The sequence below is a fragment of the Leopardus geoffroyi genome, chromosome X, assembly GCF_018350155.1.
Source record: "Leopardus geoffroyi isolate Oge1 chromosome X, O.geoffroyi_Oge1_pat1.0, whole genome shotgun sequence".
Classification (NCBI taxonomy): Eukaryota; Metazoa; Chordata; class Mammalia; order Carnivora; family Felidae; genus Leopardus; species Leopardus geoffroyi.
Window position 1 is genome coordinate 65,704,548 of NC_059343.1, and position 72,089 is coordinate 65,776,636.

Sequence of the window (72,089 nt, forward strand, 5' to 3'; positions counted from 1 at the left end):
TTTTAAGGGGGTGGGGGGAGGGGCATTTGATTATTTTTTTAATGTCACTAGACAAATACTTTACATTTTCTGTGATTAGAAGAATCAACTTTGTAAAGACATCAATTCTTCCCAAATTTATACATTTAATATAATTCTAATAAAATAATTCTAGAAAGTTTTTGTTATCTATAGACAAGTTAGTTCTAAAATTTTTAGAGAAATGCAAGGAAGCTAGAATATTTTTTACAATGTAAATATTAATTATTTAATATGTAAAGGTTAAAGAACACATTATTCATAAACAATGGGCCAAATAATAAATCAAAGAGCAAATAAATATATGTCTCAAAAGAATACAATATTACAAAACTTATGGGATGTAGCAAAAGCAGATGTTAGAGTGAAGTTTACACTAAAAATGCTTGTATTAATAGATAAGTTCCAATAAACAATGTAAAATTATAGCATAAGCAACTAAAAAAGAAGAAACTTAGTTGAAATTTAGTAGAGGAAGGAAATAACAAGGAAAAATCAGAAGTAAATAAGATAGAGACTAGAATAAGCAGTAATATTATAACATGGAAAGTAATGACCAGTTTTTTTTTCAAACAAACAAACAAAATCAGCAATGCTTTAACTACATTAACTAAGAAAAAATAAAGGTAGGTTACTGAAAAACCAAAGCGAGAAATGGAAGAGAAAACAATGCAACACACACCACCTGTTTTGTGATAACAGGTTAGTATAAACAATTATGTAGTAACAAGTCAGATAACTTAGAAAAAATGATAATTTCTAATAACATACTAGTTACCAATATTGAATTATGAATCTTGAATCCAAGAAATAGGAAATATTCGTAAACCAATAACAAGAAATAAAGTTGAATTAGAAATCAAAAATCTCCCAGCAAAGCAAATCCCAAGAGTACAGGGTCACATTGATGAATTCTAACAAACATTAAAAAAAAAATAAGTAATGACAATCTTTATTAAAACGTCACAAATAACGGAATAGAGGGAAGGCATTCAAAATCATTCTATGAGTCCAGTATTACCATGATATGAAAGTAACAATACAAGAACGAAAAGAAAAGAAAAGAAAAGAAAAGAAAAGAAAAGAAAAGAAAAGAAAAGAAAAGGAAAAGAAAATCTACTTTGTTTCACATAAGTATTGCTACTCTGGCTTTCCTTTGACATCCATTTGCATGATAAATGTTTCTCCATACCCTCATGAGATACCTGAGATACATGAACCTATTGTAAGCAGCATATAGATGAGTCTTCTTTTTTTTTTTTTCTTAATCCATTCTGACACTCTGTTGTTCAAAGGGTTTTGTCCATTTACATTCAAAGTAATTATTAATAGATATGTATTTATTACCATTTCATTACTTGCTTTGTCATTGTTTCTGGAGATTTTCTTTGATCCTTTCTTGTCTTTGTTACTTTTGATCTTTTCCTTCCACTCAAAGGGGCTTTTTAATATTTCTTGCAGGGCTGGAGTAGTTGTCACAAACTAGTTAGTTTTGTTTATCTGGGAAACTCTTTATCTCTCATTCTATTCTGAATGATAACTTTGCTGGATAGAGTATTCTTGGTTATAGATTTTTTCCATTCAGCACTTTGAATATATCATGTCACTCCCTTCTGGCTTGCCAAGTTTCTGTTGAGAAATTTATAGCTAGCCTTATGGGTTTTCCCTTGTAAGTTAAGAACTTCTTCAAGGGTGCCTGGGTGGCTCAGTCAGTTAAATGACCAACTTTGGCTCAGGTTATCATCTCACAGTTCATGAGTTCAAGCCCCGCATCAGGCTCTGAGCTGACAGTCATAGCCTGGAGACTGCTTTAGATTCTGCGTCTCTGGTTCTCTCTGCCCCTCCCCAAATTGCTCCTTCTCTCTCTCTCTCTCTCTCTCTCTCTCTCAGAAATAAATAAACATTAATTTTTTTTGGAAAAGAACTTCTTATGTTTTATTGCTTTTAAGTTTTTTTCTTTACCACTATATCTTGAAAATGTAATTACAATATTTCTTGGTGTTGCCCTGACTTGGTTGATTTTGATGAGAATTCTCTGTGCCTCCCAGATCTGAATGTCTGTTGCCTTCCCCCAGATTAAGGAAGTTTACTGCTATTATTTCTTGAAATATATATTCTTCCCCCACTTTCTCTCTCCTCTTCTTTTGAGACTCCTATAATAAAAATATTATAATGTTTGATAGTAACTGAATTCCATGAGTCTAGTCTTATGCATATTTTTTTTTCCTTTCTGTTTTGTGCAGCTTCATTGCTTTTCATCATTTTGTCTTCTAGGTCACTAATTCATCACTCCGTTTCTTCTAGCCTGCTGCTCATTTCATCAGTCTTGTTTTCCATCTCATTTATTGCATTCTTCATCTCTGGTTGACTCATTTTTAAGTGTTTTATCTCTGTGGTAAGAATGTCCCTCATGTCTTCTATTTTTTTTTTTCTTCAAGCCTAGGGAGTATCCTTATAATGCTTTAAATTTTCCATCAGTCTTTTCACTTATAGCTCTGGCAGTGGCCAGAGGGAAATTGAAAGAAAATTATATAAAAAAGATAAAAAATAAGAATAAAAATATGATAAAAATAAGATAAAAAAGAGACTCTTAAATACAGAGGGCAAACTGAGGGTTCCTGCAGGGTAGGTGGGTGGGACAATGAGCTAAATGGGTGATGAGCATTAAGGAGGGCACTTGTTGGGATGAGCCTGGATGTTGTATGTAAGTGATGAGTCACTGGGTGACTCCTGAAACCAATTATACACTGTATGTTAACTAACTTGAATTTATATAAATAAATTTTTTAAAAAGGGAAAAATAAAATCAACAACACAAGAAACAACAGGTGTTGGTGAGGATGTGGAGAAAGGGGAACCCTCTTACACTATTGAAGGGGATGCAAACTCAAGCAGCCACTGTGGAAAACAGTATGGGAGTTCCTAAAAAAGCTAAAAATAGAACTACCCTATGATCTATCAATTGCACTACTAGGTATTTACTCAAAAAGTACAAAAATACTAATTCGAAGTACACATGCACCCAAATGTTTACAGCAGTATTATCTACAATTGCCAAATTAATAAAACTTCTAAAGTGTCCAGTGACTGATGAATGGATAAATAAGTGGTGGTATATATACACAAGGGAATATTACTCACACATAAAAAAGAATGAAATCTTGCCATTTTCAATAATATGGGTGGAGCTAGAGAATATTATCCTAAGGGAAATAAGTTGGTCAGAGGAAGACAATTACCATATGATTTCACTCATTACCATATGATTCATATATGTGGAATTTAAGAACAAAATAAATTATTAAAGGGGAAAAAAGAGAGATAATCAAGCCACAGAAAAGACTCTTAACTATAAAGAACAAACTTATGGTTACCAGAGGGAATGTGAGTGGAATGGTAGGTTAAATATGTGATGGGTATTAGGATTACCCTTGTGATGAGCACAGGGTGTTGTATAGAAGTGTTAAATCATTAAATTTTACACCTGAAACTAATATTACACTGTATGTTAAGTGACTGGAATTTAAATAAAAACTTTTAAAAAGTAAAACAAAAATGACTCAATTGTGAAAAAATAGAAAATCTAAATAGATCTATATAGCTACTAAGGATATTAAAACAGTAACCAAAAAACCTGGAAACAAAGAAAATCTCTGGATCACATGGCTTTGATATTGAGTTCTACCAATAATTTAAGGAAGAATTAATCTCAATGCTTCTGAAACTCTTCATAAATTTGAAGAGGTAAGAAATCATCTAACTCAACATTAACTAATACTTAATATCCAAGCTAAACAATGGCACTACAAAAAAAAAGTGAAAAAAAAAACAAAAACAAAAAACTACACATCAATATTCCTGATGGATATTGATTAAGAAATCCTCAACAAAATAATGTCAATACAATTTCAACAACATATTAAAATGATTACATATCAGGACCCAATGGCATTTACTCACATAATGTAAGGATGCTTCAACATATGAAAACCAATAGTGCAATGTACCACATTAACAGAATAAAAAAAAAAAAAAAAACATGATTATTTCAATAGCTGGAGGAAAAGTATTTGATAAAATACATCATAGCATGATAAAATCAGTCAACAAACTAGTAATAAATAATAAATTATTCTACAAAATAAAAGCTATATCTCTGTTCACAGATAACATGATCTTATTTGAAGAAAACTAAAGTTTATATTTAAAAAACATTTTAGGGGCGCCTGGGTGGCGCAGTCGGTTAAGCGTCCGACTTCAGCCAGGTCACGATCTCGCGGTCCGTGAGTTCGAGCCCCGCGTCGGGCTCTGGGCTGATGGCTCGGAGCCTGGAGCCTGTTTCCGATTCTGTGTCTCCCTCTCTCTCTGCCCCTCCCCCGTTCATACTCTGTCTCTCTCTGTCCCAAAAATAAATAAACGTTGAAAAAAAAAAATTAAAAAAAAAAAACATTTTAGAACTAATAAATTCAACAAAATGTAAAGGATACAAAATCAACACAAAAGTTAGTTGCATTTCTATATACGATAGCATAAGAGCCTAACAATGGGCTCTTCTGATTGTAATGTAAGTGCCAAACATTAAGCTTTTCAAATGATCAAAGATCTTAAGCTTTTGATTGCCAAATGATCAAAGACATTTATTTATCTTGAAAGAAAAAAAAAACACATTTTCAGCCACCCAACTAGATAAAAAGCCAGGACACAATACCCATAAAGTTATTTTTTTTTTCTTTTCTTTTCTTTCTTTCTTTCTTTCTTTCTTTCATCTTTATTTCAGAAAGTTTTAGGTGAAAAATAACTAAATATTTGATTGGCCACTTGGCTTTCACTTCATATATTAAATTCATGCTTTTACTTTTTGAATTCACAAATAAAAAATAATTCCATGAATTTATGGGCACTGCATTCTTGACCCTAATAAAGGTATAACTCCAGGTCTGCATTGTTTCTCTCTGTACCCATGATCTCACTGTCGCGTTGGGAATGCCGTGTACCCACCTGAACAGGTGAGTAGCAAATCTTGTCTTTTTGAAGTTCCCTGATGGTTGCTGCTGAAGGGCATTTTGCAATCATTATAAGATCCACAAGAGCTGGTCCATCCACAATGTTGGTTCTGGTTAGGGAAATGTCTTTGGGGGCTTACTACAAGTAGTACAGGTTAGTGCCCAGAATTTCTAGTCAAAAGCATCACTGTCAATATACTGAGACCAACCAAAAACATACATTAACAATGAATAATTTCAAAAAGAAATTAAGAAAATAATTTAATTTATAATATATCTAGAAGAAAAAAATATTTAAGAATATATTCAGCCAAAGAGGCAAAAACTTGGACATCAAAACTATAAATCATTTCTGTGAGAATTTAAAGAAGCCACATGCAAATGGAAAGATATCATATGCTCATGGAGTAAAATATTTAATATCATATGATATTAATATAACTTAATGTGATCTACAAATTCATTGCAATACCTATCAAAGTCCCAATGAAGAATTTGAAAAAGAACAAATGTGGAGTATTCACACTTCCTGATTCCAAGAATTGCATGAGGATACAGTTATAAAATAGTACATTATTGACATAAAGACAGACATATAGAAAAAATGTAATAGAGAGTTAATAAAATGTAATAGAAAGCCAACAAATAAAAATTTGCATATGGTCAAAGAATTTTTGAAATGTTGCCAAGACCATTTAGTGGAGAAAAGGAAGGCCTATCAACAAATAGTGTTGAAAAAAATGTATATACACGTGAAAAAGAATAATGTTTGACTTAATAACCTTTACCTTATACTATATACAGAATTTATTCAATATTGATCAAAGACCTAAATGTAAGGACCTGAAACTATAAAATTATAACAAGAAAGCATAGGAAAAAATATTCATGACATTGGATTTGGCAACAATTTCTTGGATATGGCACCAAAACCTCAGGCAAAAAAGAAAATAACTGAATTGGAGTTTCTCAAAATTAAAAACTTTTCATACATAAAAGGATAAATGTACATAATTAAGTCAGTGAAAAAAACCAAGAGAATAGAACAAAATATATGCATATCATAATAAGATAAAGGGTAGATATAGATAGATATAGATAATATAGATATATAGATAAAGATATAAATAGATAGATAGAAATAGAGATAGACTTCTACAATTCAGCAAAAACAAAAACAACAGTACCCAATGTAAACATGGGCAAAAATTTTGAATAAACTTTCTTTCAATAAAGATATAAATAATGGCCTTTAAGCACTTGTAAAGGTGTTCAAAATGACTAATCATGAGGGGAATACAAATATAAACCACCATGAATTACCACTTTATACTCATTAGGCCATTTGTTATTGAAAACAAATAAACAATAACAAACAAAATAATAAGAGTTGTCAAGGATATGAAAAAACTGGTACCCTTGTGAATTTCTGATGAAATGTATAATAGTGCAGCTACTGTGGAAAACAGTAAGGTATTTCCTTAAAATATTAAACATAGAATTATATGATCAGTAATTCTATTCTAGATATATACTCAAAAGGATTTAAAACAGGGCTTTAGGAGGTATTTTTACATCAATATTAACAGCAGCATTATTCAAAATAGCCAAAAAATGTACACAATCCAAATGTCAAAAGATAAATGAATAGATCAACTTCTGGGAAGATAGCAGAATAGAAAAATCCTAAGCTCACCTCTTCCCACAGACACACCTAGATAACAGCCACATCAGTGTATCCAACCCAGAAAATGACCCCAAAACTGGCAGAACAGACTTTCCACAGTTAACCATAGGGAGGACACATATAAAAGGGTAGGAGGCACTGAGATGTGGCCAGAAACCAAACTCCCTGTGAGACTAACCACAAATGCTAAGGATAACAAAAGCAAAGAGAGGGAAGAGAAGCAGAACCCACACCAGGAACCCCAGACACAGGGGACTGCACTGGGAAGATGAGTCTCCGAAATATTTGGTTTTGAATGTCAGTGGAACTTCATGAGCTTTCATAACCAGTAGAGCTTAACACCAGGTATTTTAAAACTCAGAAGACCTGGCTCTGGGATGACAGGAGGGCAATGGGGGACTGAGTCTCTGCCCTTAGGGGGGCAATGTGATAGGTGGCCAGGCTAAGGTACAGCATGGAGGCACTGGTTTGGGTGACACCTTGAGTGTTCATGGAGATTTGTTTGTGTGTCTCACAGCATGTGCTGGGAGGCAGGGGTCTTCAGGGGAATTTCTCCAGAAATGAGGGAGCTAGCAATCATCATTTCTCCCCAATCTTACAACAGGCTGGATGCTCTGATGCCTGTGAGAGGAAGCACAAATGCTCCCCACCTACACTGCTAACACTGCACGTCCAGCCCATATATTCTCCTGTGGATCCACTGTATCCAACACACTAGGCAGGAGTCCCTCCAAAAAAGCTCCTGTTTCAAGCAACCTCAGCAGAGATTATTGCCACTCCAAAGTGACACCTGCCCTAGGGATAGGGGAAGATAAATACACATGCCAGTATACTCACAGTCCCAGAAGCTGCACCTTATAACGCAGTGCAGAGAGATTGTGCTGTTAATCAGTGCATCTGCAGCACCAGGAGGCATCTTGCTTTACTGCCAGCCTCATCCACCAACAAAAGCTTCTCAGGGAACAAAGCAAGTAGAGAACCCTGAAGTTCAGTACTATGGGAAATCAATAATAGATTATAGGAGACAGAAGAAAAAAAAAACAGTGATCTGGAAGACAAAGTCTTTGAAAGCATCAAAACTGAAGAGCAAAAACAAAAAAAAAAAAGGAAAAAAAAAGAAAAAAGAAGAGAATATGTTAAGGGAACTCAGCAATGTCATCAAGCATAACCAAATTCACATTATATGGGTCCCTGAAGAAGAGAGAGAAGGGGGCTGAAAATTTACTTGGAGAAACAATAGCTGAAAACTTTCCTAATCTGGGGAAGGAAAAAGATATACAGATCCACAAAGCATAGAGATGCTCAACAAAATCAATCCAATGAGGTCCACACCAAGACATGTAATAATTAAGATGGTGAAAAGTAGTGATAAATAAATAATTTTGAAAGTTTGAATTTCTAGCAATAATTTTACAAATGAGAAGGGAATGCCATGATATATTAAAATGCTGAAAAGAAAAAAAAAACTGCAAGCAAGAACACACTACCCAGCAAGGCTATCATTTAAAATTTGGGGAGAGAGAAAAATTTTCCCAGATGAAGAAAAACTAAAGGAATTTGTCGCTACTAAACCAGGGTTTACAACGTAAAAGGGAATTCTTTGAGTGGAAGTAAAAGGTCATAGTTGGGAGTAAATTATAAAAGGAAAAAGTAACACAGGTAAATATAAACACAAAAAAAGTAGTAGATTGATCACTTATATATATAAAAAACAGTATGGGCTTTAGATCACAACTGGACCAAAATGAATAAAATTCCTAGGAACAGACTTAGGCAACATGGTAAAAATAAAAAAATGTGTACCCTGGGACCAATAAATTACTAATGACAGAAATTGAACATGACACAAATGAATGGAAAAATGTTACATGTCCATGGATTGGAAGAACCAATATTATTAAAATGTCCATACTACTCAAAAGAATGTACATATTAATTGCAATCCCTATCAAAACACAGACAACTTTCTTTTTTTTCAGAACTAGAAGAAATAATCATAAAATTTGTATGAAACCACAAAAATCCCAAAATAGTCTAAGTACTCTGGAAAAAGAAAAAAAACTGGATTTATCACAATTCCATATTTCAAGTTATACCTCTACTAATTAAAACAGTATGTTGGAAAGTTGTACACTTAGAATCATTTGGTAAATTTGGGTAAAATGGTAAGTATTATGTTACATACACTTTATCTCAAAATAGGGGATCTTTAATAAAAGAGGAAGATCCATCTATATTTTGTTTGTAAAAGACAAAACTTAAGAGCAAAGTAACAAATAGCTTAAAAGTAAAAATGGTATACACACACACGCACACACACACTACAAACAGTGAAATAAAGTCTCTATTTTAACATAAGAGAAAATAGATGGTAGGTAAGAAATATTAATAGAGAAAAATAAGGCATTGCATTATGGTTAAATAGGTAATACATCTGGAAGATATGTTATTTATAAATGTATCTACAACTAATAAGACAGTCCCAAATTACATAATGCAAAAACAACAAAAATGAAAAAAGAGAAAATTCAACAGTTATTACTGCATATTTCAATATCCCATTCTCTATCATTGTTAGTTATTTAGACAGACACTGGGAAAAGATATGGAAGATTTAAATAACTCTATCAACCAATTTACATAAGTAAAATTACATTACACTCCATTCAACACATAAAAACATGCATTATTTTCAACTGTATGGAGGGCAGTTTTTCATAATAGACCATATGGTAGGTCATACAACAAGTCTCACTAAGTATAAAATTTTTGAAATCTTTCAAAATATGTTCTGTGCTTACTATGGTACTAAAATAGAATTGAACAATAGAAGTAAATCTGGGGATTCCCTGAATATTTGCAAAGTTCTAAAATACACTTCTAAGTAAGTCATGGATTGGACAAAAATCACATGTAAAATTTTAAAGCATTCAAAACTTATACATAAAATACACAAATTTATGAGACGCAAGTAAAGCTGTGTTTGGAGAAAAAATTGTAGTTTTTAACACCTATATTAGAAACAAAATAACAGGTCTCAAACCAATAAACAAAATACACACACACACACACACACACACAAACTAGAGGAAAATGAGCAAGGTAAATTCAAAAAAATCATTAAAAAAGAATAAATATCCAATAAAAATCAATTAAGAAACAGAAATATAATATGGAAAATACGGAATATCAATTAAAGCGAAATCTGGTTCTTTGAAATTTTTAAGCAAAATTTTAAAACCTTAATCTAGACTACAACAAAGAATTAAGAGAAAGGACATGAATTTACAAATCTGAAATTTAAAAAAAAGCAAGTATTACTATTGCCTCTGACAGAAATTATAAAGTAATAAAAGGGAATATTATGGAAAACTTTATGCCAATAATGTATACATCTTAGATGAAATGGATATATTTGAAGAAAAAATGGCCAGAATGCATGGAAAAATTTAATATACAGGTAGAAGAACCAATCAAACACAATTGAAAGACATTTAGCAAACTAGAAGATATTTAAAAATAAAAATATCCAGAAGGTATCAAGGAGAGAAAAAAGAAATGGAGAATATAAGAAATGAAGTTTACAGAGAAAAAGGATAAGCTAAGATTTAATTTTAATTTTATGTTTTTTAGAGAGAGAGTGCAAGTGGGCGAGAGGGTCAGAGAGAATCTCAAGCAGACTCCATGCAGCATGGAGACAGATGGAGGGCTTGATCTCATGACACTGGCATCAAAATCTGAGCTAAAACCAAGAGCTGGAAATTCAACCGAGTCAACCAGGCAATCCACTAAGGATATTTTAAATAATATTATCTAAATTACAGAAGATAATTATGTAGACAATGTAGAGCAGACACTAAAGATATAATGGCAGTCAATTTTTCAGAATTTATTAAAGACATGAATTATTATATTCATGAAATAGAAAAATTTCCCAGAAGTACAATTAAAATTCAGTATTCATCTTAGATCATTTAAAAAATGTGCCAAATATTAAAGCAGAGAGATATTAAAAGGAGAAAAAGAAAAATAACAGGTTATTACAGAGGTGCAATAGCTAGACTGATGGAAGTCTTCTTAACAACAAATTAAATGAGGGGACCATAAAACCATATCCTAAAAGTAAAGGAATAGTATTGTCAACCTAAAATTGCATTTCCAATTATTCTACATAGTCATATTTTCAGACAGCCAAATTTTTAAAATTATAATAATTAGAGCATTACTAAAGGGAATTCTAGGAGGATGGACCTCAAGAAAATGAAATTTGATGAAGGAATGTTGAAGGTTCCCGAAGGTATAGTGAACAACAACAACAAAAAGTATACACATGTGTAAATTAAACAAATATTGTGTATGCAAATTAAAATTGTAACAACTAACTTTGGAATAAAGGCTGACGTAACTAGCATATTAAACAATTGTAGCATGTAAGTATAGATGGGAGTGATCAGACTTAAAATATTTCAAAATATTTATAGTGCTTAGGAGGGTAGCAACACTGATTAACTTCAGTTCTTAATGTTATTTTAAGAGTAAATACCAGAAGAAAAGAACAAGTGGATAACTTCCAATGAATAATGAAGGAACAACTAAAAAACTTTATTAGTCCAAAAGCAGAATAAGGAGTGTAAATAGCATAAGAATGGTAAATAGCACAAACTAAAATGTTAGATATGAGTTCAAATATACCGTCAATCATAGTAAGTGTAAATAAACTAAATCTCCATTTAAAATATAAATTGTTAAATTAATAAATGAACAATATCAGTTACTTATGTTTACAATAGGAAAAACACCTAAACAACAAAGACAGAAAAAAAGGATGAAAGTAAAATTAAAAAAAAAAAAAAACATATTGGGTAAATATGAAACAAAAGAAACTGGAATATCTATGTTAATATTACATGAAATATACTTTATTTATTTATTTATTTATTTATTTATTTATTTATTTATTATTTTTTATTCTCAAGTTAGTTAACATGGATTGTAATTTTGGCTTCAAGAGTAGAACCCCGTGATTCATCTCCTACACATTCATCTCCCACTGCTCATCCTGAAAAGTGCCCTCCTTAATGCCCATCACCCATTTAACCCATCTACCACCAACCCCTCCATCACCCCTCAGCTTGTTCTCTGTATTTAAGAAAAAATTATGGTTTTTCTCCCTCTCTATTTTTGTCTTATTTTTCCTTCCCTTCCCCTATGATCATCTGTTAAGTTTCTCAAATTGCACATATGAGCGAAATCACATGATCTCTGTCCTCTGACGAATTTTGCTTAGCAGAATACCCTCCAGTTCCATACATGATGTTGGAAATGGCGAGATTTTCAAGTTGTTTTTTATTTTCTTTTTCATTGCTGGGTATTATTCCATTGAATAGATATACCACATCTTCTTAATCCATCCATCAGTTGATGAACGTTTTGGCTCTTTCTGTGATTTGGTTATTGTTGATAATGCTACTATAAACATTGGAGTGCATATGCCCCTTCGAATTAGCATTTTGGTATCCTTTGGGTAAGTTCCAAGTAGTACAATTACTGGTTCATAATGTAGTTCTATTTTTAATTTTTTGAGGAACCTCCACACTTTTTTCCAGAGTGGCTTCACCACTTTGCATTCCCACCAACAGTGCAAAAGGGTTCCCGTTTTTCCACATCCTCACCAACATCTGTTGTTTCCTGAGTTGTTAATTTAAGCCACTCTCACTGGCGTGAAGTGGTATCTCAATGTGATTTTGATTTGTATTTCCCTGATGATGAGTGATGTTGAGCATCTTTCCAGGTGTCTGTTGGCCATCTGAATGTCTTCTTTGGAAAAATGTCTATTCATGTCTTTTGGCCATTTGTTTACTGGATTTTTTTTTCAGGTGTTGAGACTGGTAAGTTCTTTATAGATTTTGGATATTAACCGTTTATCCAATATGTCATTTGCAAATACCTTCTCCCATTTCATCCCTCGCCTTTTAATTTTGTTGATTTCCCTCACTGTGCAGAAGTTTTTTATCTTGAGAAGATCCCAAAAGTTCATTTTTGTATTTATTTCTCTTGTCTCCAGAGGCATGTCAAGTAAGAAGTTGCTGCAGCCTAGGTCAAAGAGGTTGCTGCCTATTTTCTTCTGTAGGATTTTGATGGTTTCCTATATCAAATTTAGGTCTCTTAACCATTTTGATTTTTGTGTGTGTGTGTATAGTGTATGAAAGTGGTCCACTTTAATTCTTCTGAATGTTGCTGTTTAATGTTTCCAGCACCATTTGGTAAAAAGACTGTCTTTTTTCCATTGGATACCCTTTCCTGCTTTGTCAAAGACTAGTTGGCCATACATTTGAAGGTCAGTTTCTGGGTTCTTTATTCTATTCCATTGATCAAGATGTCTGTTTTTTGTGACTCTTCGGGGTCTTTTGTGGTTTCATACAAATTTTAGGATTGTTTGTTCCAGCTCTGTGAAAAATAGTGGTGGTATTTTAATAGGAATTACATTGAATGTGTATTTTGCCTTGGATAGTATGGACATTTTAACAATATTTGTTCTTCAAATCCATGAGAATGAAATGTTTTCCCATTTCTTTGTGTCTTCAACTTCTTTCATAAGCTTTTGATAGTTTTCAGCATAACATCTTTTCAATCTTTGGTTGGGTTTATTCCTAGGTATTCTATGGGTTTTTGTGAAATTGTAAATGGGATCAATTCCTTGATATCACTTTCTGATGCCTCATTATTGTTGTACAGAAATGAGACTGATTTCTGTACATTGATTTTATATCTTTCAACTTTGCTGAATTCATGTATCAGCTCTAGCAGTTATTTATTGGAGTCTTTGGGTTTTCCATATAGAATATCATATCATCTGTGAGAAGTGAAAGTTTGACTTCTTTTTTGCCAATTTGGATGCATTTTATTTCATTTTGCTGTGTGATTGCTGAGAACAGGACTTCCAACACTACGTTAACCAACAGTGGTGAGAGTGGGCATCCCTACCGTGTTCCTGTTCTCAGGGGGAAAGCTCTCAGTTTTTCCCCATTGAGGATCATATTAACTATGGGCCTTTCATATAAGGCTTTTATGATGTGAAGGTATGTTCCTTCTATCCCGACTTTCTTGAGGGTATTTATCAAGAAAGTGGGCTGTATTTTGTCAAATGCCTTTTCTGAATCTATTCACAGGATACTATGGTTCTTATCCTTTCTTCTATTAATGTGGTGTATCACGTTGATGAATAAGAGAATATTGAACCAGCCCTGCAGACCAGAAATGAATCCCACTTGATCGTGTTGAATAGTTCTTTTAATATACGGTTGAATTTGATTTGCTCATACCTTGTTGAGAATTTTTGCATCCATGTTCATCAGGGGTATTGGCTTGCAATTCTCCTTTTTTGTGGGGTCTTTGGTTTTGGAATCAAGGTAATGCTGGCTTCATAGAATGAGTTTTGAAGCTATATATATAGATAGATAGATAGATATGAAACTTGAAATGAACCACAAGAAAAAAAATTGGAAAAACCCCAAATATATTGAGGTTAAAGAACATCCTACTATCGAATTTGGTTAACCAAGAATTTAAAGAAAAAAATTAAAAAATACGTGGAAGCAAATGAAATATATATATATATATATATATATATATATATATATATATATTTGGTTTGAGAAGAATAGGTAGTAACTCTGCTTTTTTTTGGACTTTCAATTTACTTTATTGTTTTAATATGAAATTTATTGTCAGATTGGTTTCCATACAACACTCAGTACTCATCCCAACAGGTTTGCTCCTCAATACCCATCACCCACCCTCCCCTCCCTCCCACCCCGCATAAACCCTTAGTTTGTTCTCAGTTTTTAAGAGTCTCTTATGTTTTAGCTCCCTCCCTCTCTAACCTTTTTTTTTTTCCTTCCCCTCCGCCATGGTCTTTTGTTAAGTTTCTCAGGATCCACATAAGAGTGAAAGCATGTGGTATCTGTCTTTCTCTGACTTATTTCACTTAGCATAACACTCTCCAGTTCCATCAATGTTGCTACAAAAGGCCATATTTCAGTCTTTCTCATTGCCATGTAGTATTCCATTGTGTATATACACCACAATTTATTGGTAGTAACTCTGCTTTAAATGTCTTGTTGAATTCTCCTGAGAATCCATCTGGCCCAGGACTCTTATTTGTTGGGAAATTTTTGATAGCTGATTCAATTTCTTCACTTGTTATAGGCCTATTCAAATTTTCTATTTCTTCCTGTTTGAGTTTTTGGTAGTGTGTGAGTGTGTAGGAATTTGTCCATTTCTTCTGATTGTCCAGATTGTTGGCATATAATTTTTCACTGTAATCTCTAATAATTGTATTTCTGTCATGTTGATTGTGATCTCTCCTCTTTCATTCTTGATATTATCTGTTTGGGTCTTCTCTCTTTTTAAGATGCCTGTCTTAGGGGTTTATCAAGTTTTTATTCTTTCAAAAACCAGCTCTTAGCTTCATTGATCTGTTTTACTGTTTTTTGGGTTATTTTTAATTCTATATTGTTTATTTCTACTCTAATCTTTATTATCTCCTTATTCTGTTGGGTTTGGATTTGCCACTGCTTTTCTAGCTCCTTTAGGTGTAAGTTTAGGTTGTATATTTGGGACCTGTGGCTTCTTGAGATAGGCTCGAATTGCAATGTATTTTCCTCTTAGGACTGCCTTTGCTGCATTCCAAAAGATTTGGATTATCATATTTTTATTTTCATTTGCTTCCACGTATTTTTTATTTTTTTTTCTTTAATTTCTTGGTTAACCCAATTCTTCAGTAGGATGCTCTTTAACCTCAATATATTTGGGGGTTTTCCAATTTTTTTCTTGTGGGTGATTTCAAGTTTCATAGTGTTGTGATCTGAAAATGTGCATGGTATGATCGCAATCTTTTTGTACTTGTTGAGGTCTGTTTTGTGACCCATTATGTGATCCATTTTGGAGAATATTCCATGTGCACTTGAAAAGAATGTGTATTCTGCTGATTTAGGATGAAAAGTTCTGAATATATCTGTTAAGTCCATCTGGTCCAATGTGTCATTCAGGGCCATGGTTTCCTTATTGATTCTCTGCCTATATGATCTGTCCATTATTGTAAGTGCAGTATTAAAGTCACTTACAATTGCAGCATTATCAATAAGTTTACTTATATTTGTGATTAATTGATATATTTGTGTGAACTCATGTTGGGGCATAAACATTTACAATTGTTATATATTCTTGATGGATAGACCCGTTAATTATGATGTAATGCCCTTCTTTATCTCTTGTTACAGTCTTCATTTTAAAATCTAGTTCATCTGATGTAAGTATAGCTACTCCAGCTTCCTTTTGACTTCCATTAGCATGATGGATATTTATCCACCCTCCCTCTGTCAATCTACAGTGTCCTCAGATCTAAAATGAGTCTCTTGTAGACATATAGATGGATCTTCTTTATTTTATTCATTCTGATACCCTCTTTGTCTTTTGATTGGGGCTTTAGTCCATTTACATTCAGAGTGATTATTGAAAGATATGAATTTAGTACCATTGTGTTATCTGTAGATTTCCTTGTTTGTGATGATGTCTCCCATTCTTTTGTAGTCTTTGCTGCTCTCCACTTACAGAGCCCCCTTAGGATCTCCTGCAGGGCTGGTTTAGTGGTCACAAACTGCTTTAGTTTTTATTTGTCTAGGAAAGTCTTTATCACACCTTCTATTCTGAATGATAGCCATGTGGGCTAAAGGATTCTTGGCTGTATATTTTTCCTATTCAGCATATTGAATATTCCTTGTGCTCCAGTCAAGTTTTAGTAGAAAGGTCTGCTACTACCATTATGTGTCTACCCTTGTAAGGTAAGGACAGTTTGTCCCTAGCTGCTTTCAGAATTCTCTCTTTATCTTTGTATTTTGCCGTTTTCTCTATGATATTTTGTATGTTGACTTCTTTTGTTTATTTTTGAAGGGAATTATCTGTGCATCTTGGACTTGGATTCCTGTTTCCTTCCTCAGATTAGGGTTCTCAGGTATAATTTGTTCAAATAAACTTTCTGCCCCTTTTCTCACTCCTCTTCTGAAACTTCTATGATATGGATATTTTTTCATTTCATGGAATCACATAGTTTGCTAATTCTAACCTCATGATCTAGCAATTTTCTTTTTCTCTTTTTTTCAATTTCACCATATTCCATAATTTTATCTTCTATTTTGCCTATTCTCTCCTCTGTTTCTTCCATCTTCACTGTCACTGTATCTAGTTTATTTTGCACCTCTGCTATAGCATTTCTTAATTCATCATGACTAGTTCTTAGTTCTTAGATCTCTGTAGCAAGGCTTTCTCTTGTGTCTTCAATGCTTTATTTCAAGTCAAGCTATTATCTTTATGACTGTTATTCTAAATTCTTGTTCAGATATATTGTTTATATCTGCTTTGAGCCATTCTCTGGCTGTGATTTCTTCCTGTATTTTCTTTTGGAAAGAATTCATCCATTTGTCATTTTGGCTAAGTTTCTGTGTTTTGTGTATTTTAAATGCTTGTTATGTGACCTACACATGAGACTACTACTATATTAAAAAGAGATCATACCTGTCCAGAACCTTGCACTTCAGGAGGTGTTTTTTGTGTATGTTGCATGCACAATGTTTTTGTTGTATTTTGGATGCTCTATCCCACTGGTAAGTCCTCTGCAGAGCTCCTTCTTGTTTGTACTGGTGGAGTGCTTGGACCTTCAGTCAGGTGTGCTTTGATTTGTTGTAGTAATCGTGGAAAAAGCAAAGAAACATGAGGGGACAGGTGAAGCCTGATCTCATAAAAAGAGAAAAATTAAAGAGAGAAAAGAAGACCAAACAGAAAAAAAAAATTACCACTAAATCCAGAGAAATAAAAAGGAAAATAAAGAAGAAAGACAAAAGGTGGAAAAATAATATAATACAAATGCCTATCTAACTATCTATCATCTATCTATCTATCTATATATATAATTGACCAAAAACAAATCAGAAATTATAAGCTGGATTCTAAAAGAGAAAAAGAATAGGGAATAAATAAAAATAAAATAATATAAACTAAAATTAAGAACAAAGAAACAGTTGTCTGTTGGTTTCAAGGACCAGTGATTCTGCTGGTCTGGAGGAGAGACCATCCACATCAGGTCAGTCAGTCTTGAGCCAGTGGATAAGCAGTTCCTGGCACAGAAGGGAAGGGTCTGATTAAGTGGGACCCACCTCCACTGGCGGTCACTATGCTACTCTCTGAAGTTGCACTGTGTTCATGTTGGGGAGAAAAAAATAGTGACACCCCAATATCTCCTCCCCAGACCAGGTGTCTCAAACCAGACTGCTCAGGTAGCCCTCACAGAATAGCGGGGACAGCCAGCTTGCCTTGCTTCACAGTTCTCCTTGCCTTTTAGGTGTTGGGATTCAATACTCAATGACTTAAAGGACCCCGCATTGTGTGGACCCTGTTCTGGAGTAACACCACTCTACCCTGCTGATAAAACTCCTTTGGCTGGCACCTAAAAAGTGTGTTGTCCTTGGGGAGGCAATAAAACCTCTTCCCAAGGTACTATGGGAAGGGGGCTGTTGTCTCCCACATGTACCTGAGGTCACTACACCATGCAATGAGTTCTGAGGTTGGCTCCCTCCTCCCATGGAGTGCAACCACAGTTTCCAGCTCCATTCGGAGATAGTCATGCACTTTTGTACCTCTAAGTTTCAGTTCCAGAGGATAAATTCTGACAAGGTGCCTCCCTCCAACAGTGGAAATCTTTCTGCCATTCCACAGAGTGGAAAACAGATTGTTTTCCTTGGTGTTCCAAGTGATCTTACCTCAATAGAGCTGTGTTTGAGGGAGAGAAAAATCCCATTCCCCTACTTTACTGCCATCTTAACCTGACCCCCCTACATGAAATATACTTTAAATTAAAAGGGATTTTTAGGAACAAAGTAGGTTATTATTAGTGATATTAAGGTCATTTACAAGATAAAATTTCTAAACTTACAAGCTTCTAATAACACAGATTCAAATACATAAGGGAGAAAACAGAATCAATAAAAAAATGGACACATTCACAATACTTATTTAGTATTTAAGTATTTTTGTCACTTAAAACATTAATTTCACAGAAAAAATTGTATGGAGAAAATCATGAATAGCATGAAAAATAGCAAGTCTTAACTAATAAACATTTATGGAAGCTTGCACCCAACTTTTAGAGAACATGTGTATTTTTACATAGCAAAAAATATTTTATTTTTTTATTTATTTTCTTTTTTTGTTTATTTTTTTAAAAAAATTTTTTTTTCAACGTTTATTTATTTTTGGGAGAGAGAGACAGAGCATGAACGGGGGAGGGGCAGAGAGAGAGGGAGACACAGAATCGGAAACAGGCTCCAGGCTCTGAGCCATCAGCCCAGAGCCCGACGCGGGGCTCGAACTCACGGACCGCGAGATCGTGACCTGGCTGAAGTTGGACGCTTAACCGACTGCGCCACCCAGGAGCCCCAAAAAATATTTTAATATAATTTGCCATATATTAGTTTATGAAACAAACACATTTTCAGAAATCTGGAAAAACACAATTCTCTGCTTACAATTCAATAAATATTTAAATTAATAAGCAGTTATTTTAAGAATCATAATACGTGAACTTAGTTTTTGAGTATAGTTGACACACAATGTTACATTAGTTTCATTAATGTTCACTAATTTTCACTATGTAGCATAGTGATTAAATTTTCTATAAATTGTGTCATGCATAGAGATTCAACTTTTCTATACATTATTCTAAATCAAAAGTTTAGCTACCATGTGTCAACATAAGCAGTATTACTGTATCAATCACTATAATCCTTTTTTTTCAATATATGAAGTTTATAGTCAAATTGGTTTCCAAACGACACCCAGTGCTCATCCCAAAAGGTGCCCTCCTCAATACCCATCACCCACCCCCACCTCCCTCCCACCCCCCATCAACCTTCAGTTTGTTCTCAGTTTTTAAAAGTATCTTATGCTTTGGCTCCCTCCCACTCTAACCTATTTTTTTTTCTTCCTCTCCCCCATGGGTTTCTGTTAAGTTTCTCAGGATCCACATAAGAGTGAAAATATATGGTATCTGTCTTTCTCTGTATGGCTTATTTCACTTAGCATCACACTCTCCAGTTCCATCCACGTTGCTACAAAGGGCCATATTTCATTCTTTCTCATTGCCACGTAGTACTCCATTGTGTATATAAGCCACAATTTCTTTATCCATTCATCAGTTGTTGGACATTTAGGCTCTTTCCATAATTTGGCTATTGTTGAGAGTGCTCCTATAAACATTGGGGTACAAGTGCCCCTATGCATCACTACTCCTGTATTCCTTGGGTAAATTCCTAGCAGAGCTATTGCTGGGTCATAGGGTAGGTCTATTTTTAAGTTTCTGAGGAACCTCCACACTGTTTTCCAGAGGGGCTGCACCAATTTGCATTCCCACCAACAGTGCAAGAGGGTTCCTGTTTCTCCACATCCTCTCCAGCATCTATAGTCTCCTGATTTGTTCATTTTGGCCACTCTGACTGGCGTGAGGTGATATCTGAGTGTGGTTTTGATTTGTATTTCCCTGATGAGGAGCGACGTTCATTATATTTTTATGTGCCTGTTGGCCATCTGGATGTCTTCTTTAGAGAAGTGTCTATTCATATTTTCTGCCCATTTCTTCACTGGATTATTTGTTTTTCAGGTGTGGAGTTTGGTGAGCTCTTTATAGATTTTGGATACTAGCCCTTTGTCCGATATGTCATTTGCAAATATCTTTTCCCATTCCATTGGTTGCCTTTTAGTTTTGTTGGGTGTTTCCTTTGCTGTGAAGAAGCTTTTTATCTTCATAAGTTCCCAGTAGTTCATTTTTGATTTTAATTCCCTTGCCTTTGGGGATGTGTCAAGTAAGAGATTGCTACGGCTGAGGTCACAAAGGTCTTTTCCTGCTTTCTCCTCTAAGGTTTTGATGGTTTCCTGTCTCAAATTCAGGTCCTTTATCCATTTTGAGTTTATTTTTGTGAATGGTGTGAGAAAGTGGTCTAGTTTCAACCATCTGCATGTTGCTGTCCAGTTCTCCCAGCACTATTTGTTATAGAGACTGTCTTTTTTCCATTGGATGTTCTTTCCTGCTTTGTCAAAGATGAGTTGGCCATACGTTTGTGGGTCTAGTTCTGGGGTTTCTATTCTATTCCATTGGTCTATGTGTCTGTTTTTTTGCCAACACCATGCTGTCTTGATGATGACAGCTTTGTAGTAGAGGCTAAAGTCTGGGATTTTGATGCCTCCTGCTTTGGTCTTCTTCTTCAAAATTACTTTGGCTATTCGGGGCCTTTTGTGGTTCCATATGAATTTTAGGATTGCTTGTTTTAGTTTTGAGAAGAATGCTCGTGCAATTTTCATTGGCATTGCATTGAATGTGTAGATAGCTTTGGGTAGTATTGACATTTTGACAATATTTATTCTTCCAATCCATGAGCATGGAACATTTTGCCATTTCTTTATGTCTTCTTCACTTTCCTTGGTAAGCTTTCTACAGTTTCAGCATACAGATCTTTTACATCTTTGGTTAGATTTATCCCTAGGTATTTTATGCTTCTTGGTGCAATTGTGAATGGGATCAGTTTCTTGATTTGTTTTTCTTTTGTTTCATTATTAGTGGATAAGAATGCAACTGATTTCTGTACATTGATTTTGTATCCTGCAACTTTGCTGAATTCATGTATCAGTTCTAGCAGACTTCTGGTGGAGTCTATCAGATTTTCCATGTATAATATCATGTCATCTGCAAAAAGTGAAAGCTTAACTTCATCTTTGCTAATTTTTTTACCTATGATTTCCTTTTGTTGTCTGATTGCTGATGCTAGAACTTCCAACACTATGTTCAACAAGAGCGGTGAGAATTGTCATCCCTGTCGTGTTCCTGATCTCAGGGAAAAAGCTCTCAGTTTTTCCCCATTGAGGATGATGCTAGCTGTGGGCTTTTCATAAATGGCTTTTATGATCTTTAAGTATGTTCCTTCTATCCCGACTTTCTCAAGGGTTTCTATTAAGAAAAGTTGCTGAATTTTGTCAAAGGCTTTTTCTGCATCGATTGACAGGATCATATGGTTCTTCTCTTTTCTTTTATTAATGTGATGTATCACGTTGATTGATTTGCGAATGTTGAACCAGCCCTGCATCCCAGGAATGAATCCCACTTGATCATGGTGAATAGTTCTTTTTATATGCTGTTGAATTCGATTTGCTAGTATCTTATTGAGAATTTTTGCATCCATATTCATCGGGGATATTGGCCTGTATTTCTCTTTTTTTACTGCGTCTCTGTCTGGTTTAGGAATCAAAGTCATACTGGCTTCATAGAATGAGTCTGGAAGTTTTCCGTCCCTTTCTATTTCTTGGAAGAGGTTGAGAAGGATAGGTATTATCTCTGCTTTAAACGTCTGGTAGAACTCCCCTGGGAAGCCATCTGGTCCTGGACTCTTATTTGTTGGGAGATTTTTGATGACTGATTCAATTTCTTCGCTGGTTATGGGTCTGTTCAAGCTTTCTATTTCCTCCTGATTGAGTTTTGGAAGAGTGTGGGTGTTTAGGAATTTGTCCATTTCTTCCAGGTTGTCCAGTTTGTTGGCATATAATTTTTCATAGTATTCCCTTATAATTGCTTGTATCTCTGAGGGATTGATTGTAATAATTCCATTTTCATTCATGATTTTATCTATTTGGGTCATCTCCCTTTTCTTTTTGAGAAGCCTGGCTAGAGGTTTATCAATTTTGTTTATTTTTTCAAAAAACCAACTCCTGGTTTCATTGATCTGCTCTACAGTTTTTTTTAGATTCTATATTGTTTATTTCTGCTCTGATCTTTATTATTTCTCTTCACCTGCTGGGTTTAGGCTGCCTTTGCTGTTATGCCTCTATTTCCTTTAGGTGTGGTTTTAGACTTTGTATTTGGGATTTTTCTTGTTTCTTGAGATAGGCCTGGATTCCAATCTATTTTCCTCTCAGGACTGCCTTCACTACATCCCAAAGCATTTGGATTGTTGTATTTTCATTTTCGTTTGTTTCCATATATTTTTTAATTTCTTGTCTAATTGCCTGGTTGACCCATTCATTCTTTAGTAGGGTGTTCTTTAACCTCCATGCTTTTGGAGGTTTTCCAGATTTTTCCTGTGGTTGATTTCAAGCTTCATAGCATGTGGTCTGAAAGTATGCATGGTATGATTTCAATTCTTGTATACTTATGAAGGGCTGTTTTGTGACCCAGTATGTGATCTATCTTGGAGAATATCCCATGTGCACGCAAGAAGAAAGTATATTCTGTTGCTTTGGGATGCAGACTTCTAAATATATCTGTCAAGTCCATCTGATCCAATGTATCATTCAGGGCCCTTGTTTCTTTATTGACCGTGTGTCTAGATGATCTATCCATTTCTGTAAGTGGAGTGTTAAAGTTCCCTGCAATTACCACGTTCTTATCATTAAGGTTGCTTATGTTTGTGAGTAATTGTTTTATATATTTGGGGGGTCCTGTATTTGGCGCATAGACATTTATAATTGTTAGCTCTTCCTGATGGATAGACCCTGTGATTATTATTTAATGCCCTTCTTCATCTCTTGTTACAGCCTTTAATTTAAAGTCTAGTTTGTCTGAGATAAGTATGGCTACTCCAGCTTTCTTTTGACTTCCAGTGGCATGATAAATAGTTCTCCATCCCCTCACTCTCAATCTGAAGATGTCCTCAGGTCGAAAATGAGTCTCTTGTAGGCAGCAAATGGATGGGTCTTGTTTTTTTTTTTTTTTTTTTTTTTTTATCCATTGATACCCTATGTCTTTTGGTTGGTGCATTTAGTCCATTTACGTTCAGTGTTATTCTAGAAAGATATGGGTTTAGAGTCATTGTGATGTCCGTAATTTTCATGCTTGTAGCGATGTCTCTGGTGCTTTGTCTCACAGGATCCTTCTTAGGTCCTTCAGTTTTTGTTTGTTTGGGAAGACCTTTATCTCTCCTTCTATTCTAAATGACAGACTTGCTGGATAAAGGAGTCTCGGCTGCATATTTTTTCTGTTCATCACATTGAAGATCTCCTGCCATTCCTTTCTGGCCTGCCAAGTTTCAGTAGAGAGATCTGTCAGAAGTCTTATAGGTCTCCCTTTATATGTTACAGCATGTTTATCTCTAGCTGCTTTCAGAATTTTCTCTTTATCCTTGTATTTTGCCAGTTTCACTATGATATGCTGTGCAGATCGAATCAAGTTATGTCTGAAGGGAGTTCTCTGTGCCTCTTGGATTTCAATGCCTTTTTCCTTCCCCAGATCCGGGAAGTTCTCAGCTATGATTTCTTCCAGTACACCTTCATCACCTTTCCCTCTCTCTTCCTCCTCTGGAATACCAATTATGCATATATTATTTCTCTTTAGTGCATCACTTAGTTCTCTAATTTTCCCCCTCATACTCCTGGATTTTTTTTATCTCTCTTTTTCTCAGCTTCTTCTTTTTCCATAATTTTATCTTTTAGTTCACCTATTCTCTCCTCTGCCTCTTCAATCCGAGTCGTAGTTGTCTCCATTTTATTTTGAAATTCATTGATCGCATATTTTAGCTCCTCCTGGCTGTTTCTTAGTCCCTTGATCTCTGTAGCAAGAGATTCTCTGCTGTCCTTTATACTGTTTTCAATCCCAGCGATTAATTTTATGACTATTATTCTAAATTCACTCTCTGTTATATTGTTTAAATCATTTTTGATCAGTTAGTTAGCTGCTGTTATTTCCCGGATGTTTTTCTCAGTGGAATTATTCCGTTTAGTCATTTTGGATAGTCCCTGGAGTGGTGTGGGACTGCTGGGCACTTCCCCTGTGCTGTCTTGAATGACTTGCATTGGTGGGCGGGGCCGCAGTCAGACCTTATGTCTTCCCCGAGCCCACCACTGGGGCCACAGTCAGACTGGTATGTGTTCTCTTCCCCTCTCCTTGGGTGGGATTCACTGTGGGGTGGCATGGCCCGTCTGGGCTACTTTGACACTGCCAGGCTTGTGGTGCTGGGGATCTGTCGTATATTTGGGGTGCATTGACAAGGTGCACAGGGGCGGGAGGGGCAGGCTCAGCTCACTTTTCCTTTGGAGATCCGCTTCTGGAGGGACCCTGCAGCACCAGGAGGGAGTCAGACCCGCTGCTGGAGGGATGGATCCTCTGAAGCACAGCTTTGGGTGTTTGCACCGTGCAAGCAAGTTCCCTGGCAGGAACTGGTTCCCTTTGGGATTTTGGCTGGGCGATCTGTGAGGGAGATGGCACTGGTGAGCACCTTTGTTCCCCGCCAAGCTGAACTCTGTCGTCCGGGGCTCAACAACTCTCCCCACCGTTGTCCTCCAGCCCTCCTGCTCTCAGAGCAGAGCTGTTAGCTTATAACCTTCCAGATGTCAAGTCCTGCTTGCTGTCAGAACACACTCCATCCAGCCTCTCCACTTTTGCAAGCCAGACTCGGTGGCTGTGCTTGGCCGGAGGGCTGCCCCTCCGCCCCGGCTCCCTCCCGCCAGTCCATGGAGCGCACTGCCTCTCTGCCTTTCCTACCGGCTTCCGTGGGCCTCTCGTCTGCGCTTGGCTCCGGAGTGTTCTGCTGGTCTTCTGGAAGTTTTCTGGGTTATTTAGGCAGGTGTAGGTGGAATCTCAGTGAACCGCAGGACCCGCAGTAAGCCCAGCATCCTCCTACACCGCCATCTTCCCAGGATCCCAATAACTATAGTCCTTTGATGTAGCTTTTTTTCCCATGACTTATTCATTCAATAACTGGAAGCCTGGATCTTACATCTCCCTCCCCTCTGGCAACCATCAGTTTATTCTTTTTATTTATAGGCATGATTCTGCTCTTTGTTTGTTTTTTTGTTTCATTTTCTTTGGTTTCCACATATAAGTAAATAATCTGGTATTTGTTTTTCTCATTTTAACTTATTTAACTTAGCATAATACCCTCTAGATCCTTTGATGCTGTGACAACATGTGAATATTTTTTAATTTTAATTTATTTATCAAGTAATATATCACAACATAAATTTAAATACACAATTAAGGTCTACTTAGAATTTCATAACTAAAATACCACATATCAAAAATTATTGAATATAGCTGAATAGCATTTGGAGAAATATTATAGCTTAAAATGTGTCATAGTAAAGAAAATAAAAGCTAAAATTCACGAGATATGTCCAATTTAAGCAATTATAACTTTATATTAAATCCAAAGCTTTTGCTGGTCTTCAGCCATTTTTGTATTTGAGGGCAACACATGCCATAGTTTCGTGTACTGTACTGACCTTTTTTATCACATAACCCATAAGACTATTAATTTTGAGTAAAGCTGAAGCAAAATTGATCTTTGCAACAGATACAAGCTTTGTGCAAATTTGACACTTGAATTAAATGCTGAAAGGAGAAAGTTGTCTTTGAAATGCCATTGTTAAACAAACTTTTTGTATAATTTTATAATAAAGCCATGATTCCTCTGTCTATAAATCTTCCTTTCTTGAGAAGCAATGCTTGGCTTGCTGCTGGGCCCTTGCAAAAAAGGTCAACATTTCTCGATGAGACAGCAAGGGAGCATGCAACTTGAGCTACCAAGCTGTGTGCTATCTGACCCACAAAGCCATAAATGTGGGCATGAATAGTAGGTATCCATTATTAAATAGTTCCGATTTGCATAGGTTCAGAAGGCAAACTAATTTATATTAATAGTGGGCTCAGCATCCCACAATACTTACTCCATCTGCACTGCATCCCTACTCTGTGACCCATTCATGAGGCCTCATGGGCATTCTAGAAAGAGGAAAAAACAACTGGACCTTAGTTACAGAGAGTCTGTATAATATGCTGGCACTTGCTGGAAATGAAATACCACTGCATTACAACCACACTCCAGGGTGTCTCAAAAGGACAGTGGTGAAGGGTAATACTCCAAGTGGGAAAAATTTCAGGACACATTTTGTACACTTTTTGAAGAAAAAAATCTGTCCTAAGTTATAAATATACAGATTCATGTACAGTTGTAAATGATTTGAATGGTTTGTGAGTCGTTCGGAACAAATAAAATTGATTATAAAATAATCTGGGAAGAAGATAAATAAATACAGATTTAAGAATAAGTTTATCAAGGATATACTGCTTTACTTTCTGTTAGAGGATGTCTGATACCTACAATCTGTCTTTCTCAGTCTCTCATGTCAGCTGGATTTTGGCTGAATTTGACAAAAAAAGGAAGCAAGGTATTTTAGGGGAAGAAATAAATGAATCCATAATACTTATCCTCCTACCTCTCTACTTTAGGAAACACATTTGAGGATGCAAATTCATCTTTGTGATTACATCTCCCCTCCAATTAAATAAAATAGAGTAATGCATGAATGTGAAAACAAAAAAGTTGAAAATGGCACAAATGACCACATTTTATGTTCTACTCATATTTAACAATATATTTTAAAGACATTAGCCAATAATCTGTCACAGACATAAAAACATTTTCTTTCTCTGCAAAGATGCATAAAGTTTCATTTATAATCATAAGGAAAAAACCTGATGTGGGCAACAATCAGTTGTGTGATCATGGTTCCCTACAGACTACTGACCTAATAATAAAATTGAAAAGTTAAATAACAAAAATATTCAAAAAATACTAGGATCATACTATATTATTCCACTTATATGAAATACCTACAGTAGTGAAATTTATAGAAACAGAAAGTAGAAGGGTGATCACTTGATACTGTGGTGAGGAGAAAATGGGAAGTTGTTGTTTAATGAAATTGTAGTTTAAGTTTGCAAGATGAAAAGAGTTCCAGAAATAAGTTACACAACAGTGTGAGTGTACATAAAACTACTGAACTGTAAACTTAAAATTACTTAAGATAGTAAATTTCATACCATATATATCTCATCACAAGAAAATAGCAGCATGGATATGGAGATATATAGATCAATGAAAAATACTTTAGAGTCAAGAAACAAACCCACACATGGATCATTTTTCAACAAAGTTGCCAAAACAAGTAAATAAAAGAATAATATCTTAACAATTGGTGTTGGGACAACTGGATATCCATATAGCAAAGAATAGCATAGAAAACACACAAAACTTAATTAAAATATATCAAAGACTTAAATGTAAGAACTAAAATTATTAGAAGAAAGTATAGGAGTAGATCTTCATGATTTTGGATTTGGCAATGGATTCTCAGAAATAACATCAAAAGCACATGCAACAACAAAAAAAATAGATAAATTATACATCTTCAAAATTGAACATTTTTGTGCATCAAAGAATGATACCAAGAAAGTAAAAAATACAACCTAAATAATTGAAGATAATATTCACAGATTACGAGTTTTTGGCTAAAAAAACAGGAATACCATGACCTCATCTCCTCCATGGAACACACCAAATTACACCTATTTACAGAGCAATTCCTCCTAAAAAAATAATGGAGAAGCAATTAAACAGCTTTAGAGAGAATGGCAAAAGAGAAGATGGAGCAAAAGAGATGGAGACATGGTAACAAAGAGAACCCCCTCCTATGATGCTGCAAGCTGCAGTGGAGAGGCATAGTGCTGAAGTACTTGGAGTAGATTCTTCTGTCCTTGGGCACTGAAAAATAAGCTGTGACTTAAAAGAGCACTTAACATATCAAAGACCCAGCCCTAGAACGCTTCCAAACCATGGAAAAGAATGGAAAACAGTCTGAGGCAGAGGGACTAGAAAGAGATGAAGTTTACCCTACACTTCCACCTTAACGGTGCTGAGCAGAGCAGGGTCTGGACACTGTAGCCAGCTGACTTCCTCAGTGAGACCTATGTCCATAAGCCCACATTAGCCCCAAACATGTTTGGACACCAAAAAAAAAAAAAAAAAGCTGTGGTTTAGAATATCACTTAATATATAAAAAAGCCAGACTTAGAACTCCACAGAGAGGTGGGAGAGTTGATGGAATGCCTTCCTGGTGAAAGTGGCTCGCAGACATGGTTTATATTCCCCTCCACCTCAATACCAGGAGTGAGAGCAGAGTCTTAGCTCCCTAGCTGGCCTGCTGCATCAGCAAGTACAAGGTTCCCTTAGCCCATGGTAACCACAAACCCAAAGCCTATGATAGATACAAAAATAAACAAAGAAAAAGAAAGCCAAGTAAAACACCAAAGAAACACATTAGTTACAAAGAAAGTAAGCAATTGTAGAAAGGAACGGAGAAAAACTACAAAAATAACCAGAAAACAATTAAAATGGCAATTAAGTATGCAATGATAAGTGATTACTTTAAATATAAATGGCCTAAATGATCCAATCAAAGGACATAGGTGGCCAAATGAACTAAAAACAAAAGATTCACCTCAGATCTAAAGACATATATAAACCAAAAGTGAAGGGAAGAAAAGACACTGACAATGGAAAGGGAAGTGGAAAAAAAAGGAGGAGTGGCAATACTTAGGCAAAATAGACTTAAAGCAAAGACTATATAACAAGAGACAAAGAAAGACATTATGTAATGATAAAGAGATCAATCAAACAAGAGAATATAACAATTGTAAATATTAATACATTAAACACTGGAACATCTAAACACATTGAAACAAATATTAACAAACATAAAGAGAGAAAATGATGGCAATACAATAATACTGTGCAGTATCACAGTATGGATATTGATATTAATAGGATCAAGATCAAAAACATTTTCATTGCTAAATGGATTTCTAATGTTTTAGCCAGATTTATATCCTCATCCTCTCCTAAACTCCTGGCCATCACTAATTTGTTCTCATCTATAATTTGTGACCTAAAGAATGTTATATAAGTGGAATCATGCAAGATGTAATATTTAGAATTTTTTTTCATTCATCAATTTTTTTTTGGAAATTCAGCCATTTTGTTTAGTTTCAATTGTTCTTTTTTTTTTTTAGTGATGAATAACATTTCATATTATATATGTTCCACAGTTTGTTTAACCATTCATCTAAGGAGACAATTGTGTTGTTTCCAATATTTTACTCTTATAAATAAGGGTGCTATGAGGGGGGTAGTCAACATGGCAGAGAAATAAGGGGGCTGAAAGATACCTTGTCCCTCAAAACAGCAGTATTGAAGCCAGAAGACTTGGAATTTCTGGAATCTGGGCTACAGAGGGACAGAAATATCTCCAGAGGCCCTTGGGGACCACCTAGCAGGCATCGGTGCATGATTGTGAATTAGGATACATAAAATGGGTGGCATAGGCACAGAGGGGAGGGATCCCCTTCTGTGGAGAGACAAAAGGGAGAGAAAGAGAGGCTGTGGAACTGTAGAAATTTGGACAAGAGAAAAACCATGGAATGCGGAATGGAAAAAATGAAAATGACCAGTTTCTAGCTTGCAAAGAGTCAAGGGGTGACAATCCAGGGTTGTGAGACTTTCTACAGACTAGGACCCGCTGCCCTGCACACACACCTGGGAGGGAGGGGGAGCGAACCCTCTGCTAGGTTGTTAGCTCAGAGGTGCAGCTGTGAGAGAGAAGCCCCGTCCCTTGAGTGCTGTCAGAAGAAGGCATATAGCTGTTCCAAGGACAAAAGACCCTTCAGGAGCACACTAGCCAGAGACCCTTTGTCTGCTGGCTGGGCTGAGTGGCACTACCTCAGAACCCATGCACACAGAGCAGGATCCTTTAAGACATCAGGGTTTGAATCCCAGCTGAGCACTGGGATTCATTATATACATAATGTATATGTATGTATACATCATACATATACATACACACATACATATATTTTCTTCCTTATTTCTTCCTTACTCTTCATACATTTTTTTTTCTTTTTTCCTTCCTCTTATTTCTTCCTTTCTCTATTCTGGTTTTTGGTTTGTTTAATCAGAGAGTTTTAATCTATTCTTTTTACAACCCTTCTGTATCTCCTTCTTCTTTATTTTCCTCTCTCTCTCTCTCTCTCTGGATTAAGCCATATAGTTTCTGCGATTGTCTGCCTGGTCAATTTTCCTTCTTTTCTTTTTCCCTGGCCCTGTCATTTCTCTCTTTGTATGGTATAACGTTTCTTCCACCACCCTCCTTTTTACATTGTTTTTTTAATATTGTTTCCAGGGTTACTTTAACAAATAAAAGCACACCTGGTGGAAGGTCCAAACCACCACTACAAGTATGGAGATAAAGCAACGAGAGTCACAACAACAGAGAGCATGTAACACAGTCCACAAACACCTCCTGAAAGGCCAGGCCCTGTACAGTGTATGACCCCTCTATGCTATAATAGTGCTTGCAGGTGAAGGACACATAAAAAGCTATTAGAACACATAAAGGACAGAAAACCAGCCAAAATGATGAAAAGGAAGAATTCTCAAAAGAAATTCCAGGAAGTAATTACAGCTAGAGAATTGCTCCAAACAGATATAAACAATATATCTGAGCAAGAATCTAGAATAAGTAATAAGATTAATAGCTGGGCTTGAAAAAAGCATAGAAGACTGTGGAAAATCTATTGCTGCAGAGATCAAGTAACTAAGAAATAGGTCACAACTAATTAAGAAATGTTGTAAATGAGGTGCAAAATAAACTAGGTGCAGTGACAGCAAGGATGGAAGAAGCAGAGGGGAAAATAAGTTAAATAGAAAATAAAATTATAGAAAATGATGAAGCCAAGCAAAAGAGAGATAAGTAAATATTAGACCATGAGGGGAAAATTAGAGAACTAAGTGATTCAATGAAATGTAATAATATCTGTATCACAAGAGTTACAGAAGAAGAAGAGAGAGAGAAAGGGGCAGAAGGCTTACTTGAACAAATTATAGCTGAGAACTTCCTTAATCTGGAGGAAGAAGCAGACATCCAAATTCAGGAAGCACAGAGAACTCCCTTCAGAATCAATAAGAATAAGTCTTTGCCACAGCACATTATACTGAAACAGGCAAAATACAAAGATAGAGAATTCTGAAAGCAGCTAGGAAGAAAATGGGCCTTAACCTACAAGGTTAGACACATAAGGGGAGTAGCAGACCTGTCCACCGAAACTTGGCAGGCCAGAAGGGAGTAGCAAGGAAAATTCAATGTACTGAATAGGAAAAATGTGCAGCCAAGAATCCTTTACCCAGCAAGGTTGTCATTCAGAGTAGGAGAGATAAAGGTTTTCCCAGACAAACGAAAACCAAAGTTCATGACCATTAAAACAGCCCTGCAAGAGATCCTAAGGGGGACTCGGTGAGTGGAATGCTGCAAAGACAACAAAGGACCAGAGACATCACCCTTAAGCATGAAACCTACAGATAACACAATGACACTAAATCTGTATCTTTCAATAATAACTCTGAATGCAAGTGGACTAAATGCCCCCATCAAAAGACATAAGGTGTCAGAATGGATAAAAAGACAATATTCATCAATATGTTGTCTACAGGAGACCCATTTTAGACCTGACAACTCATTCAGATTGAAAGTTAGGGGATAGAGAACCATCTATCATGCTACTGGAAGTCAAAAGAAAGCTGGAATAGTCACACTTATACCACACAAACCAGATTTTAACTAGAGGCTGTAACAAGAGATGAAGAAGGGCATTATATCATAATTATGGGGTCTATCCACCAAGAAGAGCTAAAAATTGTAAATGTTTATGCCCCAAACTTGGAAATCTAAACATATAAATCAATTAATCACAAATATAAGCAACCTTATTGATAAGAATATGGTTATTGCAGGGGATTCTAATTCTCCACTTACAACAATGGACAAACAATCTGGGCAGAAAATCAATAAAGAAACAATGGCCTTGAATGATACACTGGACTGTATGGACTTGACAGAAATATTCAGAACTTTTTATCCAAAAGCAGCAGAATACACCTTCTTCTAGAGTGCACATGGAACATTCTCCAAGAGAGAACACATACTGGGTCACAAAACAGCACTCAGTAAATATGAAAGAATTAAGATCATACCATGCATATTTTCATATCAAAATGCTATGAAACTTGAAATCAACCACAAGAAAAAATGTGGAAAGCCTCCAAATTCATGGCAGTTAAAGAACATCGTACTAAAGAATGAATGTGTCAACCAGGCAATTAAAGAAAAAAATTAAAAAATATATGGAAGCAAGTGAAAATGAAAACATGACAGTCCAAACCCTTTGGTATGAAGCAAAGGCAGTCTTAATAGGAAAATACATTGATATCCAGGCCTATCTCAAGAAACAAGAAAAATCCCAAATACAAAATCTAACCTCACACCTAAAGAACTATAAGCAGAAGAGCAAAGAACCATCATACCTAAAGGAACTATAAGCAGAAGAGCAAAGAACCATCATACCTAAAGGAACTATAAGCAGAAGAGCAAAGAACTATAAGCAGATGAGCAAAGCCGGCAGAAGAGAAATTATAAATAGAGCAGAAATAAACAATATAGAATCCCAAAACAAAACAAAACAAAACCCAGTAGAATGAAACAATAAACCTAACAGCTGTTTTTTTTAAAGAATAAAACAAAATTGATAAGCCCCTATTCAGATTTCTCAAAAAGAGGAGACATAAACCAAATAAATAAAATCATGAATGAAAGAGGAGAGATCACAACAAACACCACAGAAATACAAACAATTATTAGAGAATACTATGAAAAATTATATGCCAACAAACTGGACAACCTGGAAGGATGGACAAATTCCTAGATACCCACACACTACCAAAACTCAAAGGGACAGAAATATAAAATTTGAACAGACCCATAAAAAGCAAGGAAATTGAATCAGTTATCAAAAATCTCCTAAAAAATAAGGATCCTGGGGCATATGGCTTCCCAGGAGAATTCTACCACATATTTAAAGCAAAGTTAATATCTATACTTCATAAGCTGTTCCAAAAAGAAAAGGAAGGAAAGCTTCTGGACATATTCTATGAAGCCAGCATTACTATGATTCCCAAACCAGACAGAGACCCCACTGAAAACAACTACAAGTCAATATTCCTGATGAACATAGATGCAAAAATTCTCAACATGATAATAGAAAATCCAATTTCACAGTGTATTGAAAGAATTATTCACCATGATCAAGTGGGATTCATTCCTGGGTTGCAGAGCAGGATCCATATTCGCGAGTCAATCGACGTATTACATCACATTAATAGAAGAAACGATAAGAACCATATGATCCTTTTAATAGATGCCAAAAAAGCATTTGACAAAATAAAGCATCCTTTCTTAATAAAAACCCTCAAGAAAGTTGGGGAAAGAAGGAACATACCTTCACATCATAAAACCCATATATGAAAAGCCCACAGCTAATATCATCTTCAATGGGGAACAAGTGATAGCATTCCACCTGAGATTAGGAACATCACAGGGATGTCCACTCTCACCACTTTTGTTTAACATAGTGTTGCAAGTCCTACCCTCAGCAATCAGACAACAAAATGAAATAAAGGCATCAAAATTGGAAAAGAAGAAGTCAAACTTTCACTTTTCACAGAAGACATGATACTCTACATGGAAAACCTGAATGACTCCACCAAGAGGCTGCTATAACTGACACATGAATTCAGCAAAGTCACAGGATACAAAATCAATGTACATAAATAGGTCGCATTTCTATACACCAATAATGAGACAACAGAAAGAGAAATCAAGACATTGATCCAATTTACAATTGAACTAAGAACCATAAAATACCTAGGAATAAACCTAACCAAAGAGGTAAAAGATATGTATGCTGAAAACTATAGAATGCATATGAAATAAATTGAAGACACAGAAAAATTCAAAAACATCCCATGTTCATGGATTAGAAGAACAAATATTGTTAAAATGTCAATACTACGCAAAGCAAACTACACATTCAATGCAATCCCAATCAAAATTGTACTGTCATTCTTGTCAGAGCTAGAACAAACAATCCTAAAATTTGTATGGAACCACAAAAGACCCCAAATAGCCAATGTAATGTTGAAAATGAAAACCAAAGAGGGAGGCATCACAATCCCAGACTTTAGCCTCTACTACAAAGCTATAATCATCAATATAGCCTGTTAATTGCACAAAAACAGACACATAGACCAATGGAATAGAATAGAGAACACAGAATTGGACCCACAAATGTATGGCCAACTAAGCTTTCATAAAGCAGGATCCAATGGAAAAATGACACTCTCTTCAGCAAATGGTGTTGTGAACGCTAGTCAGCAACACGTACTACAATGAAAGTGGACCACTTTCTTATACCCCACACAAAAATAAACTCAAAATGGATGATGAAAGACCTAAATGTGAGAGAGGAAACCATCAAAACCCTAGAGGAGTAAGAAGGCAACAACCGCTTTGACCTCACCTGCAGCAATTTTTTACTTGACATGTCTCTGGAGGCACGGAAAATTAAAGCAAAAATGAACTATTGGTACCTCATCAAGATAAATGCTTCTGCACTGCAAAGGAAAGAATCAACAATGGGTGGGCCAACATGGCAGGGAAGTAAGGGAATGCTTACTTCCCACATCTCTCAAACAAAGAAGTGCTGAAACCAAAGGACTTTGAATCCCAAGAGTCTTGGAGGTAAAGAGACTGAGTCTCAAAGGGAGACACCAGAGCATCTTTGACAGGCTGTAGGTGGATAATTGTAAACTGGAGGAGATAAAATGGGCCACGTAGGCATGGAGGGGAGGGATCCCTTGTTGCAGAGAGACAGAGGGAAGAGAAAGAGCAGTTGAGGAAGCATAGTACTGTGTCTGGACAAGAGAAAAACTTTGGACTAGGACTGGGAGGGATCCCATCTCTAACTGTGGGGCTTTCTTCAGACTGGAGCCAGCTGCCCTGTTCGTGCACCTGGGGAGGAGGGGATCCAGCCCCAGTTTCAGTGGTAAGTCAGGGGCACAGTCCACAGTAAGAGAAAACAGACCCCTCCCTGAAGTGCTGTGGGACAGGACAAAGACTGCCTGTGTCTGCCACCCCCAGGCTCAGTAGTGAGGTAAGCAGCACAGTACACAGCAGGAAATGCAGCAGCACAGACAAAGCCAGCCAGGACCACATATCAGGCCAAACATACTGGTGCTTCCCCAGTGCCAGAGCACACACAGGGGTACTTTGAATCCTAGCCAAGCACCCGGGTCCGGGGAGTCAGCAGAGCAAGAAAGACCACCCCGTCTGTGCTGGCGGCACAGTGAGGATGACTGGAACAGAGTCCACCAGATCTGTGGAGAAGAGACTGGGAGATCGCCATTTTACCCCCAACAACCACCAAGGCAGGACCTCAGGGACCGGTTCATGGGGCCCATAGTGGAGGTGGGACCAAACATGCTCCTCTGAACCAGGTAACTGCATTTCTACTTGAGCAGGATAGAGGCTGTGGAACCGGACGGCTCCATCATCCAGACCAGTGCTGTAGCATAGGCTGTATTAATTCCAGGACAATTCTTGTTATTTAGATATATTCTTTCTTCTTGTCTCTTCCCTCCTCTAAACTGGTTACTCTGGTTGTTGGTTTTTTTCAGCAGATACATTTAATCAATTCTCTTGATACATGTTCTACAATTCCTTCTGTACTTTCCTTTCTCTCTGGAATAATCGAGCCATATGGTTTCCCTGCCTGGGTAACTTTATCTTTGTTCTAGGATTCAAAGTACCCTTGTGTGTGCTCTGGCACTGGGGAAGTGCCTCTATGTTTGGCCCGATATGTGGTCCTGGCTGGCTTTGTCTGTGGTACCCACCTCCTTCTTTATTTTCTTTTTTCTCTTTCTGGATTAAGCCATCTAGTCTCTCTGCCTGGTCAGTGTTTATTTTCTATTTGTCCCTGCCCCCATCATTTCTCACTTTGTATGTGCTCTTTCATCAGCACCACCTCCACCCTGTTCTTTACTTGTAGCTGGTGTTTCTGGTTTTTTGCTTTTGGATTGTGTGTGTGTGTGTGTATGTGTGTGTGTTGTCTGTTTGTCGGTTTCTTTGTTCCCTTTATTTGTCTGTGTGTTTGTGTGTCTTTGTTTCCTGTTTGTCTATTTGTTTTCCATTCCAGGGCTACTTAAAGGAAGAAATCAAAGCACACCTCATGGAGGGTCGAAAACAGCTCTATGAGCAGAGAAATAAAAACACCAAAGTCACAACAACACACAGCAAGTAACACTTTCCAAAATCCACCTCCTGAAGGTCCAGGCCCTGGACATTGTATGACCCCCCTTTAATATAGCAGTGCTCCCAGGTGCAGAGCACATAACAAGATTTTTTAACTCACAAGGGACACTTCCCCCCAAAAGAAATTCCAGGAAGAAGTGACAGCTAAAGAATTGATCAAAACAGATATAAGCAATATAACTGAACAATAATTTAGAATAATAGTCATAGGATTATTCACTGGGATTGAAAAAGGCATAAAAGACAGCAGAGAATCTATTACTGCAGAGATCAAGGAACTAAAAAATAGTCATGATGAATTAAGAATGTTATAAATGAAGTGCAAAATAAAATGGAGGTGGCCACAGCATGGATTGAAGAAGCAGAGGGGAGAATAGGTGAATTAGAATCAATCTTCTGCATGACATATCATAGTGAAACTGGAAAAATACAAAGATAAAGAGAGAATTCTGAAAGCAGCTAGGGCTAACCAGGCTTTAACATACAAAGATAGACACATAAGGGTAGTAGCAGACCTATGTACTGAAACTTGGAATGCCAGAAAGGAGTGGCAGGAAATTTTCACTGTGATGAACACGAAAAATATGCAGCCAAGAATCCTTGATCCAGCAACCCTGTCATTCAGAGTAGAAGGAGAGATTCCTAAACAAGAAGATTTTCCTAAACAAACAAAAACTGAAAGACTCATAAGCACTGAACCAGCCCTACAAGAGATCCTAAGGGGGATTCTATGAGAGCAATGTCGCAAGGACCATAAAGTACCAGAGACATCACTACAAACATGAAACCTAAAGATAACACAATGACTCTAAATCCATATATTTCAATAATAACTATGAATGTAAATGGACTAAATTCTCCAATCAAAAGAGATAAGGTATCATAATGGATAAAAAACAAGACCCATCTATTTGCTGTCCACAAGAGACTCATTTCAGACCTGAGAACACTTTCAGATTGAAAGTGAGAGGATGGAGAACTATCTATCATGCTACTGGAGGTCACAAGAAAGCTGGAGCAGCCATACTTGTATCAGACAAACTAAACTTACTTTTTTAACTTTTATTTATTATTGAGAGACAGAGAGAAACAGAGCATGAGCAGAGGAGGGGTGTAGAGAGAAGGAGACACATAATCTGAGGCAGACTCCAGGCTCTGAGCTGTCAGCACAGAGCCTGACATGGAGCTTGAACTCACAAACTGCAAGATCATGACCTGAGCCAAAGTCAGTCATCTAACCAACTGAACCACCCAGGAGCCCCTAGACAAACTAGACTTTAAATTAAAGGCTGTAACAAGAGATGAAGAAGGGCATTGTGTAATAATTACACAGTCTATCCATCAGAAAGAGCTAACAATTATAAATGTCTATGTACCAAGTTCAGGAGCACCCAAATTTTTAAAAACAATCACAAATATAAGCAATCTTATCAATAAGAATGTGGTAATTGCAGGGGATTTTAATACCCCAAGTATAACAATGGACAGATGATCTAGACACAGAATCAGTAAAGAAGCAATGTCCCTGAATGATACTTTGGACCAAATGGGCTTGAAAGATATATTTAGAACTCTAAATCCTAAAGTAAGCAGAATATACTTTCTTCTCAAGGGCACATGGAACATCCTCCAAGACTGACTATATACTGGGTCACAAAATAGTCCCCAATAAATATAAAATAATTTATATCATACAATGAACACTTTCTGACCACAATGCTATGAAGCTTGAAATCAACCACAGGAAAAAAGTCTTGAAAATCTCCCAAAGCATAGACATTAAAGAACATCTTACTAAATAACAAATGGGTCAGCCAGGCAATTAGAGAAGACATTAAAACATATATGAAAAAATGAAAATGGAAATACAACAATCCAAACCCTTTGGTATGCAGCAAAGGCAGTCCTAAAGGGAAAATACATAGCAATCCAGGCCTATCTCAAGAAACAAGAAAAATCCCAAAAACAAAATCTAACAGCACACCTAAAGGAAATAGAAGCAGAACAGCAAAGACACCCCAAACCCAGTAGAAGAAGAGGAATAATAAAGATCAGAGCAGAAATAAACAATATAGAATCTAAAAAAACTGTAGAGCAGATCAATGAAACCAAGAGTTGGTTTTGTGAAAACATAAACAAAATTGATGAACCTCTAGCCAGGCTTCTGAAAAAGAAAAGGGAGATGACCCAATAGGTAAAATCATGAATGAAAATGGAATTATGACAATCAATCCCTCAGAAATACAAGCAATTATCAGGGAATACTATAAAAAATTTAATGCCAACAAACTGGACAACCTGGAAGAAATGGACAAATTCCTAAGCACCCACACACTTCCAAAACTCAAATAGGAAGAACCAGAAAACTTGAACAGACCCATAACCACTGAAGAAATTGAATCAGTTACCAAAAATGTCCCAACAAATAAGAGTCTAGGACCAGATGGCTTCCCTGGGGAATTCTAACAGACATGTAAAGCAGCGATAATACCTATCCTTCTCAAGCTGTTCCAAAAAATAAAAAGGGAAGGAAAACCTCCAGACTAATTCTATGAAGCCAGAATTACTTTTATTCCCAAACCAGACAGAGACCCAGCAAAACAGAGAACTACAGGCCAATATCCCTGATGAATATGGATGCAAAAATTCTCAATAAGATACTAGCACTTGAATTCAACAGCTAATATAAACAGAATTATTCACCATGATCAAGTAGGATTCATTCCCGGGCTGCAGGTCTGGTTCAATATTCGCAAATCAATTAATGTGATATGTCACATTAATAAAAGGAAGGATAAGAACCATATGATCATTTATTAACAATAATACCTTAATAGTAAGGGAATTCAAGACCCCACTTACAACAATGGGCAGATTACATAAGCAGAAAATCAACAGGAAACAGTGACGTTGAAAGACACACTGGACCAGATGGACGTAAAAGATATATTGAGAAAATTTCATCCTAAAGCAGGATACACATTCTTCTTGTGTGCACATGAAACATTCTTCAGAATAGTTCACATACGGGGTCATAAATTGGCCCTCACCAAGTACAAAAAGATCGAGGTCATACCTTGCATATTTTCATACCACAACACTATGAAACTCGAAATCAACCAAAAGAAATATTTCATAAATACCATGAATACTTGGATATTAAATACTATTCTACTAAAGAATTAGTGGGTTAACCAATAAATTAAAGAAGAAATCAAAAAGTACATAGAAGCCAATGAAAATGAAAACACTACAGTCCAAAACCTCTGGGATGCAGCAAATGCAATCATAAGAGGGAAGTATATAGCAATTTAGGCTTTCCTAAATAAGGAAGAAAGTTCTCCAATATACAACCAAACCTCACACCTAAAGGAGCTTGAAAAAGAACAGCAAATAAAGCCCAGAAGCAACAGAAAAACAATGGGAAATAATAAAGATTACAGAAGAAATAAACAAAATAGAAACAAAAAAAATAGACCAGATCATTGAAACCTAGAGATGGTTCTTTGAAAAAATTAACAAAATTGATAATCCACAATCAAGATCGATCAAAAAGAAAAAGGAAAGGACCCAAGTAAATAAAATTATGGACAAAAGAAGAGACATCGCAACCAACACCTCAGATATACAAACAATATTAAGAGAATATTATGAGCAATTACATTCCAATAAATTGGTCTATCTGGAAGAAATGAGCCAATTCCTAGATACACATGAGCTACCAAAACTGAAAGAGGAAGAAATAGAAAATCTGAACAGACCCATCCAGTAAAAAAATTCAATCAGTAATCAAAAATCTTCCAACAAATGAGAGTCCAGTGCCAGATGGCTTTCCAAGAGAATTATACTAAACATTTAAAGAAGAGTTAGCACATATTCTTTTGAAGGTGTTCCAAAAATATTGAAATGTAAGGAAAATTTCCAAATGCATTCTCTGAGGCCAGCATTACCTTGATTCCAAAACCAGACAAAGACCCCACTGAAAGGAAAATTACAGACCGATTTCCCTGACGAATATGGATACAAAAATTCTCAACCAGATACTACCAAACTGGATCCAACAACACATTAAAAGAATTATTCACCATGACCAAGTGGGATTTATTCCTGGGATGCAGGGCTGGTTCCATAACTTCAAATCAATCATTATGATAAACTACATTAGTAAAATAAAGGATAAGAACAACATTATCATCTCAATAGTTGCATAGAAAGTATTTGACAAAACACAGCATTTTTCTTGAAAAAAAAACAGTCAAGAAAGTAGGGATAGAAGGAGCATACCTCCAGATCATGAAGGCCATATGTGAAAGACCCACAGCTAACATCATCCTCAATGGGGAAATACTGAGTGCTTTCCACTTAGGTCAGTAACATGACAAGGATGCCCTACTAACCACTGTTGTTCAACATAGTATTGGAAGTCCTAGTCTCAGCAATCAGACAACACAAACAAATAAAAAGCATTCAACTCAGCAAGGAGGAAATCACACTTTCACTCTTGGCAGACAGCATAATACTCTCTGTGGAGAACCCAAACACTTGACCAAAAAAATGCCAGAACTGATAAATGAATTCAACAAAGTCGCAGGATATAAAATCAATGTACAGAAATCGGTTGCATTTCTATACACCAATAATGAAATAGCAGAAAGAGAAATCAAAGAATTGATCCCATTTACAATTGCACCAAAACCCATAAAATACTGAGGAATAAATCTAACCAAAGACGTGAAACAGCTATACACTTAAAATTATACAAAGCTTATGAAAAAAATTGAACACACACACACACACACACACACACACACACAAATGGAAAAAATTCCATGCTCTTGGGTTGGAAGAACAAATATTGTTGAAAGGTCAATACTATGCAAAACAATCTACATATTCAATGCAACCTCTTTCAAAATAACACTAGCATTCTTCACAGAGAAAACAATTCTAAAATTTCTATGGAACCATAAAAGTCCCCATATAGCCAAAATAAGGTTGAAAAATAAAACCAAAGCTGGAAGCATCACAATTGTGGACTTCAAGCAGTATTACAAAGCTATAATCATCAAGACAGTATGGTACTGACACAAAAACAGACACATAAATTAATGGAATGTAGTAAAGAACACAGAAATATACCCACAAACATATGGCCAACTAATCTTTGACAAAGCAGGAAAGAATATACCGTGGACAAAAGACAGTCTCTTTAGCAAATGGTGTTACTAACCTGGACAGCAACCTGCAGAAGAATGAACTTGGACCACTTTCTTACACCATACACAAAAATAAACTCAAATGTAAGACAGGAAGACATCAAAATCCTAGAGGAAAATACAGGCAACAACTTCTTTGACCTCAGCCACAGCAACTTGTTACTTGACATGTCTCTGGATGTGAGGAAACAAAAGCAAAAGTGAACTATTGGGAACCTCATCAAGAAAAAAGCTTCTGCACGGTGAAAGAAATAATCAGCAAAACTAAAATGTAACCAACATAATGGGAGAAAATCTTTGAAAATGACATATCAGATAAATGGTTAGTATCCAAAATCTATAAATAACTTTTCAAACTCAACACCCATAAAACAAATAATCCAGTGAATAAATGGTCAAAAGACATGAATAGACACTTTTCCAAATAAGTCATCCATATGGCTAACAGACCCATGAAAAGATGCTCAACATCACTCATCATCATGGAAATACAAATCAAAACCACAATGAGATACAACCTCACACCTGCCAGAATGGCTAAAATTAACAACTCAGGCAGCAACAGGTGTTGGCAAGGATTCCAACACTGGATGTTACACTATTGTTGGGAATGCAAAGTGGTGCAGCCACTCTGGACCACATGGAGGTTCCTAAAAAAAAAATTAAAAATAGACCTACGCTATGACCCAGAAATTGCACTCCTAGGCATTTATCTAAAGGATACAAAATGCTGATTATAAGGGACACATGTATCCCAATGTTTATAGCAACATTATCGACAATAGCCAATGTATGGAATGATTCCATCGACTGACGAATGTATAGATAAGATATGGTACATATATAAATGGAATATTACTCAATGATGAAAAAGAATATAATCTTTCCATTTGCAACAACATGGATAGAACTAGACTGTATTATGCTAAGCAAATTAATTCAGCAGAGAAAGATAAATATCATATGATTTCACTTATATGTGGAATTTAAGAAACACAAGAGATGAACATGTGGGAATGGAAGCAAATATAAGATAAAAACAGAGAGGGAGACAAACCATAAACAGTCTTAAATACAGAGAACAACCTGAGGGTTGATGGTGGGGTGTTGGGTGGGGGAATGTGCTAAATGGGTGATGGGTATTAAGGAGGACACTCGTTAGGATGAGCACTGGGTATTATATGTAAGTGATGAATCATTAAATTCCATTACTGAAATCATTATTACACTATATGTTAACTAACTTTGATTTGTATAAAAAGGAAAGAAAAAAACTAATTTAAAAAATTACATTTAACTTGATGAGCACTGAATAATTTAGAGAAGTGAATCACTATATTGCACACCTGAAACTAATATAAAGCTGTATGTTAACTATACTGGAATTAAAATTTATAAACAAACAAACAAACAAACAAATAAGATTCCTGCTTTTACTCTATTTTTCTGCTCCCATAATGCAAATACTGTTTTGCTTATTATTATAATAATAGTCTTTTATGCTTTCTTCACTATTTTTCTTTTCTTCCATTACCTTTCTCTAATTTTGTTTTTTAAAGCTTTTCCTAAATTCCAGTTGGTCAGCATACAGTTTAAAATTAATTTTGTGCATGCAGTTTAGTGATTCAAAACTTATGTACAACACCTGATGTTCATCACAAGTGCACTCCTTCATCCACATCACCTATGTAACCAACCCACCAACAACAACCTCCTCTCTGATAACCATCATTTTGTTCTCAATGGTTAAGACTCTGTTTCTTGGTTTGCCTCCATCTTTTTCCCCCTATGGTCATATGTTTTGTTACTGAAAGTCAATATATGAGAGAAATCATATGGTATTTGTCTTTCTCTGACATACTTTGCTTAGTAAAATTATCTCTACCCATCCACGTAATTGCCAATGGCAAGATTTTATTCTTTTTTTTTTATGGCTGAGTAATGTTCTATTGTATCAATATACCATATCTTACTTTCAGTTCATCAGTTGATGGACATTTGGGGTCTTCCATAATGCTGCTATAAACATCAGGATGCATGTATCCCTTCAAAATGGTATTTTTGTATCCTTTGGATAAATATCTAGTAGTATAATCTGGGTCATAGGGTAGTTATATTTTAATTTTTTTGAGGAACCTCCATACTGTTTTCCAGAGTGGTTGCATCAGTTTCATTCCCACCAAGAGTGTAAGACAAATCCCCTTTCTCCACATACTTGCCAACACCTGCTGTTTCCTGTGGTGCTAATTTTAGACATTTTTTACATGTCTGGGGTGATATATTATTGTAATTTTGATTTATATTTCCCTGATAGTGAGTGATGTTGAGCATGTTTTCATGTGTCTCTTAGCCATCTGGATGTCTTCTTTGGAAAAATGTCTACTCATGTCTTCTGCCCATTTCTTAACTGTATTATTTGTTTTTTTAGGTGTTGAGTTTGTAAGTTCTTTGTGGATTTTGCATACTAATTCTTTCTCAGATATGTCATTTGAAAATACCTTCTCCCATTCCATAGGTTTCCTTTTAGTTTTGTTGATTGTTTCCTTCAGTGTGCAGAAGCTTTTTATCTTCATGAAGTCCCAATAGTTTATTTTTGGTTTTGTTTCCCTCGCCTTGGGAGATATATCTAGTAAGAAGTTATTGTTACTGATGTCAAAGTGGTTACTGCCTGTGTTGTCCTGTAAGATGTTCATGGTTTCCTGTCTCACATTTAGTCTTTAATTCATTTTCAACATATTTATATGTATGATGTAAGAAAGTGGTCCAATTTTTTTCTTTTGCATCTTGTTTTCCAGTTTTCCCAACACCATGTGTTGAAGAGACTCTTTTTCCCATTGGATATTCTTTCCTGCTTTGTCAAAAAATAATTGACCATGTAGTTGTAGGTATATTTATGGGTTTTCTATTATGTTCCATTGCTCTACGTGTAAATTTTTGTGCCAGTACCATACTGATTTGATCACTACAGCTTTGCAATATAAGCTGAAGTACAGAATTGTGACACTTCCAGCTGTGTATTTCTTTTTCAAGGTTGCTTTGGCTATTCAGCATCTTTTGTGGAACCATACAAAATTTAGGATTATTTGTCTTAGCTCTGTGAAAAATGCTGAAGGCATTTTGCTAGGGATTGTATTAAACATGTAGTGCTTTGGTAGTATAGATGTTTTAAAAGTATTTGTTCTTCCAATCCACAAGCATGGAATGTTTTCCATTTCTTTGTGTCATCTTCAATTTTTTTCATCAGTGTTCTATTGTTTTCACAACACAGGTCTTTCACCTCTTTCGTTAAGTTTTTTTTCCTAGGTATCTTTTTAATTTTGGTGCAATTGTAAATGGGATCACTTCTTATTTTCTTTCTGTGCTTCATTATTGGTGGATAGAAATGCAACATATTTGTGTACTTTGATTTTGTATCCTGTGACTTTACTGAGCTCATTTATCAGTTCTGTTTTTCAACGTTTATTTATTTTTGGGACAGAGAGAGACAGAGCATGAATGGGGGAGGGGCAGAGAGAGAGGGAGACACAGAATCGGAAACAGGCTCCAGGCTCTGAGCCATCAGCCCAGAGCCTGACGCGGGGCTCGAACTCACGGACCGCGAGATCGTGACCTGGCTGAAGTCGGACGCTTAACCGACTGCGCCACCCAGGCCCCCCATCAGTTCTGTTTTTGATGGAGTCTTTCAAGTGTTCTATATGGAGTATTATGTTGCCGGCAAATAGTGAAAATTTGAATTATTCTTGCCAACTTGGATGCATTTTTTTCTTTTGGTTATCTGATTGCTGAGATTGGTACTTCCAGTACTATGTTAAATACTAGTGGTGAGTAGTCAGTTTTTCTACATTGAGCATGATATTAGCTGTGAGTTTTTTAGGTACAAACTTTATGATGTTAAGGTATGCTTCTTCTATACCTACTTTGTTGAGAGTTTCTCTCATGAATAGATATTGTACTATGGCATATACACTTCTTCATCTATTGAGAAGATCACATTGTTCTTATCCTTTCCTTTATTAATGTGGTGTATCATATTTATTGATTTGTGGATATTGTACTACTCTTGCAGCTCAGAAGTAAAGCTCACTTAAAATGTGGTGAATAATTTGTTTGATGTACTGTTGGGCTCAATTTGCCAGTTTTTAATTGATAACTTTTTAAATTAAATTCAAGTTAGTTAACATACAGTGCAGTCTTGGCTTTAGGAGTAGAACCCAGTAATGCATCTCTTACATGTAACACCCAGTGCTCATCCCAAAAAGTGCCCTTCTTAATTCCCATCACCCATTTAACCCATCTCCCGTTCACCTCCCCTCCAACACACCCTCAGTTTATTCTCTGTATATAAGAGCATCTTATGGTTTGCCTCCCTCTCTGTTTTTATCTTATTTTTCCTTCCCTTTCCCTGCATTCATCTGTTATGTGTCTTAAATTCGACATATGAGTGAAGTCATATGTTTGTCTTTCTCTGACTGACTTATTTCTCTTAGCATAATACACTCTAGTTCCATCCACATTGCTGCAAATGGCAAGATTTCATTCTTTTTGGTTTCTAACTAATATTCCATTGTATACCTATATATACTACATCTTCTTTATCCATTCATCAGTGTATGAACATGTGGATTCTTTCCATAATTTGGCTATTGTTGATACCCCTGCAATAAGCATTTTTGTTTATTAGGAATATTGGTCTGTAGTTCTCTTTTTTAGGCGTGTCTTAATCAGGTTTTGTTATGACTATAATGCTAGACTCAAAGAATGAATTTAGAAGTTTTCCTTCTGTTTCTATTTTTTTCTTTTAATAGTTTGATAAGAATAGGTATTAACTCTTCTTTTTTTTTTAATGTTTGTTCATTTTTGAGAGAAAGAAAGAGAGAATCCTAAGCAGACTCTGCACTTCATTGTGGGGCTCCATCTCACAAACCATGAGATTGTGTCCTGAGCCAAAATCATGAGTTGGATACTTAACTGACTGAGCTATCCAGGGGCTCCACGTATTAACTCTTCTTGAAATGTATGGTACAATATGCCTGCAGATTAATATGGCTCTGGACTTTGTTTGTTGGGAGATTTCTTAATAGTGATTCAATTTCTTTGCTATTTATCATTCTGTTCAGTGTTCTATTTCTTCCTGCTTCCATTTGGTCAGCTTATATGTTTTTAGGAATTCATCCATTTCTTCCACGTGTCTGATATTTTGGCATATATTTTTTCATAATGTTCTCTTATAATTGTTTGTATTTCTGTGGTGTTGGTTGTTATATCTCCTCTCTCATTTGTGATTTTGTTAATTTTGGTCCTTTTTCTTTTCTTTTTGATAAGACTGTATGGGGGTTATCAATTTTACTATTTTTTTTCAAAGAACCAGCTCTTGGTTTCATTGATCGTTTTTATTGTTTGCTTAGTTTCTATATCATTTATTTCTGCTGTAAGTTTAATATTTTCCTCCTTTTATGCCTTTAGACTTTGGTTGTTGTTCTTTATCTAACTCCTTTAGGTGTAAGGTTAGATTGTTTATTTGATATTTTTATTGTTTTTTGAGGTGACTCTGTATTGCTATATGTTTGCTGCATACCAAAATTTTTTGACTGCTGTGTTTTCATTTTCATTTGTTTCCTTATATTTTGTGATTTATTATTTGATTTCCTGGTTGACCCATTCGTTGTTTAGTAGCAAGTTTTTTTAACTTCTATGCATTTGTTGTTTTCAAAATTTTTTCTTGTGGCTGACTAAGTTTCATAGCATGGTGGTCAGAAAATATGTATGGTTTGATCTCAGTTTTTTTGTACTTACTGAGGCCTGATTTGTGACCTAATGTGTGACCTATTCTTGAGAATGTCACATGTGGACTTGAAAAGAATGTGTACTCTGCTGCTTTAGGAGTGTTCTGAATAGAATATATCTGTTAAGTCCATCTTGTCCAATGTGTCATTCAAAGTCATTGTTCCTGTGCTGATTTTTGCTTAGATCATCTGTCCATTGATGTAAGTGGAGTGTTCAAGTCCCCTACTATTATTGTATTATTAACAATGAGATCCTGTCTGTTTGTAATTAATTGTTTTATATATTTGGGTGCTTCTAAGTTGGGAGCAGATATATTTACAATTGTTAGATCTTCTTTATTGATTGTCCCTTCATTATGATATAGTGCCTTCTTCATCTCTTGCTACACTCTTTGTTTTAAAATCTAATTTGTCTGATGTGGAGCACCTGGGTGGCTCAGGTCATGATCTAATAGTCTGTGGGGTAGAGCCCCTCATTAGCCTCTATGTTGACAGTGTGAAGCCTGCTTGGTATTCTTTTTCTCTCCTTCTCTCTGTCCTTCCCCCCACTTGTGCTCTCTCTCTGTCTCTCTAACTAAATAAATAAATAAACTTAAAAATCATCCAATCAATCAATCAATCAATCAAATCTAGTTTTTGCAATGTAAATATTGTGACTCCATCTTTCATTTAAAGTACATTTGCATGATACATGTTTCTCCATCCCCGCACATTCAATCTTCATAGTTCTTTACGTCTAAAATGAGTCAGTTGTAGGCAGCATATAGATGGGTATTCTTATCTTATCCATTCTGACACCCTATGTCTTTTGATTGGAGCACTTAGGCCACTTACAGTCAGAGTAATTATTGATAGACGTGCATTTAGTGCCATTTCATTATTTATTTTTTCATTGTTTCTGGAGCTTTGCTCTGTTATTGTCTCTCTCACTTTTTTTTTTTCCTTTCCACTCAAAGAATATTCTTTAATATTTCTTGAAGGCCTGGTTTAGTGGTAATGAGCTCCTTTAGTTATTGTTAGACTGGGAAACTCTTTATCTCTCCTTCTATTATGAATGATAGCTTGCTGGATATAGTATTCTTGGCTGCAAATTTTTCCCATTCAGAACTTTGAACACATCATGCCAGTCCCTTCTGGCTTGCCAAGTTTCTGTTTGAGAAATCTCTAGCTTGCTTTATGGGCCTTCCTTTATAAGTTAGGGACTTCTTTTGTATTGATGTTTTTGGCATTATTTTTCTTCATCACTGTATTTTTCAAATTTAATTATATCATGGTGTTGGCCTGCTTTTGTGGATTTTGATGTGAGTTCTATGTGCCTCCTAGATCTGGATGCCTGTTTCCTTCCCCAGATTAGACAAGTTTTCAGACATTATCTCCTCATTTGAACATTTTTTTCCCTTTCCTCTCTCTTTTTCTGGGACTCCTATAATTCATGTTATTACATTTAATGGAGTTACCAAGTTCCCCAAGTCTGTATTCTTGTTCCATAATTATTTTCTCTCTTTTGTTCACCTTTATTTTCCATTATTTTTTTTTTCCACATCACTTTTTCTTTGCTCTGCTTCTTCCATCTTTGTTTTGAATCTCAATTATCACGTTTTTCATTTCTGACTAATTCATTTTTAACTCTTTTATCTCTCTGGTAAGGGCCTCCTTGAAGTCATCCATTCTTTTCTCAAGCCCAGTGAGTATCCTTATTTTGTTGCTTTAATTTCTCCATCAAGCATGTTTCTTATAACTGTTTCACTTAGATCCCTGGCCGTGACCTTATCTTGTTCTTTCATTTGGGATGAATTCCTCCATATTGGCATTTTGTCTAAGTCTACTTTCTTTTGTGTGATGGAAAATCCCATTATGCTTCCGGCTCCTGAGAGTAATGGCTTTATGAAGAAGTGATATAGTGTCCAGGGCCTGTCACTACATAAAGTGTCTCTGGTCTGTACTGCATTTTTTCTGATGTTGTGTTTTGGCTGATCTATCCTTCGGGTCAGTTGTCTGCAGAAACTCTCTTTCCCTGCAGTGGCAGTGTTTGGCTCTTGGCCAGAATATGGAAATTTTTAAATAGGTGAGCTCTGGTCTGCTTGTGAAGTGAGAGCTGATACTAATTCAACTAGAACTAAAGTTCTGAGGAACTCTGTGGTGAGAACATGTGGTATGGGCAGGGGATTCTGCTTGTCCTCTGGGAAAGGAGTCTGCTGCACTGGGACTGAGGCAAGCTTGACTTAGAAGGTCAGTACTTGCAGAATGAAGGGGTCGGTTACCTGGTGTATTCAGGCTAGGTAGCCCTTGCTGGCACTGTGCTGCCAATTGCAGGTGGCTCTGTGTTTATGCTGAGGGTTGGGGAAGGGAAATGTCTCCAGCCAATTGCCTTGTCTTCAGCAAGGCACCTCTTTGCATGCTGCCTCTCATGGAAGCACTCAGAAGAGTGAATAGTCTCCCTGCTGTGTGTCCAAGCAGTTTCATAGTTCACTCTTTACACATTGTTTGCCTCCAGGTTATTTGTTTACTTCTCTCTAGGAGCAGCACATTGCCCTCCAGGTTCTATTCCAGCCAAGTCTGCTGACTTTTAAAACTCTAGGTTTTAGAGACATTATGTATGCAGCCACCTGTGCTGGCCTTCCTTGTGTGTGTTTGTGTGAGAGGTTGTCCCATTGCCCTGGGACTGAGGCAATTTTGACCAAGAAGGGCAGTTGCAAAATAGTGCAGTGATTGGACTGCGCTTGATGTAAGGGATTTGATATAAGCAAGTTAGACATCCCATGTTGGGGATGAGCTTCTTTCAGCAGATGGCTCTGAGTTTACGCTGAAGGGCAGGGGAGGGAAATGGCACTGGCTAGCTCCTTTGTCACTGCATATCCATAAAATCTGCCCCTCATGGACATTATTCCAAAAAAGAGAGAATAATCTCCCTCTGTGACCCAAGCATTCTTCAGATTGCTGTTTCCACATTGCTTGCCCCCAGGTTGTTTTATTATCTTCTCTCCAGAAGTATGGCAGTGCCCTCATTGCTGTCTCCAACTCAAGCCCACCAACCTTTAAAACCTGAGTTTTTAAGTCCTGCCCATTGAAAAAACTCACAGAACTCAGCCTCTATTGTTTCCCAGCCAATGACTTTGGAGAAATGTTCTCCTTGTGCATTCTTCTGTGTGCTTCTCTATGGCTTTTCTCTGCAACCACAACTACCTCCCCTCTACCAGTACCTATGATCTGTTTCTCCCCTAAACCAGTCTACACACTTCCTACCTTCTTTAATGTGGCTTCTTCTCTCCCTTTAGTTGTGGAGTTTGTTCTGTCAGTCTTCAGGTTAATTTCTGGGACATTTAGAATAATTTGATATGTATCTAGCTATATTTGAGGGATGAGACAAGCCTGGAGTTCTCCTACTCTGCCACCATCTTAGCTCTCCTCTCCTCTTTTCCTCTAATTTCAAATTACCTGCTTTTGAGCTCACTAATTCTTTCTTCTATGTGATTAAGTCTACTATTGAAGATCTGTGACATTTTTCAGTACAGTCAATGTTATTCTTCTCCACAATTACTGTTTTTTTTTGTTTGTTTTACTGATTTGGTTTAGTTGTCTGTTCTCTAGTAGCTCACTGAGCTTCATTAAAATGTTTACTTTGAATTCTTTATTAAGCAATTTGTAGATCTCCCTTTCTTTAGAGTCTGTTACTGATGATTTTTTTTCCCTTTGGCTGTGTTATGTTTCCCTGATTGTTTTTGATCATTTGTCTTTGTGCTTGTGTCTGCACATTTGAAGATGTAAGTATCACTTTCAGTTTTTATAGACTGGTTTTGACAGGAAAAGAGTTTCACCAGTGAATCAATCCAGAGATTATGGGTGAGTTATCTTTTAGGTTTTATGAGACATCATTTATCTGGAATCCTCACATATGTAGGTCTTGTGCTTTTGTCAATATTTCAATGGGCCTGGCACTTGGGTCCAGGGGAACTGGCCTGGTGTTTGAATCTATGTGTGTGCCCCTTGAGCCTTGGTTGACAGGAGTCAGTGTGGAACCTCAATAAATGGAGTCGTTCCTATCACCAGGGTCTTCTGAGATTGATTTTATGGCCGTGTCTATAGTTGCAGTCTTGGAGCCTGTATCTGTGGGGTCCAGCCTGAAGTCTGGGTCATAGAGGCCAAAATGACACTTGGGAAGGCCTTGCTCCTGTCTGTCTGGACCTTGAGCCCAGCTGGCACTAGGATCTATTGGGATATGCCTGGAGCCTTCATCCATAAGGGTGGACTAAATGTTTGGGAATTTAAGGGCAGGCCTGGAGCCTAGGTCCAAGGCACAAACCTAGGTTCTAGTTCAGTGAAACCTATGGCAGTTGAAACTAAACTGGCACCTGTCAGAACACTTCTTAAGTCTGGAACCAATGTAGAATTGAGGTAGGCATGGAGTCTGGCTCTATAGAGATTGGCCTTGAATTTGCCTCTATTAGGACTGCTGTGTTGCATGGAACAATGGGGGCCAACCTAGAGCCTGTAGCTATCAAGGTTGGTCTGGAGCCTCACACCACAGCGGCCAACCTTGTGCTGAAGTGCGCTTGGGCAGAACACATGCTAAGATCCATAGCAAAATCAGGTAATCACTTCACTTTCCTTCCCCTACACAGAGAGTAATTTCATGCTTCAATGCCCAGTCATAGGGGAGAAGTGATGTGGGCAACGTAAAACTGTCCTTCTTACCCACTTCAAAGCATCCTTTCTCATTTCTGAGTTTTATCCATATGCTTAATATCTCACTTTAATTAGTTAGCCCTCCTGAAGGTATTTTTGTGCAACGATATCTGTTCAAATGTATGTTTCTGTATGAAATGAGCATTGGAAACTCCTGTCATCTTGCTGATGTCACTTGCTAATATAACAACAGTTGATTGTACATCCTTAGTGGAAAAGATCAAAGGAAAAACAACAGAGTAAAAGAAGTAAAAGGATGGTTGAATGAATGAAAAAAATGAATGTTTAGTTGATATGTTAGTATTAGTAGAATTAGTGTTGCTACTCTTATTCTGAGACTATTATATGGGTATTTTTCCCAAAGAAAATGAATAATTATTTTTATATTGTTGATATACAGATGTTTTGGTATAGAACTAAAAGGATATACCTTTAATATTGATGAGGTAAAATAAAAACACATGTAGTCTTGAACATGAATTGGAGATATCAGTATGAACACTTGAGGTATTTCATCTTTATGAAAGCATATTTCCAAAGGAATTTAGTTCAGCAAATATGGAGTAGCCCAATTTTCCCTGGTCCTCATCATCATTACAACTAAAAACCTGAATATAATACAATAAATGAGCACTTTCTTTCCCTGTGAGAGAAAGCAAACTGTAGACACCCTTCTGTGTTTCCTTATTTCCTTTCATATATCCTAGTGAACTGAAGTCTATACTTTAAACCACCAACAGGTACAGATAAAAAGCTGCAAAAGAGTACCTTTTTTCCCTCAGCAAAGTGATCAGGTAAAAAAAAACTTTTTTTTTTTTTTGGTAATACTTGTCCTACTTTAGCCAAACACAAATGAAACAAAGTATGTACCCCCTTTCCCCCATGGTGTCAGAGAAGCCGAAAGAAATTTTTCCTTCCAACCAAACTCACCCCACCCCATCCCACAATCCATAAACAGAAAGTGCATTTCAATTATTCCACTGAAGAATGATGGCAGGTCAAATGGGATTTAATCATCTGTCCTCTGCCTGGAAGAAACAGCTTGAAGCCTAATTCTTCTCACCAGAAAATTTAGTTGGGCCAGAGGAACAAACATGTTATTTGTTTTCCCTGCCAGGGTAATATCAACAACATCCAGTTGCAAGTTATGCCTCCACCACATCCAGGCATCAAGGACTCTCACTGAGGTGTATTAGGGAGAGCTAATCAGCATTAGGCTTTACCAGTTCCCTCTATGTGGACAGTCTATTACAAGGACAACATCCACTTCCATCTAGCATCAGTCAGACTAAATAAGAAGGTGTAAGTGTTACTCTACTTTTGCCCACCTCTGGTGTCAATGGGGTCCAGTAGGAAGTTTCATTTTATTAAACAAGAAACAACGGATCATACTTAGCATTCTTGTTTCCTCCTTTCCACTGCTGGTGGAATCCAATGTAGACCCAAACTTTCATTCTAACCTGTCATCAATGAGTTAAAATAAAGTGGTGGGAAGTGAATTAGTTGACAATTGATTTGCACTCTTTTATTATGACAGCTCTTAGTGGAGAGCTGAGCTTCTGCACAACTGGGTAGCAACAAGCAGTGGGGATCAGCACTGCACTTCCTCCTCCACTCTAGATGCAATTGGATCTATTGAGATGCTGAGCTTATACCCTTATTCTGAGGCAATAAAACAGTGTAAGCCATAGTCGTCATTCAACAGAAAGGTCATCAGGTTTGAGGAGAGTAGAACTTTCACCCCACCCATCTCTAATGAGGCAGTATGACACTTTTGCTGAGGTGATATGAGCAGAACAAAGCAGAAAGATGATCATGACACTTACTTGATTCTTGTGATACACCCCAACAAGGAGGCAGACTATTAAAAACAGAAGAGCAAATAGAATACATAGTCTCATAATACAATATTCAAATGTTGAGAATAAAATTCAAAATGACTAGCCAAAACTAAATTCAGGAAAATCACAATGTGATGGAGGAAAAACAATCAACAGTTGTCAACATAGTAATTAATCATATTTTGGAACTCTCTGACAAAAACTTTAAAGTGGACATCATAAAAATTCTTCAGTAAGAAAATATAAATTTTCTTTAAATAAATACATAAAAATAGAAAAAATATAAAGGAAATAGAGGTTATTAAAAACAGACAGAAATTATATAAGTAAAAAATAAGTGAAATTTAAACAGATTTCAATGGGCTCAGGGTCACCTGCGTGGCTCAATCTGTTTTGCGTTGGACTGAATTTCAGCCCAGGTCATGATGTCATGATTTGTGGGATGGAGCTCTGCACCAGGTTCTGTGCTGACAGCACATAGCTTGTTTGGGATTCTCTCTCTCCCTTTCTTGCTGTCCCTCCCCAGCTCATGCTCTCTCTCTCTCTCTCTCTCTCCCTCTCAAAATAAACACAAAAAATTTTTAAAAATTCAAGGGGCCCAATACAATAATGCATGTGACAGAAGATAGAGTTATTGAATTTGAATAAATATAAATAAAATATACTAATCTGAGGAAGAGAAATAAAATAGGGTATAAAAACAGAAAAGAATCTTATGGACCAGTGGAATAATAAGAAACAATCAAATTTTCATTTTCTCAGAATCCTAGGACAGTAGAAAGTGTGACTAAAAAATATTGAAGGGATAATAATGAAATATTTTCAAATATGGCAAAAAATATAAACTACAGACTCAAAAGCAAATTCCAAGTACAAGAAACCCAAATAAATCTATGCCAAGACACATATTATTTTTTTTTCCATTTTTTGAAATTTATTGTCAAATTGGTTTCCATACAACACCCAGTGCTCATCCCAAAAGGTGCCCTCCTCAATACCCATCACCCACCCTCCCCTCCCTCCCACCCTCCATCAAACCTCAGTTTGTTCTCAGTTTTTAAGAGTCTCTTATGCTTTGGCTCTCTCCCACTCTAACCTTTTTTTTTCCTTCCCCTCCCCCATGGGTTTCTGTTAAGTTTCTCAGGATCCACATAACAGTGAAAACATATGGTATCTGTCTTTCTCTGCATGGCTTATTTCACTTAGCATCACACTCTCCAGTTCCATCCACGTTGCTACAAAGGGCCATATTTCGTTTTTTCTCATTGCCCTGTAGTACTCCATTGTGTATAAACCACAATTTCTTTATCCATTCATCAGTTGATGGACATTTAGGCTCTTTCCATAATTTGGCTATTGTTGAAAGTGCTGCTATAAACATTGGGGTACAAGTGCCCCTATGCATCAGTACTCCTGTATCCATTGGGTAAATTCCTAGCAGTGCTATTGCTGGGTCATAGGGTAGGTCTATTTTTAATTTGCTGAGGAACCTCCAAACTGTTTTCCAGAGTGGCTGCACCAATTTGCATTCCCACCAACAGTGCAAGAGGGTTCCCGCTTCTCCACATCGTCGCCAGCATCTATAGTCTCCTGATTTGTTTATTTTGGCCACTCTGGCGTGAGGTGATAGCTGAGTGTGGTTTTGATTTGTATTTCCCTGATAAGGAGTGACATTGAGCATCTTTTCATGTGCCTGTTGGCCATCCAGATGGCCAAGACACATATTAATAAAAATTTTAAGACTAAAGGCAGAGAAGAGATTTTGGAAGTATCCAAAGAGAAAACATGTGGCTTTAGGGTTATATCATTTAGAATGACAGAGGACTTCTCATCTGAAACTAATGAGGTCAGAAGAAGGTATTCTTAAATAACAGTGGAATATAAAGATATTCTCAGACAAAAGAAAATTGAGATAATTTGCTGCTAGCACAACTATTCTTTAAGAACAGCTAAAGAAATTTATCTAAAAAGAAAGAAAATTATAACAGAAAAAGGCTTAGAATTTCAGAAAAGACACATGTAAGAATGCATAAAATAGGAATAAACAGACCATCTTCCTTTTTATGAATTTCTTAATTCTTGGTGATTGAAACAAAAAGTATACTACCATCTGATGTGGTACTGGGTGTATGTAGAGTGAATGCTTGACACAGTTGCAGTTACAAAGTAGGAAAGACAAAGAAACTTAAATGCAAATAATATTTCTACACTTGAAGTGTTAAAATACTAATACCAGTAAACTGTGATAGTAAACCAGATACTATGCATGTGTATTATAACATGAATAACCACTAAGAAACTATGCAAAACAATATAAAAAATATGATGATTAAATCAAAATAGAACTCAAAGAAATCTTCAAATAATGTACACAGAGATATGAAAGAAAGAGAGAAAGAGGAGAAGATATCAAGGGACACAAACAAAAACAAAATAATAAACTGGCATACTTAAGCACTAGTATATGTATAAATACCTTAAACAAATGGCATTAATACATCAATTAAAGAAAAGTTAACAGAATGGATAAAAGCATTACCCAACATTATCTGTATTTAAGAAATCCATTTTAGATATAAAAACCTAGGTGTAAATTAAAATAATTAAAACTTACATCATGTATTCCTCAATTTAAAAAAAGAAAACATGGTTATTTTAATATTAGTATTAAATATAAAGTATACAGAAGAGCAGATGAAAATACTAAGACACAGAAGATGATTAAATAATAATAATAATAGTAATAATAATAATTATAATAAACAATTCACTACGAAGACAAAACAATCCTAAATATGTATACATCAAACAACAGAACCTCAAAAACATTAAGGAAAACTTAATAGAACTGAAAGAAAATAAATAGGATAATCCATAATTATAGTTGGGTACTTCAATCCACTCTCAGCAATTGATACATTTATTCAACAGGCAACCAGCAAAGAGATAGAACTTAGCAAAATAATCAACCAGCAGGATCACATTAACATATATAGAACATTCCAAAAAAATGTTCAAAATATACATGTTTTTTCAAACATCTATGGAACATTCAAAAAGATAAATCATATAATGAGCCACAAAAAACCTTGATAAGTTTAAAATAATTTAAGAATGCAGACTATGTTTTCTTATCATAATAAAATAAAATTATAAAAAGATAAATACAAAAATCTATAAACACTTTTAAACTTAACAATACACTTCTATTGGAAGAAAAGGTTTCAAGAGAAACAAAATTAATACATAGAACTGAATAAACATAAATTTGTATGTATCAAATCTTGTGGAACATAACTAAAGCAGTGGTGAGAGGTCAATTTATAGTATTGATGCACGCAGAAGGAAAGAAATAGCATCAAGAATAAAACAGGTTTGTCACTGCAGATTCTACAGTCATTTAAATGACATAATATCAATAACTTTGCATTCATAAGTTTGAAAACTTAGAAGAAATGGATCAAAGCTCATCCAAGATAAAACTGAAAACCTGAATACTTCTATAAGCATATAAAATTAGATTTTTAATTAAAAATTTCTCTCCCCAAAATATCCAATCCCCAGTGATTTCACTGAATAATTCTACAAAATATTGACAGAAGAATAAACACAAATTTAACACATGTATTCAAGAAAATATAAAAGCAGAGAGCAGCCAAGATAGTGGAACAGCATGGAAGTTTTTTGTGTGTCTCGTGTACATGAAATACAGCCAGACCAACACTAAACCATCCTACACACCTAGAAAAATGATTGGAGGATTAACACAATGATCTGCACAACCTGAACCAGTGTGGAGAGGTCAACTTGGGGAGCAAGAAGCCACAGGAAGGGAGGTGCTTTTGTGGGCGGAGAGAGGACGGAGACAGGAAGGGGGGTGATATGGGAAAAGGATCCCTTACCCAAAGCAGCTGGAGAGAAAGTGGAAAATTGGAAACAGCCAAAGAGACTAAACTAAAAAGGGAGAAAGGTGAAAAGAGACAGTTTAAATTCCATTAAGACTGTAAGAAAGGGGAGCACAAAGGTTGCAACTTCACAGCTCGATATCTGGCGGTGCTCTGGTAGGAAGGGTGAATCCCCAGGAACAGAGTGGGGTCTGGGAGGTTTTCGGGCCACAAGGGGAAAAGCGGTTCCACTGCTAAAAGGACAGTAGAGACTGTTGAAGCCACCTGGTCCCAGCAGACCCCAGAAAATGGCCACATTCGCTGGTGCTGGAACAAAGTCTTTAAGGGGGAAGCCTGGTGACAGATGTGTGTTGTGATTTTCCAAAATCCATGAAATGCTGCTGCTACACTATCTCGTGAACTTTTTCTGGGGAGGGCTGGTACCTGGCTGCAGTATCAGGGCACTGGCAGCAGCAGGGTCCAGCAAGCGTTCCCGGGTACAGCCGGCATTCAGCCATTGCTCATTCAGCCATTGCTCGGTGAGACCCTCAATCAGAGGGGCGGAATGGGTCAAAGCTGCAGTCCTTCAGAAGTAAGGGGCCGGGGAAAACAGCCGCATCTGAGACAAAACTCGGGAAAGCAGTACTGCCTGGGGCCTGGTCATGGAGAGTGAAAAAGCAGGGAGTGGATGAGAGCTGAAGCCAGAGGACAGGTGCCCGACTGCTTATCCAGGAAAATAGACTGGGTAGCTGGGTAGCGCCATTTTCACTGCTCCCACCCATGCTCATGCGCACCAAAAAGCACCTCAACAATCCACCCCAGTAGGATAGCAGCACCATATAGTGGAGAGCGGAGCTGTTGCACTGAGCCCCGCCCAACTGGGCCAACTTTGCTCTTCAAGAACACAGGTCTCACCTCCAGCTATAGTTTATGGACTATAAAGTGCTACATAGACTGACTTCTAGGGGAAAACGAAGAAATTTCAGTCCTACTTCAATCTGTTAGCAGGTTCATCTATTCAATTTCCTTTCTTTTTTTTTTTCTTTTACACTTCTTTTTCTTGAATACAGAAAGAGAAAAACTTCATTTTTATTTTCAATTTTTATTAAAAATATTTTTCTTTAATTTTTATTACTATATTTTTACTTTTGTGTAAAATTTTCAAATTCTATTTCACTTCCATCATTTTTTTAGTCTACTTCAGTGTATTCACCTTTTCAAATTTTAAAACAATTTCCTTTTTTTCTTTATTTTTCTTTTTTTCTCTTTTTCGTTTCATTTTTTTTCCTTGAATGCAAAAAGAGAAAAACTTCATTTTTACTTTCAATTTATATTAAAATACTTTTATTTAATTTTGTATTATATTTTTTGCTTTTGCATAAATTTTTTCAAATTCTATTTTACTTCCATCATTTTATTTTGGTCAACTACAGTGTATTCATTTTTTTTCAAATTTTCAAACAATTTCTTTTTTTTTCTTTTTTAAGTCTTTTTTTATTTCTTTTCTCTTTTCCAGAATACAAAAAAGAAAAAAATCATATTTATTTTTAATGTTTATTAAAAATATTTTTCTTTAATTTTTCTACTATATTCTTTACTTTTGTGTATATTTGTTCAAATTTTATTTTACACCCATCATCTCATTTTAGTCTATTTCAGTGTATTCGTTTTTTCAAATTCTCAAACAATTTCCTTTTTTGCTTTACCCCTCCCTTTTTTTCTCCAATCTGTAAAACTACTTTCAACACCCAGACCAAAACACATCTAGCATCTAGCATCATCTATTCGATTTGTGTGTGTGTTTAATTTTTAATTTTAGTATTTTTTTAATTTTAATTTTTTTATTTCAATTTTTCTACCTCATTAATTCCTTTTCTCCCTTCAAAATGACAAAACGAAAAAATTCACCCCAAAAGAAAGAGTATGAAGAAGGAAGAGCCAGGGATTTAACCAACACAGACACAAGCAAGATGTCTGAACCAGAATTTAGAATCACGATAATAAGAATACTAGCTGGAGTCAAAAATAGATTAGAATCCCTTTCTGCAGAGATAAAAGAAGTAAAAAATAGCCAGAATGAAATTTAAAATGCTATAACTGAGCTGCAATGATGGATGGATGCAGCAGTGGCAAGGATGGATGAGGCAGAACACAGAATCAGCGATATATAGGAAAAACTAATAGAGAATAATGAAGCAGAAAAAAAGAGGGAGATTAAGGCAGAAGAGCACGAATTAAGAATTAGAGAATTCAGTGACTCATTAAAAAGGAACAACATCACAATCATAGGGGTCCCAGAAGAGGAAGAGAGGGAAATAGGGGTAGAAGGGTTATGTGAGAAAATCATAGTGGAAAAGTTTCCTAACCTGGGGAAAGACACAGACATCAAAATCCAGGAAGCTCAGAGGACCCCCATTAGATTCAACAAAAACTGACCATCAAAAAGGCATGCCATAGTCAAATTCACAAAATATTCAGGCAAGGAGAGAATCATGAAAACAGCAAGGGAAAAAAAAGTTCCTAACCTACAAGGGAAGACAGATCAGGTTTGCAGCAGGCCATTCCACAGAAACTTGGCAGGCCACAAAAGAGTGAGAGAATATATTCAGTTTGCTGAATCAGAAAAATATGCAGCCAATAATTCTTTATCTAGCAAGGCTATCATTCAAAATAGGAGAGATAAAGTTTCCCAGACATACAAAAATTAAAGGAGTTTGTGACCACTAAACCAGCCCTGCAAAAAATTTTAAGGGGGACTCTCTGAGGGGAGAAAAGATGAAAAAATAAAAAGCAACAAAGCAAAAAAGCAACAAAGATTAGAACGGAAAAAGAACACCACCAGAAACTCCAACTCTACAAACATCATAATGGCAATAAATTCATATCTTTCAGTATTCCCTCTAAAGGTCAATGGAATCAATGCTCCAATCAAAAGACATAGGGAAAAGAATGGATAAGAAAACAGGATCCATCTATATGCTGTTTACAAGAAACCTGCTTTAGACCTAAAGACACCTTCAGATAGAAAATAAGGGGATGGAGAACAATATATCATGCTAATGGTCAACAAAAAAAGCTGGAGTAGCCATACTTATATCAGACAATATAGAATTTAAAATAAATACTGTAACAAGAGATGCAGAAGGGCATTATATCATAATCAAGGGGTCTATCCACTAAGAATACCTAACAATTGTAAACATTTATTTGCAAATCTGATAGAACCCAAATATATGAATCAATTAATCACAAACATAAAGAAACTCATTGATAGTAATACCATAATAGTAGGAGATTTCAACACCCCACTTACAACAATAGACAGATCATCTAATCAAAAAATCAACAAGGAAATAATGGATGACACACTGGACCAGATGGACTTAACAGATATATTCAGAATATTTCATCCTAAAGAAGCAGAATATACATTCTTCTCCAGTGCACATGGAACGTTGTCCAGAATAGATCATATACTGGGACACAAATGAGCCCTAAGTAAGTACAAAAAGATCGAGATCATACTGTGCCTATCTTCAGACCACAATGCTATTAAACTCAAAATCAACTGCAAGAAACAATGTGGAAAGGTAACAAATACTTGGAGACTGAAGAACATCCTACTAAAAAATGAATGGGCTAACCAAGCAGTTAAAGAGGAAGTTAAAAAGTATCTAGAAGTAAATGAAAATGATAACACCACAACCCAAAACCTCTGGGACGAAGCAAAGGCAGTCATAAGAGGAACGTATATAGCAATCCAGGCCTTCCTAAAGGAGGAAGAAAGATCTCAGATGTTGTGACAGGCACAACAAACACCGAGATCAGGGTCCTGAGTGTAGGGGAATGTAAGAAAAAGAGAAGAGAAGCCAGTTTGGGAACAGGAGGGTCCCCTGGTCTGATGGCCCAAGTGACAGCTTTATTGTTGCTGTACACAATCTTTTATAATATAAGACTCTTATGGATCAGGTCATTCTAAGAATAAACAGGTTTCACATGATCACTGCCAGCCAAAACATTTAGTTCTGTGTACCTTGTGAACTTTCTAAATGGGTCACAGCAAGACCTTGTTGATAGATTGCTAGCAAAACACAGTTCCCATGTTTGTTTCTATTTGACCCGGGGTAGAAAAGGGGGGGGGTAACATTACTGCCAACACCCACAGACCACAGGCTTCAAGAATTAACTTTCTCAGCCTTGACAAGGCTTTTGTATGCCCTTGCAAGTGGGGGAATGGGAAGGGGAACCACCGGGTTGGCTGAGTCAACAGGGAGCCGTTCCTTGACCAGGTCTCAGCCTGGCACCGGGGCCCGGCCTCCCACACTCAGACACACAACCTAACCTTACACCTTAAGGAGCTGGAAAAATAACAACAAATAAAACCCAAACCAGCAGAAGACAGGAAATAATAAATATTAGAGCAGAAATTAATGCTATGGAAACCAAAATAACAGTAGAAGAGATCAATGAAACCAGAAGCTGGTTCTTTGAAAGAATTAACAAACTTGATAAACCACTAGCCAGTTTGATCAAAAAGAAAAAGGAAAGGACCCAAATGAATAAAATCAAGAATGAAAGAGGAGAGAACACAACCAACACAATAGAAATAAAAAACAATAAGAGAATATTATGAGCAATTATACACAATAAAATGGGCAAAATGGAATAAATGGACAAATTCGTAGAAACATATACACTACCAAAACAGAAACAGGAAGAAATAGAAAATTTGAACAGACACATAACCAGTAAGGAAATGGAATCAGTAATCAAAAATCTGCAAAAAACAAGAGTCTTGGGCCAGATGGCTTTCCAGGGGAATTATACCAAACATTTAAGGAGAGTTAACACATATAATCTTGAAACTGTTCCAAAATATAGAAATGGAAGGAAAATTTCCAAACTCTATGAATCCAGCATTACCTTGATTCCAAAACTAGACAGAGACCACACTAAAAAGGAGAACTATAGAACAATTTCCTTGATGAACATGGATGCAAAAATCCTCAATAAGATATTAGCCAACTGGATCCAACAATACATTTAAAAAATTATTCACCACGACCAAGTGGGATTTATACCTGTGATGCAGGGCTGGTTCAATACACGCAAAACAATTAACTTGATTCATCACATCAATAAAAGAAATATGATCCTGTCAATAGATGCAGAGAAAACATTTGACAAATACAGCATCATTTCTTGTCAAAAACCCTCAAGAAAGTAGGGATAGAAAGAGCATAACTCAAGATCATAAAAGCCATATATAAACGACCCAACGCTAATATCATCCTCAATGGGGAAAAACTGACAGCTTTTCCCCTAAGGTCAGGAACAAGACAGGGATGTCCACTCTCCAATCTGTTATTCAACATAGCATTGGAAGTCTTAGCCTCTGCATTCAGACAACACAAAGGGAAAAAAGTCATCCAAATTGGTGAGGAGGAGGTCAAACGTTCACTCTTCGCAGATGACATGATACTCTGTATGGAAAACCCAAAAGATTACACCAAAAAACTGCTAGAATTGATTCATTAATTCAGCAAAGTTGTAGGATATAAAATCAACAGAAATTGGTTGCATTCGTATACACCAATAATGAGGTGACAGAGAGAGAAATCAAGGAATCCATCCATTTATAGCTGCACAAAAAACCATAAAATACTTAGGAATAAATCTAACCAACAAGGCGAAAAATCTGTACACTGAAAACTGTAGAAAGCTTATGAAAGAAATTGAAGAAGACACAAAAAAAAATGGAAAAAGATTCCATGCTCCTGGATAGTTAGAACAAATATTATTAAAATGTCGATACTACCCAAAGCAATCTACATATTCAAAGCAATCCCTACCAAAGTAACACCAGCATTCTTCACAGAACTAGAACAAATAATCCTAAATTTTGTATGGAACCAGAAAAGACCCTGAATAGCCAAAGCGATCTCGAAACAGAAAAACAAAGCAGGAAGCATCACAATCCCAGACTTCAAGCTATATTACAAAGCTGTAATCGTCAAGACAATATGGTACTGGCACAGGAACAGACACTCAGATCAACGGAACAGAATAAAGATACCAGAAATGGACCCACAAACGTATGGCCAACTAATCTTTCACAAATCAGGAAAGAATATCCAATGGAATAAAGACAGTCTCTTCAGCAAGTGGTGCTGGGAATACTGGACAGCAACATGCAGAAGAATGAACTTGGACCACTTTCTTACACGATACACAAAAATAAACTCAAAATGGATGAAAGACTTCAATGTAATGCAGGAAACCATCAAAATCCTAGAGGAGAAAATAGGTAGCAACCTGTTTGATCTTGGCTACACTATCAACAATGGCCAAAGTATGGAAAGAGCCCAAATATCCATTGATGGATGAATGGATAAAGAAGATGTATATATATATATATATATATATATATATATATATATATACAATGGAGTATTACTCAGCAATCAAAAAGAATGAAATCTTGCCATTCGCAACTACGTGGATGGAAATGGAGGATATTATGCTAAGTGAAATTAGTCAGTCAGAGAAACACAAAAATCATATGACTTCACATGTATGAGGACTTTAAGAGATAAAACAGATGAACATAAGGGAAGGAAAACAAAAATAATATAAAAACAGAGAGGGGGACAAAACATAAGAGACTCTTAAATATGGAGAGCAAATATAGGATTACAGGAGGGGTTGTGGGAGGGTGGACGTGCTAAATGGGTAAGGGGCACTATAGAATCTACTCCTGAAATCATTGTTGCACTATATGCTAACTAATTTGGATGTAATTTAAAAAAACCCTAAAATTAAATAAATAAATAAATAAATAAATAAATAAATAAATAAATTTAAAAAGTAAAAAAAAAAAAGCAAGAAAATATAAAAGCAGAAATCACTCTTCAGGTCATTTGTGAGCCTGGTATTACCTACAAACCAAAATAAGGATAGTAGAAAAAAAAAAAAGACCACTATATTTCGTTAAATTAGACACAAATATGCTGGAGAAAATTTTAAAACAAAAAATCCAGGAAAATGTACAAATTAGGAACTGTGATCAAGTATAATTTATTCCAGATTTGCAATGATGACTTAACATTTGAAAATTAGTCATTACAGTGCACTATATCAATGAGGTAAAGTAGAAGAAAATCATGTTTGTTTGTTTTTTTTGCATTAAGCATCATTAACTTATTTTTAAATTGAAATACATTTGAAACACAAAATTTTATGAATTTATGCTGTACAACATGTTGATTTAATACACTTATGTATTATAATAAGATTGCCTTTGTAGCAACAATTAGTGCCTATATTATATCACATAGGTATAATTTTTCCTTTTTGCTTCTTTATCCATCTAATTTTTAATTTTTTAAACTGTAATGTTCATTGATTTTTGAAAGTTAGAGCATGAGTGTGGGAGGGGCAGAGAAAGAGAGAGGGAGACACAGATTCTGAAGCAGGCTCCAGGCTATGAGCTGTCAGCACAGATTCTGAGGCTGGGCTTGAACCTGAACTGTGAGATCATGACCTGAACTAAAGTTGGATGGTTAACGGACTAAGTCACCCAGGCACCCCTATTTTTAAATTTTAATCCTTGTGTACTTAACGTACACTGTTATAATATTTTCACCTGTGCAACATAGTGATTGGACTACTCCAGATATTACTCAGTGCTCATCAAGATAAGCGCAAGATAATTCCCTTCACCGATTTCACCCATCCCCCTTCCAACAATCCCCCTTTCTAGCAATCATCTGTACTCTACAGTTAAGGGCCTGTTTTTTTGGTTTGTCTCTCTTTTCTTTTTCTTTATTCATTTGTTTTGTTTCTTAAATTCCACATATGAGTGAAGCCTTAAGTTATTTGGCTTTTTCTGACTGAATTATTTTGTTTAGCATTATACTCTATGGATCAATCTATGGTGTCACAAATGGCAATAGTTCACTTTTTATGGATGAATAAACTTTCATTGTATATATACACTATATCATTTTTAACCATTCATCTATTGATGGACATGTGGGTTGCTTACACAGTTTTTTTGGTTTTTTTTTTTTTAAGTTTTTGTTTAAATTCCAGTTAGTTAACATACAGTGTAATATTAGTTTCAAGTGTACAATATAGTGATTCAATACTTCCATACAACATGCTCTGCTCATCACAAGAGCACTCCTTAATCTTCATTACCTATTTAATCCATTCCCCACCTGCCTTCCCTCTGGTAATCATCAGTTTGTTCTCTATAGTTAAGGGTCTGTTTCTTGGTTTGCCTCTCTCTCTCTCTCTCTCTCTCCATTCCCCCCCATGCTCATTTATTTTATTTCTTAAATACAGCTTCTTAAATACAGCATATAAGTAAAACTGTATGGTATTTTTCTTACTTTGACTTATTTCCCTTAGCATAATGTTCTCTAGGTCCAACCATGTCCTTGCAAATGGCAATATTTCAGTCTTTTTAAATATTTGAATAATATTCCATCATATATATATATATTATAATATATATATTATAATATATATATATTATAATATATATATTATAATATATATATATATATATATATATATATATATATATATATATAGGACACTTGGGCTGTTTCCATAATTTGGATATTATAGATAAGGCTGCTATAAATATCAGGGTGCTTGTATCCCTTTGAGTTAGTATTTTTGTATTTGACAAAGTACAACACATATTCATGATAAAAACCCTCTAAAGCAGGTTTAGAGAGAACATACCTCAATATAAAGGCCATAGGTGAAAACCCACAGCTAATATCATACACAATGGGGAACAACTGAGAGATTTTCTTCTACAGTCATTTTAATTTTTTTGTTTTTTATTTATTTTTGAGACAAAGAGAGACAGAGCATGAGCAGGGGAGGGGCAGAGAGAGAGGGAGACACAGAATCTGAAGAAGGCTCCAGACTCTGAGCTGTCAGCACAGAGCCCGAGGTGGAGCTCAAACTCACAGACCGTGAGATCATGACCTGAGCTGATGTCGGACACTTAACCTACTGAGCCACTCAGGCGCCCCTAGATTTTCTTCTACAGTCAGGAAGAAGAGAGAGATGTCCAATCTCATCGCTGTTATTTAACCTAGTATTTAACATAAGTACTACCCACAGCAAACACAACAACAACAATAACAAAAAGCATACAAATCTGTAAGGAAGAAGTAAGTTTCACTGATTGCAGAAGACATGGAAACCCAAAAGACTCCACCAAAAAATGCTAGAACTTACGCATGAACTTTATAAGTCACAGGATATAAAATACACCTACAGAAATCTGTGGCGTTTCTGTACACCAATAATGAAGTAACAGAAAGGGAAATTGATGAATCAATTCCATTTACAACTGCACAAAAATAATGCCTAGCAATAAACCTAATCAAAAAGGTGAAGGATCTGTATTCTAAAAACTACAGAACACTGATGAAAGAAATTAAAGATGACACAAAGAAATGGAAATATTTCTATGCTTATGAATTGGAAGAACAAATATAGATAAAATATCTATACTACTTAAAGCAAAATACACATTTAGTGCAATCTGTATCAAAATACCAACAGCATTTATCAAAATACCAACAGCATTTTTCACAGAGCTAGAAAAACAATTCTAAAATTTGTATGGAACCACAAAAGACCCTGCATACCCAAAGCAATCTTGAAAAAGAAAAGCAAAATCTGAGGCATCACGATTCTGGACTTCAAGATCTATTACAAAGCTGTAGCCAAGATAACAGTATGGTACTGGTACAAAAATAGATACATGAATCAATAGAAAATAATATAAACCCAAGAAACAAGCCCACAACTACTTGGTCAATTAATTTTTGACAAAGAAGGAAAGGATATCCAATGGAAAAAGACACTCTCTTCAACAAATGGTGTTGGAAAAACTGGACAGCAACATGCAAAAGGATGAAACTGGACCACTTTCTTACGCCATACACAAAAATAAACTCAAAGGGTTGAAGGACTTAATATCAGGCAATAAATCATCAAAATCCTAGGGGAGAACACAGGCAGTAACCTTTTGATATCAGCCTTAGCAACTTCCTACAAGATATGTCTCCTGAGACAAGAGAAACAAAAGCAAAAATGAAGTATTTGGACTTCATCAAAATAAAAAGCTTCTGAACAGTGAAGGAAAAAAATCAACAAAACTAAAAGGCAACCTACAGGGACACCCAGGCGGTTCAGTCGGTTAAACGTCTGACTTTGACTCAGGTCATGATCTCATGGTTCATGAGTTCGAGCCTGCATCGGCTCTGTGCTGACAGCTCAGAGCCTGGAGCCTACTTTGGATTCTGTGTCTCCCTGTCTCTCTCTACCCCTCCCCTGCTCTCTCTCTGTCTCTGTCTCTCAAGAATAAATAAACATTAAAAAATTTAAAAGGCAACCTACAAAATTGGAAATGATATTTGCAAATGACATCTGAAAAATCGTTAGTATCCAAAATATATAAATAACTTTTATAACTCAACACCCATAAAACAAATAATCCAATTAAAATCAGAAAATGGACATTTGGGCTCTTTCCTTAGAGTGGTTATAGTTTATAATGTTGCTATAAACTTCAGGGTGCATGTGCCCCTTCTAATCAGTATTTTTGCATCCTTTGGGTAAATACCGAGTAGTGCAATTGCTGGTTCATAAGGTAGTTATATTTTTAGCTTTTTGATATATGTTAACTAACTAGAATTTAAATAAAACTTGAAATAAAAAATCTTTTTAAAAAATGGGCAGAAGACATGAATAGACATTTTTCCAAGGAAGACACAGAAATGGCCAACCAACATATGCTCCATAGTTTTGCTATTGTAAATAATGCTGCAATAAATACAGAGTTGAATTCAAATTACCCCTTTGAATTATTGTTTTTGTATTATTTGAATAAATATCTAGTAGTTCAACTCCAGGATTGTAGGTAAGTTTGATTTAAAAATTTTGAGGAAGCCAGGAATTGCACTACTATGTACTTATCCAAGGGATACAGGTGTGCTATTTCAAAGGGACACATTCACCCCCATGTTTATAGCAGCACTATCAACAATAGCCAAAGTATGGAAAGAGCCCAAATGTCTGTTGATGGATGAATGGATAAAGAAGATGTGGTATATATATACAATGGAGTATTACTCAACAATCAAAAAGAATGAAATCTTGCCATTTGCAACTACGTGGATGGAACTGGAGGATATTATGTTAAGTGAAATTAGTCAGAGAAAGACAAATATCATATGACTTCACTCACATGAAGACTTTAAGAGACAAAACAGATGAACATAAGGGACGGGAAATAAAAAAATATATAAAAACAGGGAGGTGGACAAAGCATAAGGGACTCATAAATATGGAGAACAAACAGAGGGTTACTGGGAGGGGTTTTGGGAGGTGGGATGGGCTAAATGGGTAAGAGGCATTAAGAAATCTACTCCTGAAATCATTGTTGCACTATATGCTAACTAATTTGGATGTGAATTTAAAAAAATAAAATTAAAAAAAAAAACTCACATGTAGGAGAAAAAAAATTTTGAGGAACCACCATACCTTCCACAATGTCTGCACCAGTTTTCATCCCACCAACAGTGCAGCAGGGTTTCACCACATCTTCCCCAACACTTTTGTTTCTATAGGTTTTGATTTCATCCATTCTGACAGGTGTAAGGTGATATCTTATTTTGGTTTTGATTTGCATTTCCCTGATGATTGGTGATGTTCAGCATCTTTTCATGTTTCTATTGGCCATATGGATATCTTATTTGGAGAAATATCTGTTCTCATAACTTCAGACCATTTCTTAATTTAATTATTTGTTTTTTGGTTGTTGAACATTATCAGTTATACACATATTTTGGATACTAACACTTTTTTAAATATATATATTTAAAATATAATTTATTGTCAAATTGATCTTCATACAACACCCAGTGCTCATCCCATGTCATTTGCAAATATTTTCTCCCATTTAGTAGGTCGTCTTTCAGTTTTATTGTTGGCTTTCTCTGGTGCACAGAAGTTTTTATTTTGATCTAGTCTCAATGATTTATTTTTTAAAATTTTTCCCTAGCCTCAGGAGACATAAATAGAAAGATATTGTTATTTCTGATGTCATGGAAATTACTCTGTACTTCTGGGAATAAAATGGATTCAGTTCTCACATTTAGGTCATTAATCCTTTTTTAGTTTATTTTTATGTATGTTTAAGAGAATGCTGCAGTTTCATTATTTTACATGTAGCTGTACAGTTTTTCCAACTCCATTTGTTGAAGAGACCTCTTTTCCCAATGGATATTCTTTACTGCTTTGTCAAATATTAACCAACCATGTGATTATGGGCCTATTTATGGGCTTCTATTCAGCTTATTGATCTATGTGACTATTTTTGTGTCAGTGCCATTTGTTTTGATTACTACTGGTTCTTAATATAACTTGACATCTGGTATAGTGATACCTCAAGAATTGTGTGTTTTTTTTTTTATTTTTCACATTTGCTTTGGCTAATTGGGGTCTTTTGTGATTCCATACAAGTTTTAGTAAGTGTTATTCTAGTTCTGTAAAAAATGCTATTTGTATTTTGGTAGGCATTGCATTAAATATGTAGATTTATTTGTGTCATATAGACATTTAAACAATATTCTTCCAATCCATGAGCATGGAATATCTTTTGTTTTCTTTCTGGTGTCTTCAGTTTCTTTCATCGGTATTTTTATCATTCAGAGTGCAAGCCTTTCATCTGTTTGGTTAAGTATATTTCTAGGTATTTTGGTACAATTGTAAACTGGACTATTTTTTAAATTTCTCTTTCTCTTGCTTCAGTATCCGTGTATAGAAAGGTGATGGGTTTCTGAATGTTACTTTTATCTTAAGTCCTTACTGAATTCATTTATCAGTTCTAGTTGATTTTTTGGTGGAGTCCTTAGGGTTTTCTACATATAGTATAATGTCATCTGCTAATAGTGAAAATGTTACTTCCTCTTTACCAATTTGGATGCCTTTTATTTCTTTTGGTTGTCTGATTTCTGTGGCTAAGACATCCAGTGAAATGTTGAATAAAATGGGTGGGAGTGGACATCCTTGTCTTTTTCCTGGCCTTAAGGTAAAATCTGTAGGTTTTTCTCCATTGAGTATGAAGTTTACAGTGTTTTTTTCAGGTATAGACTTTATTCTGTTGAGGTATGCCCCCTCTAACCTACTTTGTTAAGGTTTTTTTCATGAATGGATGTTTTACATTGTCAAATGCTTTTTCTGCATCCATTGAAATGATGATATGTCTTTTATCCATTCTATTATTGATGTGATGCATCACATTAATTGATTCACAAATACTGAACCATTCTTTGTCCTAGGAAAACATCCCACTTGATCATGGTGAATGATACTTTTCATGTATAATGGGATTTAGTTTGCTAATATTTTGCTAAAGAGTTTTGCAACTTGTTTATGAGAAGTTTTGGCCTGTAGTTCTCTTTTATTTTAACGTTATTTATTTATTTATTTATTTAGGGAGAGAGAGACAGAGAGAGAGAATGAACGGAGGAGGGGCAGAGAGAGAGGGAGAAAGAGAATACTAAGCAGGCTCCGCACCATCACAAACTGCAAGATCATGACCCGAGCCAAAATCAAGAGTCAGATGCTTAATGGACTGAGCCACCCAGGTGCTCCTGTAGTTGACTTCTTTAGGGTTGTATTAACCAGTTTTTGGTATCAGGGTAATTAATGATTGACTCATAAAATGAATTTGGTGGTAGTCATATCTCTTCTATTCTTTTGAATACTTTGAAAGTAGATATCAAGTCTTCTTTAAATGTTTGGTATAAT